This window comes from Pinus tabuliformis, chromosome 7 (genome assembly GCF_031772625.1).
Source record: "Pinus tabuliformis cultivar Carrire ecotype Pingquan chromosome 7, CPIR1, whole genome shotgun sequence".
Classification (NCBI taxonomy): domain Eukaryota; kingdom Viridiplantae; phylum Streptophyta; class Pinopsida; order Pinales; family Pinaceae; genus Pinus; species Pinus tabuliformis.
Window position 1 is genome coordinate 77653095 of NC_142293.1, and position 72089 is coordinate 77725183.

Here is a 72089-nt window from a genome sequence, read left to right on the forward strand (position 1 = left end):
TACCAAAGGTAATTGGTATTGAATTGTAAAAGGCTTTCTTGCCTCGTTGTAATTATCTTAAGTGCTGGCCGTGGGTACGCCCGGCACACTTATGTGATTGTATTATTGAAAGAGATTCATAATATATATTTGGGTGAACTCGTTCAGGAGTTTCCCCTCCCATTATCATTGTGTGCAATTATTATGTGTTCGGTTTTACATTGCATATTGGTTATGGTTGTATATGAAGATTAATGCCTTGTCTTAATTAAGATGAATTAAGTATATTAACGTGTAAGGCATAGTCTGTATGTACAAGTATTACGAAAAAGAAAGTACATGGTAGTGCCTCACCCCGCCAGATAACGGTTGGAAGACTACCGTAGACTCGGGGGCGTGACACCGTAGCTCTAACAAACTCATCAGCCATGTCGAAAGGCACACGTGGACAAAAAAATAAAATGCAACACAAAATGACGAGGCTATGCGGTGGTTAGACCATTTGAACACTTAAGCCACACATCAGACTTTGCATTCATATCTATTTGTAATGGAGATTCGCAATGTTCATTATAGTGAGAGTATCACAATATTCGTATGCTCAGGGTTTAATATTCGATGGGCCATTCCAATATTCATGAGCACAGTAACCAAAAGCCGATAATTTTGATAGGAGAAAGTGTACCATACTGTATACTTTATACAGTATGTAAATATGTGAGACTGACAATAATTAATGCTTATTCCGTGTAAAAATTATGAGATTGACCCTATTTTAAAAGTTTAAAACAAAATAGCAATGGATTAATACTTTATTTCCATAATTGAAAGCCATTTGATTGGAAAGTGGAATGGAAATTCATAATTTTAAAATTTGCATATGTTTTATAGCACACAAACCCGAAAAACAAAAACAGAACAATAGCATAATTCAAAATAAATCAAACAAACACCAATAATTATATTTAATAATAGCACTATATAATAAATAATTATAATTATATAATTTTATTATTATTGAAAAATCTAGTAGCATGTGTAAAGCATTGCTATAAGTAAATTTTTGGGCTCTACTATTTGTCTTTCTCACAAATCAAGTCACAAATAGGAGATTTAAACTTTGATTTCTCAATTTTTACAAATATCAAATTATCTCTATCACCAATTAAATTATTTCTCAAAAACTTAATATCGGTATAATATAGTAATAATCCTAAATATTATGAATTATATTAATAAAATTGAAATATAACTAATATACAAAAAGGTAAACATAATTTTTTTTTTCTCTATAAAACTAATTTTATTAAAAGAAAAGAAAAATATAATTACAATGAGGCTGTAGCCTCAGCCGAGAACACCTGAGTTCTTTCTGGTTATCAAAACTATCCCATATTTGGGAAAACCAGTTACACTTTGCAAAAAACCATGCAGAAGATCGGGAATACAACGTCAAAACCAGAATGAGAACTTGAGACAACACCATTTGAAGCAGTTGAGACAACACCACTTGATAGAATTGCTAAACATGTCAGCAACAGAACTGCAAATGATCGAACTAGAAAACCACAAACAACAGAACCTAACGAATCAGCAACAAAACTCTGAGATGGCATGTGGGAGTCCATGTGGCATCACATTGGGATGTCCTAGTCCGGTGACTCCTCGACAACGGGGCAAGCGCTCCCATACCATATCGCGCCTTCCTTCGTCATGTCGCCATCTGCCCTACCACCTGGCGGTTCCGTCGTCTGAAGGGTGCCGCTTGAGTTGCCAGCAATATCCTTCGAAATTGTGGGTCCATGAGAGCTGCCACCTGGTTGTCGAGTGTCGCATGTAGTATCACCTTCCTCATGCTGTCTGCCACGCCTTGCTACTCTGCCTTCTTCCACCGGGAGATACTCAGAGCCATGACTACCAACAATTCTGCGAATGTCCTGAGGTTGCTCTGCCGAGTTACGTGCCAGAGCACTATGTTGTTCTTCTTCTTCAGAGAAAATGATGGTTATATTAGCAGTGATAATGGGTCGGTTCAGGTTGCTCTGGAATCTGAAATGAGTCGACTGGAAGGCATTGTGCGGATAGTGTCTGCGGGGTGGGCTAGGAGGGGGAGAATTGGCCTGAGATGAAGGCGGAGAGGCAGGTGGTGGTGGCTAATCCATGCTTTGCGCTACCTGAGAGCAAGCGCGACCATCTCGGTTACCTCCATGGCGGCTCCTCATGCGGTGACGAACCATGGTAATGCGGCGGAGGAGAAGCTCAGGAGAATTGGGTGCTTGGATGGGAAGCAGAGAATGCGCAGAGGGCGCCTGAATAGGGTTCAAAGGGCAGAGCTGGGAATGGGAGTAATGAAACCCATTTCCAAAGTTAAGACAGCAAAGAAGCCAACAACGATTGCCTGTAATAGTTCTACTGCAGGGGTTTCCTGCTTGGACCGGGAAAATGCTAAAGGAGGGAGGGCAGACAAAGGGATTGATGAGCATATGCGCCATGTTTAAACGAACAACATCCTTATCTCAGCTAGAGTGATCATTAAATATGTCCTGCAGGCGGACCTGCTCTCACCTTAGGTGAGTCTGCAGGTGCCATAACTAGGCATGGAAAGGAGCGCTGGCCAGCAGCTGGCTGGGCCGAGCACCGTCACTCCTCTGAAATGCCATTAATAACCTTGAATTTCACCCGCATCCGGGTAAGATAAACATAATTTTACTTAAATATATTAATTAGAATAAATATTAGAAGTATAAAATATAATAAATATTAATAGTAATAAATATATATAATGATGGTTATGAAAATTTGAATTTACACTTTTAAATATGGCGATTTGTAAACTTTGTATTTTTTATTACTTTATATATTATTTTTTGTCAATTTTTTTAAATAAGTAATATTAATTTTTATTTAAATTATAAATTGTTAATTATATTTCCGAATAAAATTTTTAAAATTTTAATTTGGTTATCAATAATTATTAAGTCCATGATAAAGATTTAATCTCTTTTTAAATACTATAAAATATTTTTAGTAATATTTACAAATCCAAAATTGATATTTATTTCAAAACTAATTTTTTTTTTGTCTTCTTTTAATTAAGTTAATTAATTAACAAAAATGTCATATGAACATGTGTCATATAAATATGATTTATGTTCTTTTTAACATGTGGTATTAATAATGGATGATAGTGAAGCATAGTATTGTAACAAAGCCTATCTATAGATTAAGAATTTTCATAATAATGTGGGAGTTGGTTAAGAATCTTGTATAATATATATAGATATAGATATATATATATATATATATATATATATATATATATATATATATATATATATATATATATATATATATATATATATATTTTAAATTTTGACAATTTGATCATGAAGTTTTAATGTCTATTAGCATTAATTTTATAATCTTCTTAGTAGTAGTCACAAATGAAAGGTTGAGATTTATGTGAGATGTAGTTATGGTCTTTATTTCCTTCTAATTAAATTGATTAATTGTAAAAAACGTTATATGTGGAAATGAATATGAGTTATGGAATTTTGTCATGTGGTATTGGTCCACGGTATTGTAAGAAAGCTGATTTATTATCACAGTATTGGCCCATGGTATTGTAAGGAAGTGTGTTTATCATATTCAGAGTGAGAGTCACCTCTATTTTATTTTGGAATAGGTTCTCCAAAACTGTAATTTAATTATCAATAATTGTTAATTTAATGTAGGCTTCTGTCATTCACGATTGCTAACCAAGTCTCTTCTAGATAAATCACATGGGAGTTTTGAGGTGGACGCATTTTGAACCACTTACTATGGTTCATCATGGTATTGGCCGATGATATTTTAAGAAAGCCTAAAGTCAAGTTGAATCTCCATGGTTAGGTTTTTTTAATGTGTATATATATATATATATGTATGTTTAGTTTATATATTAACTATTTTTATAAATAATAATAATAATTTGAAATAAAATTATAATTTAGCTCATTTGTATGATTTTTTTAATTTTTAGCAATGCAGGATGTATCATAAGGTAGGTGTTTTAATACTTATAGGAGTTTATATAAATGTGCTAGTTATAAGGGTTGTTATAATCTTAACTTTCTCACTTCCATTTTAAGAGAATTTGTATTTGAAAGAGATAATTCTAAAAATACTTTATTTGTTAGCAAAACAAACAACAAAAACTTATATTTTCATATTGTACAATTCAATTTTAGAATTTTATTACATCTTGTCTATTAAACTTTCATAAATGTTAAATTCAATATATAGGTTGGTGTATGTGAAAAACTCTGTTAAGTTTTATTTTTATATAACTAGTGTAAACATATAAATTAAATGGTTAGTAAACACGAATAAATATCAATCCATCATAAATATGACATTGCCCATATTAAAAAATCATAAAAAAAAATTAAACTAACACAATAATATAAATTAAATAGCCAGTAAATACCTATAAGCATCAATCCATAATAAACATCAAAGAAATTATGTCATATTATTGAAATTAAGAAAAAAACATAAAAATACCTAAATTATTATTATTATTATTATTTATAAAAAGAATTAATACATAAGTTAAACATATACACATTTAAAAAAACATGAAACAAGATTATTATCCATGTCATGAAGATTTTTAACGTGTAAATAGTATTTGCTACAATGCCATAAGCCAATATTATGTCTTATCAATACCACTTACCATAAAAACCATAACTCATTTCATATAACACTTTTTCTTAAATTGACTTTTTTTAATTAATAAATTTCATTTGGTATAGAAAAATACCATAACTCTCAACCTTTGATTCATGTGTCTAGAATATTTCATGGAGGTTAAATCCCTACCATCTGTGATAATTATTGATAATTAAATAAAATTTTAGAAGCCCTATTCCAAATTAAGCATAATTTTTATTATTATTATAAAATTAACATATGATTTAAGCATATATACATTTTAAAAAATAACAATATTTTTAATAGAGATTCACTTACACTTTATCATGAAGGTTGTAAAGAGGCTTGGTTACATTACCATGACTTAGCAATATCACATGCCCAATATAACATAGCTCATTTCACTTATTCTTTTTCATTAATCAATTTTATTAAAAAATAGAAAAAAATTAGTACTTTTATGATAAATCTCAACCTTTAATATGTGATAAATACTAAAAATATTGTAAAATATTCCATGGAAATTAAAATTCTATTTCTATAAATAAAATAATAATTTAAATTTTTTAAATTAAATTAAATACACTTATTGCCATTTTTTTTTAATATCATTAAAAACTATATTATAAAAAATAAATTTAAAATTTCAAACTCATATTGGAACAGTTAATGTAATAATAAAATAAAATTAGAAAAATGAGTGAGTAACAAAAGTTCCTTCTCTGCACCCATTAACCCTCCCAAAAAGATCATGATGATCAACAAAAATGTAGAAATCCAATAATTCTCTTTGTCTATTCGAAATTCCATTGCTACAAATTTAAATTATCGAATCAAATTTAAGTCATCGAATCAAATTTAATTTATCAAATCACTTCACAAGTTGCTACAAATTTAATTTATCGAAACAGCTTACAAGTTTCCAAATTTCCTTCGTACAAATTTAATTTATCAAATCACCTAACCAGCGTTCTTTCAAATTCCATTACTACAAATTTTATTTATGTAATATCTCACAGGTTTTATGATTTACAATTCCTGAAGTTTCAAAACTTAACTTCTGATAAAACACACATCCATATAAACACCTCCTTGTCTTAAATCCTCCCCAGATTTCTCGAGGCATGCTGTTAACCCTCACCAAGGTAACCGAAAGGAAAAACTCAAAATGATTCTCGGTACGATAGTACACACCTCAGAACATAAAAAGAGAATACGATGCAAGAACCTCTGCTTTTTTTACTTTTTGTCTGGATTGAGATGGCCCTGTGTGCCTGCGACCTACCACAAATTAGATTATATTCTTCAAGCTTAGACTTAGTTACAGTTATTCCTAGATTTATTCACAAATGTTTCTAAATATTAGAATCAGAAAACTGATTGTACTCGCAACTAAACGATGGGCCGTACTTATACAAAAAACACAGTACAAAGATGAGAGAATATTAAGTATCATTAAACAGTTTAAATTCCTCTGTATTTATAGTGGGCCTTTACATCATTCATGGCTCTGACTCCATCTTCATATGTTCAGTGTTTTTGTTTGCACGCCTAAAAGTCATAATCGAAAGTTTAGTTAATAAAGTTCGTAGAAGAGTAATGTTCACAAGAATACAATACAGTGATGAGCTGTGGTTACAATTAGAGGAAGGTACGTATGCCTACCGATATGAGTTGTAAATATTTTCGTAGTTCTAAGTTATAGAAAAGTAGATTGCATCCAGTATCAATAATATGATTGAAAAGGACAATTCAGTTAAAAATAAAGAAAGATGTTTGAATATGACAAATGATACGGTGGAAGATAATCATAAACTTATACGCTTTAAAAGATCTTTTGATCCCTTTATGCGGTTGATTACAATAGATATATGCTGTTTGCTAAACAAACAGGGGGCAGTAGATAACGTATGACAGCCTTAATTTTCGAAAGGAAAAGAGGTTTCACACACGAGTCGTGATAGAAATGTATGCACCTTGTGTTCAAATTGACTTGACCGTCACCCTAAAACTGCACTTGCATTTTCTTGCACATATGTTAGAAGTAATCTGTTTTGTAGACGGGAAAATGAGACCCATATTTTAAGGACATTTTGTGAGAAAAAATAAAGGGTAAGAATTGCCTAAGTTTTGCCATTTTTTTGGTTTGGTTGTTGTTTTTTGGTAATGCAAAAACTGGTCACTCATCGGTGAAGAAACCTTAACTCACCCTCGTCGTTTTTGGTTTTTGTTTTTGACTTTTTCTGGAGTAAAATTTTCTATTATTTAGAAACAAGAAACTACATGAAAATATTGAAGGTTTTAGAATATCAAACCATATCTAAAAGTGCACTCTCTTAAAGAAGATAGAAGAAAATAAACTTCTGAGGACATTAGAGTTTACCATCCATATGTTAAAATATGTCTATTAGTGGATATTAAATAGGAAATTTAGAAACCAACCACTTAGCAAGAGACTAAGAATAAGTTGCTAACAATGGAAGTGATGCTAAGGTGTTTCTCATGTGCTCCAGTGGTGCCACCATTTATCATTTGCAAATGTAAATGTTCCATGGAAAGGAGGAGGGCCTCTCTATGCTCATGTTGATCCAGGAGAGCCTTGCCGAAGAGAAATTTCATATGTCAGTACAAATCCACTATGTGCATGCAGTAATTGATTGAAACACTAATGTGTGTGCTTGATATTTGACACCAAATCAACCAATTCTACCAATACCTCAATATCCAGGAAGTGGTTCCTCTACGTGGTCCCTTACTACTTAACACAAGTGAGCTCTTCTTTAATGGGGGCTGGGGTTAACTAGCGAAACCAAGCTATTGTGTCGTCCAATCTATGATGAGTATGTGTGTTGCCTGAACCGAGTGTTCCTGATAATATGCTATGCCCCTACAAACCTAAGCTCATGGGTGCAACATTATGGTTGCACATGTATGGGAAAAAGGTAGTGGTATAGGTGAGAGTCTAGAGGGGAGCTAGTGATACAAAGAGCTATGAGTTAATGAGAATGAGAAGAAAACTGGACAACTTTGAGGAGAGACATAGAAGGAAAGGATGCCATGAAAGAAATTGAAGAGAAAACGAGGAGGCGAGAAGGATAGACTTTTCTGAGAGAGAAGTTGTCTGGCATGTGAAATTTTGATTCACAGTATTGGGTTGATTTATCTAAAGTTGATATTTACCATATATCTTGATGCAAATATCCCTATTCTTGAGTGAGACTAAGTGCTTGGTGATATTAAGAAGGGAAGATGCCATTTTTGTGGAGCAAAGCTCTCTGGAAAGTTAGCTTTCCCATTCTCAATTGGAACCTTTATACCCTTGGCACTTTGAGGAATCAACTTTCCATGCTCTCAAGCAATGAGTCTTGACTCTTAGAACAAGGACAATCATCAATTGTTTGCAAACCCTTCACACATCCATCTACATGATGGCAGGGGATTTCATGCATAAGGTAGGTATGATTCCACGAACCGAGGTCTGTACAATAGCACAAGGTTATGTGGAATGTTGGCTTTGATATCGGTGTGTGTGGCGCATGCACATGAGATTGGCTTGTATGACAGACAGATTGTGGGAAGCTTGAATTATCTTCCTACAAACATAACTAATTTAGCATACTCTATTGGCGTGTTAAGTCAATTTATCGTCAGACCTATAGAAATAAGTTGGAGATCGACAAAAAGAGTGCTCAGTTATCTTAAAGGAACAATTGATTTTGGTCTTAAATGTACTAATTCATTTGATGTTGAGATGACAGGTTATGCATATTGAGATTGGGTAATCTGGATGATAGAAGATCTACTACAGGTTATGCATTTAGTATTGGATCTGGGATTGTTTCAGGGAGCGGCAAGAAGCAACCTACTGCATCTTTGTCATCTACAGAGGTAGAGTATAAAGCTTTGTGTGCAACAACTTGTGAAGTTGATTGGTTGAGGCAAGTTCTTCAAAATGTTGGAGAAGAAAAAAAGAATGCTACAGTGATCAAGTATGACAATCAGATCTCAATCAAGTTGGCAAATAATCCAATCCTTCATGCAAGGACAAAGCATGTTGATGCCCAGTTTCATTTTATTAGAGAAAATATATAGTCTAAGGAAAGTTTTATTGAATATTGCAATACTTGTGAAAATGCTACTAACATTTTCACAAATCCGCTTGGAAGGTGAAATTTGAATTGTTTAGGGAGATGCTAGGTTTGGAAATCAACCCTTTTTCCATTAAGGGGGCAACTTAGAAAATAATGGAAAAACCATAATAGTTAAGATTGACTTTGTAACTCTGAAGTAGTTCCTATTTTCTAGTAGGTTGTTTCATCTCCCTAACTAAAATCCATTGTATAAGATTGTATTGATTGATTTGTGAATTCATTGAATTGTGCCAGTATTTTGGGAAGCCTCAGGCTCTCCTCACCTAAGGACTACCAATTTATTCATTTGATTTTGTCTTCCTATTTTCTAGTATTAAGAAGGGAAGATGTGCTCTTTGTGGAGAAAACCTCTTTGGAAAGTTAGTTTTCCCTTTCTTCACTCATAGATAGAAATAAATAAATTCCACGAGACTGACTCATAGGATCGAACTAATATTTTCTCTTTTCCAATTGATATCTCATATTGAAGAGGGAATTGAAACAAAAAAACAACCATGATGTTATTTTAAGTTTTAACATTTGAAAATATATATATATATATATATATTATAAATAATTTAATTTCTTTTCATTTTCTCCATGATTAAAATATAAATTAATATGTAATTTATGAAAAACTATATTAAACTTAACTTAAATCTATTGAAGTTTGAGTGGTGCGTTTTGAATTTGAACACTCATGTTGTACATTACTTGTCAAACCCCTTGATTCAACTATTGAAATCAGAAATCTTTAATGCATATAAAATTACTATTTTGTCCATCATTTTTCACTTTTAACGTAATGCTTAATTATATGCACCATATTTAAATACTGCTATGTAAATTCTGTTTTAAGATTATTTTACTTCATATTTCACTCTAGTTAACTTAGATACTCAAATTTACACTTTACATGATTATAGGTGATAAAATGGCTAGACGGTTTGGATAATTTTTATTTTTGTTTACAAACAAACAAGAAATTACCTAAACATGTGGTCGCGTAGTGAAGAAGGTCAGCGGTGTGACATCTTTGGTAATCGTGTATAAAACAAAATGTCGTAAATCTCAGCTTTTTCTTTGTATAGGTGAATATTGTGCAAGTGCGTTGATGATGTCACCTTTTCGTAAATCTCAGCTTTTTCTTTGTATAGGTGAATATTGTGCAAGTGCGTTGATGATGTCACCTTTTCATTACATGTACATTGAGTGGATCCTTCTCCAATAAAGTTTAAAAAATAAATATTCTGCCATCCTTCTTTATATCCACTTGAAAATCCTTTGAAAGTCATTTTCTTTGTAAGACAAAACATGTTGCCATCCTCCATTATATCCATCTGATTTGTTGGAAATCAAACGTAATTCCAACAACTTGTCACTAAAATTCAACAGAAACTGCAAATGCTGAATCTAGAAATCAGCTGCTATATTTAATGAAGTTCTAGAAGTCGACGGATACATTGACAATGGGGGAAGCTTCTCCAGCAAGCCACCGACTCAACTGATCTCCAGAAACTTCTCCAGCTTGTATATATACCTATTGAATCTGTGAATGAAGCAAGTGTTCAGATGTTCTTGTGTTCAGTGTTTGTGTGTTGAGTTATAGAGCTGTGCGCCTCTGCTCTTTTCATGGTATCAGAGCAGGTGTGAAGTCGAGAGTTGTGTGAGGCTCGGTGGAGTGTATAAGGAGGTGAGATATTGCTGTAGAGGAGCTGTGAGCTGTGAGCTGTAACTGTGAGCTATAACTGAGAGCCGTGTTCAGTGAGTGCGCAGCGGAAGTGTGTTGCAGAGGAGCTGTGAGCTGTGTTGAGTATTGAGTCTGTTTGATGCTGCGCTTTGTAAACTGTAAGAAGGAAGGCGCACCCCTGTCTAGAGCCCTGTAGAGCTGTTGCTTGGTTGGAAGGCTACGCGAGGGAAATCTGCCTCTGCGTGCCAGAATCGTGGTCGACCTGCGTGCTGGTCGTGTGTGGACTGGCGAGGAGTTTTGAGTAAGTTGTATGTCTCTGCTCTCTGTGTTTAAATCTTTGAGAGTCGTCCTCATTTTCTGAAGCAAAACTGAATTTCTGGAAGGCTCGTCCGTATTTTTTGGAACCATTTCCTCCTCGGCTGTAGATCTTTTGAAGCTCTTCTTTTTATGAAAGTTCCCTTGGACGTTGACAACTTGAACGTTTTTTTTGGAAAGGTTATTAGAAATTGATTTCTGAAAGAGTAATCATTGAAGGATGGTAAAGTATATTCTGAAAGCCATCTTTAATTTTTGGGCCTCGTTCCTGACCGCAGAGACAATAGAAATTCTTTCTTTTCCTTGAGCGAAAATTTCTGGAAGGTTTGAGCTAAAATTTTTGAAAAGTTTTGAGGAAGCCGCTTATATTTTCTCCTTGGCCATGAGCAGAAAAAAGGGTTGTTTTTCCTTGGCATTTTAGATGGCCGTGAGCAGCAACAATATACTTTTATAGGATCTTGCCATAGCAGCAACAATATACATCTATAGGATCTTTTATAAGAAAAAATTTGCATTTTGGTGATTGGAGAAAGTTTTTTTTTCATCATGGCAAATTTATTGCTTGATAATTATATGAATGAATCCACCAAACTTGATGGAGAAAATTATGTGAATTGGAAATTCAAGCTAATGACTATTTTAGAAGGAAATAATTTGTGGTCCATTGTAAGTGGGGATGAGCCCAAACCCACTATTGCAGGTTCTATTCCAGATTGGGAGAGAAGGGAGACAAAAGCAAAGGTGCTGCTGCGTATGTCCGTAAAGGACAACATTATTCCTCATATCAGAGATTGCAAGACATCAAAAGAAACATGGGATACGTTGAAGGGTTTGTATGAAACAAAAAATACAAACCGAATCTTGTTTCTAAAGACTAAGCTTTTATCTCTAAAAATGGAAGCAAATGAAAGTATAAGCAATTTCATATCTCGTGTCAAAGATTTAAGTGATAAGTTAAGAGATATTGGTGAAAAGGTGTCTAACACTGACTTAGTCACCATCATATTAAATAGTTTAGTGCAAGATTATCAAATTTTTGTTTCAAGTCTTGCAGCTAGAGAGAAACCCCCTTCATTTGATGAATTGACAGGAATTCTTTTACAAGAGGAGGAGAGGATGAAGAAATTTTTGGGCTCTAGCAGTTCAGATCTGGCATTGGTGGCCAAGGGAAAATATCCATACAGAGGCAAGCCATGGGACAAGAACAAAGGAGGCAAGTTTCAAGCAAAGAAAAAAGGTATGACACAGTCTAAATTTCCAAAGGGAAATGCTGAGTGTTATTATTGTGGCAAACCTGGGCATCATTCTAAAGATTGTTATAAAAGGAAATATAATGAGTCTAGGCAAAGAAACAGAAGGCAGTTGGAAATTTTGTGGACAAAGATATCAATGATGGATTTAAAAATCTTAAATTGTTTGTTTTTGATGCTGCATTGTCTGTGGAAAATGATGATAAGAATGCTTGGTTCATTGATTCTGGGGCATCACTCCATATGTCTTGTAATAAGGAGTGGTTTGATGAATATCATGAAAATATTTATGGAACATATGTTTGCCTAGGAGATAACAGATCACTTAAAGTTCAAGGTTATGGAGTAATAGGTGTGAATTTTCCTAATGGACAAGAGAAACAGATCCATAATGTGATGTATGTTCCTGATATCAAAAAGAATTTAATTTCTGTTTCTACTATTATTGACCAATATTTGAAGGTGGAATTTGTTAAATCACAGTGTGTAGTGAAAGACATTCAAGATAAGTACAAGGTTATTGCCACAGGAACCAGAGTTGGAGGCTTGTATAAGCTGGATGTGACCAGGAAAAGTCATCAAGCATTGGCATCTATAGCAATATCAACAGTAGATTTATGGCATCAAAGGTATGGACATCTAAATCACAAAGATTTAATGCTACTTCAAAATAACACTATGGTTGAAGGGCTTCATGTCTTGAAGAATGATCATATTGAATGTGAAGCATGTGTACTTGGCAAGCAACATAGGGAGGAATTTCCAATACATAAAGAAAAAAGGCAAAGGGAAGTACTTGAACTAATTCATACTGATGTATGTGGACCTATGCAAACTAGATCTATTGGTGGAGCATAGTATTTTCTTATTTTTGTGGATGATAGATCTAGGTATACATGGGTTTATTTCATAAGAAAGAAGAGTGATGTTTTTGAGTACTTTAAAGAATTTAAGAATATGGTAGAAAAACAAACTGGTAATTACATCAAAATTTTGATATCTGATCAAGGGGGAGAATTCAATCAACAGAATTTAATCAATATTGTAAAAGCAATGGGATTCAACAACAATTTACAGTGCCACATACACCTCAGCAAAATGGAGTTGCTGAGAGGAAAAATAGAACTCTAGTTAAATGTGCACGTAGTATGCTTCAAGGTAAAAATATCTCTAATGTTTTTTGGGCTGAAGCCATTAATACTGCTGTTTATTTAAAAAATAGGAGTCCAACCAATAGTTTAGAGCTTAAAACACCTTATGAATCATTTTATGGGTACAAACCAAAAGTGAGTCATTTAAGGGTTTTTGGTTGCAAGGCATTTGCTCATATTCCAAAAGATGAAAGAAGAAAACTTGATGCAAAATCAATTAAGTGCATATTTATTGGTTATTGTGATAAATAGAAGGCATACAAACTGTTTGATCCTAGTACTCATAGACTGCTTGCAAGTAGGGATGTGGTGTTTCATGAGAATGCAAATGAAGGTGATAAAATAAATAAAACTAGTATATGGCATGATATTGATGACTATGTCAAATTTGACACAAGTGTTGAACAAGAACAGGAACAAGCACAGGAACAGGTACAAGCTCAAGAGCAAGGAGCATCAAGCAGTCATGATACTCCAAGAAGAGGAGAGGGGACTCTACAAAGCCAAAAGAAAGATGAAAGCAGTAAAACTCCAAGAAGGTCATCACGTCAAAGTCAGGTACCCGTAAAGTATAAAGATTATGCATTAATGTCTCAGGTCATGAATGTTGTAGAACCTTCAAGCTATGATGAAGCTAAAGAATATGAAGAATGGAGAAATGCAATGAATGAAGAATATAACTCTATAATGAAGAATGACACATGGGAATTAATAGAATTGCCTAAAAACAAAGTTCCCATAGGATGCAAATGGCTTTATAAATCGAAATTTAATACTGATGGAAGTATTGATAAACATAAAGCTAGATTGGTTGCTAAAGGATATTCACAAAAGGAGGGAATTGATTATGAATATACTTTTGCACCTGTAGCTAAGTTGAACACAATTAGAATCATGATTGCATTAGCTACAAAATATAATTGGAAAATGCATCAGTTAGATGTCAAATTTGCATTTTTGAATGGTGAGTTAAAAGAAGAAGTTTATTTAGTTCAGCATGAAGGGTTTGTAAAACAGGGACATGAGCATTTGGTTTGCAGGTTAAAGAAAGCTTTATATGGCTTGAAACAAGCACCAAGATCATGGTATGTGAAGATTGACTCTTTCTTTTATGAGAAAGGTTTTATGAGAAGCAAAAATGATCCTAACGTGTACATCAAGGAAGATGAAGACAAGAATGTTGCTTTAATGTCTGTATATGTTGATGATCTTATCATAACAGGAAATGCATGCAAGTTGATTGAAAAAATTAAAAATCAATTGTCACATGTATTTGAGATGAAGGATCTTGGTGAATTGCATTATTGTTTAGGTCTTGAAGTTTGGAGGGAGCCTGGTAAGACACTGATCACACAAAGAAAATATATAAGGGAAATCCTTAAAAGATTCAATATGATTGTATGCAAGGCAACATCTACTCCTTTAGAACAGAATGTCAAATTGTGCAGTGATGATGGAACCAAAGAGGTGAATGGAACTATGTACCGTCAACTGGTGGGAAGTCTAAATTATCTCACCACTACCAGGCCAGATATAGCATATTCTGTCAGCATACTTAGTCAATTCATGGCTAAGCCTTGTGAAAGCCCTTGGAAAGTAGCAAAGAAAGTCCTTCGATATCTGAAAGGAACACTTAATTTTGGTATTATGTATACTGATGAATTTGATGTTGAATTGGCAGGTTATTCTGATTCTGACTGGGCTGGAAATCCAGAAGATAGGAAATCTACTACTGGATACATGTTCAATATTGGTTCATGACCAATATCATGGAGCAGTAAGAAACAACCAACTGTTTCATTGTCATCCACTGAAGCTGGATATAAAGCATTATGCAGTGCTACCTGTGAAGCAATATGGCTTAGGAGGATACTTGAAGATGTTGGAGAAACACAGAAAGCACCTACAATAATCAGATGTGACAACCAAAGCACTATAAAATTGGCAAACAATCCTATATATCATGCAAGGACAAAACACATTGAGACACAACATCATTTTGTAAGAGAAAAATTGCAATCAAAAGAAATTTATTTATCATATTGTAATAAAAATGAAAATGTGGCTGACATATTCACCAAGCCTCTTGGAAAGGCTAAATTTGAAATATGTAGAAATATGTTGTACATTGTAGAAAATCCAAATTATGTTGTAAGCCTAGCTGAGACTTAGACTAGCAGGCATGACCATTAAGAGTATAGTGTCTTGTTTATTGTATGTAGTTGGAATTAAGGGGGAGTGTTGGAAACCAGACGTAATTCCAAAAACCTGTCACTAAAATTAAACAGAAACTGTAAATGCTGGATCTAGAAATCAGCTGTTATATTTAATGAAGTTCTAGAATTCAGCGGATACATTGACAATGGGGGAAGCTTCTCCAGCAAGCCACCGACTGAACTGATCTCCAGAAACTTCTCCAGCTTGTATATATATCTATTGAATCTGTGAATGAAGCAAGTGTTCAGATGTTCTTGTGTTCAGTGTTTGTGTGTTGAGTTATAGAGCTGTGCGCCTCTGCTCTTTTCATGATTCTCTATCACATTTCCAATATTTCCTCGCTAAATTTTTAGATTATTGAAATATTAAAATTTTATTTAATAAATATTATAAGATTTTATACGCCGATAGGCATATATATTTCAATCTTCGGTGGATGTCAATCACAAGAATTTCATTTTTTTTAATCAAGGATCAGGAACGATTGTTCTCAAAATATTCTTCGTCTAATAACTTAATCTATGGCTGCAATGAGAGGGAGTACAAAGAGGCATGGAAAAGTGGCGGTGGAGGTCAAAGGGTTGGCTGCTTGTTACTTGGGGAGGTGAAATGGCGTGAATTTCACTTGGACATGAGGTGTGTTTCACTCCATCCCTCTGTTTCATTTTCTTTCTGAAACCTTCATCCCTCTGTTTCAATGTGGTGAGGTTCAACGGAAGCGACGAGGTTGGAGGTGCAGATTAAATGTTTCGAGATTCAACCACATGTTCGATATGGTGAGGTTCGATGGTCACTTTCAATATAAATTTTTGCAGCTCTTGTAATATTTCTTTTTTGCAAGTGATTTTTTTTTTTAGGAAATTTGTTTTGGAGGTGATTTGTTTACAGTCGATTTATTTTTCTAGATGATTTCTTTGCAGGTGATTTTTTTATATAGTTGATTGATTTTGTAGGCAATTTGTTTGCAGGTGACTGGTTCTCAGATGATTACAGTGTTTCCCTAGTGACCAATGGGTAACTCGTAAATACTGTGAATGATTTCAGGAGTTGTTTTGATTACTGTATTTTCTATTAAATGGATATTTCTATTGAGGGGGATGTGTATTTGCTATTACATTAATCTTTTTATTTGAACAAACATGAATTGATGAACAATCTAGATGCAATATCTTAAGGACTGGATCAAATATGGCATATTGGATCTGTTTGCACCCTTGCCTTCACTCGTCAGTAGGTAATATAAAGGTGTGTTCCAAGAATCCTCGATTTCCATGTATAGGGTTGCCTCTGGTACGATTTTCTTAAGTGATTTTGTATTTAGCAATAGAAATTTAGGTTCAGAAAGAGCTAATATTTTGAATTTAGCAATATAAATTTCACCTCAGAAAGAGTTTTGTTTGATTTAACGTCGATATTTCTCAAAATTTGGCTCCCTCGCCTACTTGGTTGAAGAATTGTTATTTTGACCGGCTTTGTTAAAGAAACGTTATTTTCATCTATAGTTATACTTTTAGGTAGTGGAAACTTACAGACTATGTCCATCTAGTTCTTTGATTATGTAGAGTTCCAGGTAGCCATTGCATTTTCTTTTTTTTCATAGTTTGCTTCACTATGGCATTCTTTCGTTATTCAAATATGAATAATTTATGGAATTTCGAGGTAAATACCATGGGCCGATACTATGGGAAAATACCATGGGCAGATTTCCATCCACTTTAAGCATAAGAAAAGGGAATATTACAAATCCTCCCACCTAAATGTTGCTTTCCCTCAAGCAATCTAATTCTATCCACAACAAAAGTATATATATAATGATACCAGAATCCCATATAAACTAGTGTGTGATCCCATTCCTCCATGCTAAATGATCCTAAATGGTTCCTTCGATACCTGGATCCCAAAAAATCCTTCGGCCAATTCTTCCCTCAATAGAATCACCTATATCCCAGTGCCACCTAAGTCCTGGGACTTGTGGGTCATGATACCATCTCATCCCTCCATCACCGCCCATGTCTAAGGGCCCAAGATGCAGTATGCTCTTAGATAATGATATCCTCCTAGGAATCATCACATCAATAGAGTTCCAACCCATAATCTCTTGCCAATCCATCTCGTGGGAAGCATCTAATGCCTGAATGCCTGCACGTGGAATAAGTATACCATGTTGATGATGCTCGATGTTCAACTCATGTTGCTCCAACCTGTCACCCAACATGATCCATGTGGAGAACTCTACCCTTCTCTCCCTAACATATAAAGGTGTGTTGGTAGTGTCACAAGCTCTATCTATGTACTCTTGTAGAGGGCTGCTCTGGAACTCCCAACTGTATTCCTCCTACTCACTGTGAGGGGCTTGAGATGTTCCTCTACGTTAGACAGCTTGGCCGCTATGAGCTCCTTAATTGTTTTGTTCTCTTATAAGATAGTGTCTCCGGTTTCTCAAACTCTCTACTTCAATATCATAAGATCTGTCTTGAAATGCGTGCTCTTTCCCTGAAAGTCCTCTACTTATGATTTGGGTTCCCTGTTGAATGTTTCTGTACCTGTCTGCGCTAGATGCCCCATGACCATAGCTTCAACTTGAACCTTTGAGTGGTTCTTTGGGAATAGTTCATTCTACACATTATGTTTGGCATGCTCCCTGTCATGATCATGCTCATCATGTTGGTTCGCTACTACTGGCTCCTCACTCAACTCTCCTTAAATGTCCTCTCTTTGGCCTTCTCCACTTGTGGGGACAATCTATTGTTCATGCTTTCTAGTTGTCAAACATGGATGCACCGGTGGAATGCTATCAACACTTGATTGCTCATATCTTTTATAGATGTCCTCCTGGAGATGTATGGACTTAATTGTACAATAGTATGCCACACCATTAGGAAGAATTTCCTCCTTCCTTTCGCCATGTACTTCTAAGTGCTTATCAAGTTGGATGATTATCATCGACTTGTCCTGCAAGTCTCTCTGAATAATATTGTGTTTTTTCTCACCATATGTACTTGATTGCTTGGATCCTTCAGATGAATCCTCATGATCTCAAGGAATCTCCTTTTGTTTTGTCCTTTGTTGCCTCCTTCCTTTCACCTAGACATGAATCGTTATGTGTCCAAGAAAAGGCATAGTCCTCTCCTTCTTAGTTCATTCTTGCTACAGGATTTAGTTTCTTTGCTCTTGCTTCCTCCATCAATCCTCTTCAACTCCTTATACATCACTCTTTTGAGCAATTTTATGTTTTGCATGACCAACTTTTCGACTAGATCATAGGAAGTTGGTGATACAACTAGTTCCTTTTCTCCAAATAGTCAACAGTTTGGATATTAGTATCTTGTAGACGTCGATATACTCTTCTAAAAACAATGACATAATAGTTTGCATGCTTATTTCGACATAGTCTAGATGATTTTATGTAATGCTAGTGTAAAAGTTCTTGAACTCCTGAAAGATTAAGTCCTCACATCCTAGATTTAGCATGAAGGTGCCAACGTTGAACTCTAACATGATTTCTAAGATTTTGTGCCGCTTCTGAAAAGTAGGAAGAATGATGTTGCTCAACCCTTGAAGGGCTTCTCCTATCAACTACAATATCTCCCTTAGGATATCATTATTGTAAGGCGGTAGAGGCAATGTTTTTTTTTTTTAATCACATGGTGAATCGGTAACTGTCACGCCTAATCTATGGGAGACCCAGGATCAAACCTCATAGTTGCCACTATAACACCAAGAGCATAACAAACCACCTGCAAGTCGGGTATACTAAGTTCCTATTATTTTAGCAAGAGCAGACTCACGGGAAAGGGGAATCCGCCCCACGGTAGAGGCGATGTTAAAGTTATGATCTTGCTGAGAAAAGATGCAGTTGTGAGCCTAACCTCCTTACAAGGATGCTCCTAGAGTTTGGGTTGTATCAAAGCAAGCATGGATGGCTTGAGAGCCAAAATAAGTTTCTTCCTTTCTGGATGCCCCACCTCAGACAAACACGTGTCTAATTCATCCAACTTATGAAGGTCTATGACTGACTTTGTTTGTTGCAATTCAAATCCAAGTGTGAAGAGCTTAGACCCTCTTCTGCGTCCTTCCTTCGATTCCCATGGGTGCTTTGACTCTAGAATGAAATGGACTCTTTTCGAGAATGGTCTGCTGCTTTGACCATTAATTTGGTCTAAAGAGTTATTGCTACATAAAGGACCATATATTCTCAGTAGTTTATCAAGAAATTTTTGGGTGTTTTCCAAAGTGTCTTCAAGACGACCCATCTTCACATAGAAAAATAAGGAAATATGCAACAATAATGATATTCATTTATCAAAACACAATCACACTTGAAATTTCCAAAGAAACCATGATTCCCTAACACATCCTCTATCCCCCCGGCCTATTTTTCCTTCTCAATATAACCCTGTATAATTTGGCGTGTGCAAGGTTAAGTCACGTTTTTTTTGCTTCTCAATATAACCCTGTATAATTTGGTGTGTGCAAGGTTGAGTCGTGTTTTTGGCGTCTTTCAATCAATCCTCTAAAACCTTTTTCTTTGTTCCAAAGCATGATGGATATGGTTCTTATGGACTCAAATCTACACGATTGGAGGCTCAGATTTAGGGACAAGTTTACTAGTTGCATGAGAGTTGTGGCCTTATTCCTCAAATTTGTTGCGGCATTTTAGCTCTGTTTGAAAGGGATTCTCTTTTCAAAGTCTCATCATTTCTCCTTCACTCATATTCGCTTTGAGACATTTGTTGGTTCTTCCTCAGATACGTAAAAACACACACTTGGGTCTTGCTATTGTAAGCGTCATGTAGCTTCAGTTTTGCACTTCCATCGAGCCACTGCAACACATTATCCCTAGCAAGGGCTAAGTAGCCAGAGTAACCTGCCTCAAAAGATGTAAGATCCCAAGGAAAAAATTAGCCTCTCCGATAATTGATCTGCACTGAGGGATTGATTTTGGCAACTAAAATTATTCCAACCATATGACGACCCCCCATATTTGGTGTGCTTGTGCATGGTTGTTTCCTGTGTAAAATGGTGACCGACCTCTCGGCCTTAATAGCCAACAGTTAGTGGTCTTACGCTCCTATAAAATCGACCTTCGTCGCATCCTTCCATTCAAATACAACTTCATCCAAACATACAGAGTAAACAAATAATGTAAATGCCTGGACTTCCCTTCTTAGTTGACTGCAAAAGTGAGATGTGGCTCTGCAATAACCACTTTCAACTGTTCCATGACAATGGTCCTTATTTTTCAATTTCCTTTATGTTTCTCTCACACAAAAATGTGTGCCTCTGATCTAGGATTCACTCCAATTATTATATGGCATAAATATGTTATGGCACAAAGAGTGTGAATGTTTTGACCTTTGATATAATAATCAACCTTGGATGAGTGTTGTGGTATATTTAGGTCAATACCCATCAAAAAAATAAAAAATAACTATGGCTTCGCCCTAGTTCTTCATCTAGTTCACGAGTTCAACTGTCCTTGTAGGATAATCATAACGGCCCAATTTGAACAAGGAAATTGATCTGGTTGCCTGATCCTCAATGATGGATAACAGACATACATCGTTCCTTCTCCGTTTCCACAAACAGTAGGACCTCGATCTTCAATATCTACGCGCCCCCTCTATGGTGTAATTCCTGTCGATCTATGTGACATTTGTCGGCATAGTGTATGGACTCCCAATTACTACTTGCTCCGCTGATCCTGACACGTGTAGACCTAGGTCAAATGGTGGGTGGCTTTACAATTCCCATTATAATGACCTCCTTGCACCATTATATCAGTGGTTTCGGCTACAGTATCTCGGTACTTGTTCCAGGACTTCGATCCTTCTCAATTACAAACTTTTTACCCTTGACGCATTGAGGAATCAACTTCCCATGCTCTTAAGCAGTGATTCTCGACATAATCAGTAGTTGTTTGCAAATCCTTCACACGTCCATCTACACGATTGTAGGAGATTTCATTCATGAGGTAGGTATGATTCCACGAATCGAGGTCTGGTTGATAGCACAAGGTTATGTGGCATGTTGGCTTTGATATCGGTGTTTGTGGCGCATGCATATGAGATTTCCTTGTATGACATGCACACTGTGGTCTGACGTATCGGCCTTGTACACCTCAGAGTAGGTGATGATAAATTCTCAGACTGACTTCTACACAATGGAGGGATGGGCACATAAGAAGTCGTTATGACAGCCTTCAGACGATCAACTCATTCCTAAAGAGGCATCCCGACCTAGATCTCTCCCAACCAGTAACTATGCCCTCTAGAAATCGCCTTCAATTGCTCTACTCCAGTGGAAAAGCTTCTCTAATCCATGCAGCATTGAAAATTATTATTGTAGACATGCCAAACATGTTATCGTCCCACTCTTGCAATCATATCTGTCACTTCTGGTGTACGAGCATATGGTTTTCCACGACGAATTGTGTGGCTTTTTGGCCCTGATGTTGGTCTAAAATGTGTCGATGGAACAACCTATCAGCCTTGCGCCCTTTGCAGAATATTACTCTGTTGGTGTACATGCACTTAGACTAGTTGTGTTGGTGTACATGCACCTAGATTAGCTCCAGTTAACTTATTTCTTGCATGTGGCACATGTACACATTAACATAAGATAAAGCACACTTAGCTTTAGTTAGCTTTAGTTATTGCATGTACAACTAAGCTTAACTTAGTTGCTTTTATGTATTTTATTCTAAAACTAATATTGTAGAATAAATTTTTTATTCTTTTCTCAATTCTTGCTCGCTTCCTTCTTCTCTTGCAAGCTTGTTTATTGTTTTGCAGATCTAGATCTGTGTATCTCAAAAATCTTACATGGTATCAGAGCACAGGGATTTGTAATCAGTGCACAAGCAATTTTATTTGCAGGTTCATAAGATTGAAGCAACAACAAAGAATGGAATCTAAATTGGAGTTTCCACAATTGGCAATTCTCACTCCATATAATTATTTCGAATGGAAGCCAAAGATTCAACTTCATCTCAGAAGTAGAGGCTTTTTTCGAATAACCATGGAAACAGAAGTTGAACCAACATCAACAATGGAGAAAAAAAGATATTTCAATCGCATGGACGAGGCCTTCGTCATCCTATGTTTATCTATTTCTTCGGAACTACTATTTCATGTTGAATCATGTTCAACTCCAAATGAAGTATGGAAAATTTTGGAAGGATTGTTTGGAAAACAGGATGAAATGGAAGGTCACATTCTCGAAAATGAGTTAAACTCATTAGATCCGAGAAACTTTGAGAACATTCAAGATTTTTTCACAAGGTATAAAGCCTTGTTGGTTCAGCTGAAAGGATGCGGGATCGACAAATCCAAGCAAGAAAATCAGTTGATTCTTTCCATTTTATCAAAACTTGGTCCAGAGTATGCAGTATTCATATCTACATTCCACACACTCAGATCTGGAACTGGTGCAGCTTGGAAGATGCCCTCACTGGATTCTTTTATTCAGTATTTGATGCATGAGCAAGATAAGCTCATCAAAATGGGCACACATAAGAATTCCAAAGCGCATGCACTTACTGTGCATGCAAAAGGAAAGGCAAATTCCAAAGACCATCAGAAAGGAAAAGGGAAGAAGGATCCTGATCCAAGAAAGGGAGGACATCCCAAACCCCCTGATGGATCATCTGCCTCAAAGGAAAGGAAAGGAACGAAAGGGCAATCAATGTGCAATTATTGCCACCGTGGTTTTCATCCTGAATCTACATGCATAAAGAAGACTATAGATCTTATGGCGCAGACACTCCAGCAACACAATCTTGGAGACCACATTCCTGAGAATGCTAAGAAGAAGTCTGGAGAAAAAGCACCAGATCCAAGAGGTAACGGGCATGCTTTGATTGCTCTTCATTCTACACCACAAGAATGGATCATCGATTCAGGAGCTTCACATCATATAGCTTCTTCAAAGGAATCCTTTTCTTCTCTACATGCATACTCAGGTCCTCCCATTCTCATGGGGGATAATTCTGCAGTTGCAGCAACTGGACAAGGAAGAGTGCAATTCAAAGATGGAAGTTTTGAAAATGTCTTGCATATTCCAAGGCTTTCTGTGAATCTTCTCTGAGTGTATCAGATGACACACACACGCAGCGGAAGGAAAGTCGAATTTACCCTAGATTCCATGAGCATTTATGACATGCAAACCAATTTGAAGATTGCATCTGGCAAGGTAAATGATCAATCTCGTCTGTATACATTTTCTGATTTTGTTCCTCAATCAGATTCTATTTTGCTACTTACGCATGCAAATGAAGAAAGTAGTATTTGGCACGAGATATTTGGGCACTTGAATTTCAGATATATGCAACAGCTTAGTAAGCAAGGGATGGTCAAAGGATTACCAACCATTGAATTTTCAGATGGTGTTTGTAATGTTTGTGCTCTTGGAAATCATCCACAAGAAAAATTCGAGAAGGGGCATGCATGGAGAGCCTCTTCACCTTTGGAACTTGTACACAGTGATCTCATGGGTCCATTTCCGGTGCTTTCAATGAGCAAAGCAAGACATGTGTTGTCATTTATAGATGATTACACGAGATTCACTTGGGTTTACTTCTTGAAACTCAAGTCTGAAGTTTTTCAGCATCTAAAGATTTTCAAAGCGCATGCGGAAAATCGGTTTGGAAAACGCATCAAAATACTCCGCACAGATAATGGGACGGAATATGTCAACAAAGATATCAAGAATCTTTGTGATGAAGCAGGCATACAGTTCCTTACACTCCACAGCAAAATGGCGTGGCTGAAAAGAAAAATCGATCTTTGAAAGAGATGGCTAATTGCATGTTGCATGCAAGATCTCTTCCGTCGAAATCGTGGGCCGAAGCTATTAATTGTGCCTCATACATCCAGAACAAATCTCCTCATAAATCTGTTACTGGAAAAACACCTTTTGAGGCTTGGACTGGCATGCAATCTGAAGTTAGTCATTTCCGCATTTTTGGATCTCGAGCATGGGCCCGCATTCCTCCAGAGAAGAGAAAGGCTTTGGAGCCTCAAAGCAAAGCATGCATGTTTGTTGGATATTCTGATGAAGTCAAAGGGTACAGATTGCTTGATATCCACACTGAAGAGCCCTTTATTGAAAGGAGTGTAAAGTTTGACGAAGATATTTTGCATGCATTAGTAGATGAACTTGTTACCAAATTTTCATCACCATTCATTGATGAGTATGCAAATGAAACTTTAGACCAGCATTCTGATGAAGATGAGTCTTTTCCTATGACCCCTGTTAGACCACCAGTTGTTGAACATCGAGATCATACTTCTGCATGTAGTTCGGAAGATTCTCGACCACCTTCAACACAAAAATGGTGCAGCATGAGTGATATCCTTGATGATCCTGCCTCTATCCCTCTGTTTGAGGAAGATCCGCAAGAACTCTTAGCTATGGAGCCATCCATGCCCATGCATGCTTATATGATGCATGGATCTGATCCACAAACTTATGCAGAAGCAAATGGGCATCCTGAATGGGAAGCCGCCATGGATGAGGAATATAACTCTCTCATTGAGAACCAGACTTGGGATGGTTCCGCTAACTTCAAATCACAAACTTGTGAGATGCAAGTGGGTTTACCGGACCAAGAAAGCATCAAATGGCCAAGTTAGTCGATATAAGGCACGATTGGTAGCAAAAGGTTTTCAGCAAGTACATGGTGTTGACTATGATGAGACTTTTGCTCCAGTGGCAAAAATGGACTCCATTCGGCTAGCTCTCTCCATTGCAGCAGCAAGAGGATGGGAGGTGCATCATATGGATGTGAAGAATGCCTTTCTTCATGGTGATCTCGAGGAGGATATCTACATGGAGCAGCCACCGGGATACATGCAGAATTCATCTCTGGTATGCAAACTAAAGAAGTCTCTCTATGGCCTCAAGCAGGCACCTAGAGCATGGTATGCAAAGATGGATTCTTGTTTGTTATCTCAAAATTTTGTACGCTGCAAATCTGATTCCAATGTTTATTTTCTGAAGAAAATTGACTCCTTGTTGATCATAGTACTCTACGTAGATGATCTTTTGATAACGGGTAGTTCAGCTTTTGTCATTACTAAAATCAAAACTGCATTGCATAAGCGGTTTTCTATGACAGACATGGGCTTGCTAAATTTCTTCCTTGGACTAGAGATCCATCAACGTGATTCTGGCATTACCATTTCTCAACCAAAATATGCCAGAGATCTTTTGGCACGATTTCACATGAGTGACTGCAAGCCAGCAGCCACACCTTTCTTATCAGGGATAAAGCTTGAGAATGGCAAAGACACACCATTGGTTGATTGCACATTGTATCGCCAGCTTGTGGGAAGTCTTCTTTATCTCACTCACTCCCGTCCTGATCTCTCTTATGCTGTCGGAGCAGTTTCTAGATACATGCAGGAGCCACATGAGTTACACTGGAATGTTGCAAAGCGCATCCTTCGATATGTCCAGGGGACAATAACCTATGGGATTCATTATGCAGCCAATTGTTCTTTGAATCTCATCGGGTTCACAGATTCAGACTGGGCTGGCGACACCATTGATCGCAAGTCTACTTCTGGTTATGTACTTAGTTTGGGATCCAGCCCAATTTGTTGGTCAAGTAAGAAGCAGGCTGCCATTGCTTTATCATCAGCAGAGGCCGAGTATAGAGGAGCAGTCAATGCCACTATGCATGCAATTTGGCTACAACATTTCCTACCTGAGCTTGGGATTAGTGTCCATCATCCAACTGTCATCTGGTGCGATAATCAAAGTACGCTAAATTTTTGCAGAGATCCAGTGCAGCGGCAGTGTACCAAACACATCGAGATTCACATGCACTTCATTAGAGAACTCATTCATGATGGGATCATCTATCTTCAGTACTGTCCTAGTTCCGAGCAGATTGTTGACATCTTCACCAAGACTTTCACTGAGCAGAAGTTTCGATTCCTGCGAGATCGTCTCGGGGTGAAAGACACGACTGCCTAGCAGTTGTCTTTTCTCTACTTTTGCATTATATTTTGAAGGGGGTTTTCTTCCCACTGGGTTTTCCCTCTTTCCTCCTTTTTATGCATTGTATATGGGTACCTAAAATGGCCGTGTTGCCAGGACTCATTCATTTTGCATCACACTCACCTAAGTTATGCTTAAGGGGGGGTGTTGGTGTACATGCACTTAGACTAGCTGTGTTGGTGTACATGCACCTAGCTTAGCTCCAGTTAACTTCTTGCTTGCATGTGGCACATGTACACATTAACATAAGATAAAGCACACTTAGCTTTAGTTAGCTTTAGTTATTGCATGTACAACTAAGCTTAACTTAGTTTCTTTTATGTATTTTATTCTAAAACTAATATTGTAGAATAAATTTTTTATTCTTTTCTCAATTCTTGCTCGCTTCCTTCTTCTCTTGCAAGCTTGTTTATTGTTTTGCAGATCTATATCTGTGTATCTCAAAAATCTTACATACTCACACCTTGTATGTATGAACAACAAGAACCTAAAGAGTAGCCTCTTTACCTCTGTTGATGTTCACGGCAAGGTCATATCTCCTAGCCTCTATCCCCGGTGTGACAGATCTTCGAGGGATATTTACTACTAGGCATAAGAAACAGTCACAAAAATCACCTGTAAAATAATTTAACTTGGGGAAATGCCAAAAGGATATTTTAGACACATAAATAACTTTCCTTGAAAAGCATAAGAAACGGTCATCAAAAGCACCTGTAAAATAAGTTGACTTGGGAGAAATACCAAAAAGGATACTTCATATACACAAAAATCACCTGTAAAATAATTTAACTTGGGGAAATGCCAAAAGGATATTTTAGACACATAAATAACTTTCCTTGAAAAGCATAAGAAACGGTCATCAAAAGCACCTGTAAAATAATTTGACTTGGGAGAAATACCAAAAAGGATACTTCATATACACAAATAAGTGTATTAGATGGTTGGGAAATAAAAATTGAGTTGTGAAGACAAAACTTAGCATAATATTTAATGAAACATCCCATATGTGATGTGGGTAAAAGAGAAGAAAAATACCACTCAAATATGTTAAACGACACTACATCACAGTCATAATTGATAAATATGTCAACCAAAATTTGGGAATCTATACAAAGTTTGTCCAAGAAACAAAGAATAATCATCTTCTACTGAAAATTTGGTTGGGAAACATTTTCCAGACCTCAAAGAACAATCATTGTAAAAAACACTTCTATCTCAACTTCCAATCCTGCCTTGAATATGGATACCGAGCTCATGAAAATGGTGAAAGAAAGTTAGAAAATTTTCATATAAGGTGATGCATTGTTCTTTAAAAGTGATAGGCAAAGGTACTACATGATGGCCCTAGAAACCTATTTGATAACAAGTATGAATAGAAGGATGATCAAATTTGATATCCTTATGAATTAATAATAAAAGATCAACACAGGAATACAGGTCAAAACCAAAAAATACGACCTTGTTAAGTGGAGTTTATATGGGATATATGTAAAAAAAATATTAACCATTGATTTTATCAAAGAATAATGATAACATAAATAATTAAGGGAACGTAGTGATTGGTCAAATTAGAGTACCATTTACCCCAAAAAAATTGAGATGCTATAAAATAAGTACAGATTGCATGGAATAGAATATGAAAGCAATTATTGGAAAAAAAAAAAAAAATCAAAAGTAGTTGGTGAACGAATCATTAATAGATTGTGATTTATCTCAACAAGTCAAATTCTATACCAAAGCATAAATTTTATATTAGTAAATATTGATTTTCTCTAAGAACCAGATATTATTATGATCTATAAGACGTTACATCAAAAGGAACTTATTTTCCACAACACCAATGGTACAAAAAGGGATAGGGTTACACAGTTAAGGATGAAATTGTCCAACCTTGATGCTTGCCTAATCCATATTAAAAGACAACTCTATTGTACTCTTAAACCCCAATAGGTTCGAGTACACATGATTTGACCCACTCTTAAATCCTAATAGGTTCTAGTACACAAGATTTGACCCACTCTTAAATCCTAATAGGTTCTAGTACACAAGATTTGACCCCAATAACATCTAATAAATTGATAGTTCAAAATTCTTGGTTGAAATTTTGGTTACAAAATATTATTTTTGTAGTTAGATGTATAGCCAGGATGAAAACTGCTATATTATTATTATACCTTTAGTCTCAGAAAATATTTGAATAAAAAGTTAGCTAACTTACTATTTTGATTCAGAAAATCTTGATATTAAGTCTTATGAGAATAGTACCCACCCTTACTGATTTGATTTTCCTTATGAGAAACTAAAATGGTGAAATGACAAGACCATTTTTGTAATGCTATTTCTATAGTTTTATAGAAGTTATTAACCAACCAAAAAAAATTTAATAAAAATATTTTATTTTTTATTTTTTAAAAAATAAATGAATTAAGATTATGCAACTTAAGTATAAATATCCACGCCATACAGATAAAAAGATTCGGGCCAAGATCTCTATCGTGGCATCCTGACATCCTAGCAATAGATAACTCTCTTAATTGGTTCGCTTCACACGGGGAGATGAAAACATATCAATTTTTTTGTGTTCCCAGGAACACCAACATCATTAATCATAGAGAGTTGGGGACAAGTGGCTAATGTGTGTAAGAGAAAGTGGATCTTCGTGCCATAACCCACAAGGAAACTCCAAAACACTGACCAACTCTTTCCACAACAAAAGGTATATGTTTTTATTAAATGTGAAGGAAGCAATGCTAGGGAATGTAAATGATTTTCCTTAGATTGTTTTAGAACATCACTTAACATTGGAAGAGTGCATGTTTTCCTTGCATTGTGCTACCCGACTGTAAAATTTTACTATCATTCATAAGAAAGGATAAATTGTAAAAATTGGGTCAGCTAAGCTGGAGATGAGGATGGACCTATTGGGTTAAGCTGGAAATTTGGATGGAATCTACTCTCCTAATAATAATAGGAAAGAAAAAAGGGCAACCACAATATGCAGACTAGTGCAAATGGACTAAAAGATTATCTTATCCTCCCACTAACTTGAGAACGTATTCTACATTCAATTGCAATTAGAAAAAAATTAGCATATCTTACATTGCATTGCATATGCTACATTTCATTGCGAAAATTTGAATTTCTCAAATAAAGTAACAAGTTTCCAAATTTCATTGGTAAACATTTAATTTATGAAATCACCTCACAAATCTTATGGTTTACAATGTTTCAAAACTTTTGATAAATACACATCAATTTAGACATCAGGTTGTGTTAGACTCTCCCCATAGTTCTTGAGGTATGTTGTTGACCCTCACAAAGGTAACAACTACCCAGCCCTTACTACAGTGAAGGAATATGAAATAATTTATCCTGTTATTCAATAAGGATTCTACATTTTTTATTTTCATCTCAAAAATTTATCGAAAACTGATATCTCCTTGTTGGGAATAACCGAAAGAAAAAAATAAAATGATTCTTGGTGCGATAGTACACACCTGGGAACATAAAAAGAGAATACGATGCCAGAAGCTTAGCTCTTTAAATTTTTCGTATGGATTGAGATCTATAACAAAGATCTATATCCTTTATGCTTAAATTTAATTGCAATTATGCCTAAATTTATTCACAGATGTTTCTAAATAATAGAATCAAAAAACCCCTTGTACTCGCAACTAAATGATGAGCCGTACTTGTAAAAAATTATTGCACAATGATGAGCCAATATTTAAGTATCATTAAACAGTTTAAATTCCTCTGTATTGATAATGGTCTTTTACACTATTCATGGCCATCATTGGAAAGGAGGAGGAGACAAAGCATGAATTCACACATAAAACACGAGCTGCGGCTCTTCTATTGATCACACAAAACATGGTTATTACAATGAACCCGGTGAAGGGTATTTATTCTTTTCTAACTAGATACTAGCCTTGACATGCAACCACACGTCTATCACTTAACTCGAATTGACTAACACTCAAATACTCAATCACTCAATTAACTAACTCTCTATGTTTAGCTAACTCCTCATGCGGGAGTAATTATCTTATTTTAACACTCCCCCTTAATTACGACTGCTAAACTAAAACATGACCCCTGACAACTCAAACATGCATGCTGTTCTATGTCTCATCTAGGCTTACAACACCCAAGTTTCTTTTATGAAACTCAAACACATCTTGTACTAATGACTTAGTAAATATATCAGCCAATTGATCACTAGATTTACAAGGCTTCAAGTGAACTTCTCCATTTCTCATAAGGTCTCTAATAAAGTGATATCTAGTATCAATATGATTTCTCTTCTGATGAAACACACTATTCTTGGATAATGCAATCGTTGAGGTGTTGTCACAATATATTGTTGTTGATCTTTGTTGTTTCTGCTTGAGTCCATCAAGTACTCTTCTTAACCACACTACTTGACATTCTACTAATGTTGCTACTACATATTATGCTGCTGCTGACGAAAGTATCACAATGGGATGCTTTTTAGATTCCCATGAAATCACGCCTGAACCAAGGTGAAACACATAACCAGAAGTGCTCTTCCTATCATCCAAACTTCCTACGAAATCACTATTTGTGTATCCAATCAAATCCTTATTTTCTGTGCTTGCGTACATTATGCCACAATCACTAGTTCCTGCTATGTATCTAAGAATTATTTTTCCTGCACTCCAATGTGTGTCTTTTGGAGTCTCCATAAATCTGGAAATCAAGCTCACTCCTTGCATGATATCTGGTCGTGTTGTTGTGAGGCTGACACCCAATCTTTTGAATAGAGCTGGATTGACATATGATCCTTCATCGTCCTTGCTTAACTTTGTACCTGTTGCAACTGGTGTGGGGAGAGGTTTGCAATTTTCCATCCTGAATATTTTCAACAAATCTTTAGAATATTTATTTTGACAAATAAAAATTCCTTTTTCATATTGCTCAACTTCTATGCCAAGAAAATATTTCATGAGACCAAGATCTGTCATCTCAAATTCTTTCATCATGGCTGCTTTAAATTCATCTATCTCAAAATCACCTGTAAAAATCATGTCATCAACATATAAGCAAACAATCAAAATTTGTCCATGCTCATTTACCTTTGTGTATAAGGTAGGCTTAATGTTGCTTCTGCAAAATCCATTCTTGATCATGTAGCTGTCAATTCTACTATACCAAGCTCTAGGCGCTTGCTTCAGTCTATAAAGCGCTTTCTTCAACATGTAAACTTTGTCTTTGTTACTTTCAACTTCATATCCTGGAGGCTGCTGCACATAAATTTCTTCTTCTAGAATTTCATTCAAGAAGGCTGATTTCACATCCATCTGATATACTTTCCACTTGTTCTGAGCTGATGTGGCTAAAACTGCTCTTACAATATCCAATCTGGCTACCGGAGCAAATGGTTCTCCAAAGTCTATTCTCGGTTGCTACGAGAATCCTTTTGCTACAAGTCTTGCTTCAAATATGTCAATTTCACCTTTCTCATTCAACTTTGTCTTGTACATCCACTTCACACCAATTAGATTTTTGTCCTTTGGCAAATCAACCAAATATTATGTATCATTCTTTTCAATAGCTTCAATTTCTTCATCAATAGCTTGCACCCAATTTTCATCTTTGATTGCTTATTCAAACGAAGAAGTTTGGAATGACAACAATGCAAAATTTGAACTAACATCCAAATCATCATAAATATATTTCAAACTTCTCATCTTTCTCTTACCATTGCTTGATTCATCAATTGATTGATTGCTGGGAGAATCTCGATCTGTTGATCAACTTGAGGATCCATGCTTCTCTGGAAATCTTGGAGTTCGTGTTGGTGTGTCTCTGTTTGGTATCTTCACATGTGATTCTTGGTGCTCCTTTTCTGCTACATCATCTTCTTACATCAGTGGCACTTATGCTTCAAATGTGTTGTCTACAGTTCCATTCCACGACTCTTTTTCTTTAAACACAACATCTCTACTAATTATGGTCTTCTTTGTGACAGGGTTATACAATTTGTAAGCTTTTGATTGCTCACTATAACCAGTGAATATGAATTTTTCACTTTTATCATCCAATTTGCCTCTTCGCTCCTTAGGCACATGTGCATAAGCTACACATCCAAATACTCTAAGATGAGATACACTGCAAGACATACCTGACCATGCTTGTTCTGGTACTCTGTTCATCACACTCTTTGTAGGAGATCTGTTGATCACATAAATAGCACATGCAACTGCTTCTACCCAATACTCATTAGACAAGTTTCTTCCTTTCAACATGGTTCTTACCATGTTCATAATTGTCCTGTTCTTTCTCTCTGCTACACCATTCAGCTGCGGTGTGTACTTAATTGTAAACTATCTTATGATCCCATGTTGTTTGCAGTAATCATGGAATTCCTTTGATTCATATTCTCAACCGTGATCTGACCTCAACACATTGATCTGTCGATCACTTTGGTTCCCTGCTAAGGCTTTGAATTCTTTGAACTTTGCAAAAGGTTCAGACTTCTTCTTCAAGAAGCAAACCCAAGTCTTTTTGCTATAGTCATCAATGAAAGTGAGGAAGTAACAACTTCCACGAATCGACTGTGTCCTTATAGGTCCACACAAGTCTGTATGCACTAGCTCAAGAGGTTAATTTTCTCTGTATGCAACTCCCTTTGGAAAAATTTCACAGTGTTGCTTTCCCAAGATGCAACACTCACAAGTACTAGCAGGTTCTTTGATGGGAAGTAATCCTCTGACCATCTGTTTCTGCTGCAACAATCTTAAACCACAAAAGTGTAAGTGTCCAAATCGAAATTGCCATAACCAATAATCATCATAACATGCAACTGTAAAAGAACTCACCTGACCACTGTAATTCAAAATTAGAGGAAAGAGTTTGTTTCTCGTCATCTGCACCTTTGTTATCAACTGCTTTCTTGGGGGTTTGTCATATATAACACATTCTTGACCTTGAAAGATAACTATGTATCCTTTCTGTGTCAATTGACCAACACTTAAAAAATTATGTTTGAGACTAGGAACATAATATACCTCTGAGATTGTCTTTGGCTCCCCCTGCTTGGTCAGAATGTTGACCACTCCTTTTCCATCTACTTCCATAGTCTTATCAATCCCCAATTCTACCTCTGTTTTCACATATTGATCGAAATTTGCAACCAGATCCTTGTTGCTTGTCATGTGGTTACTCCAACCACTGTCTAACAACCACACACTAGCAGAAGGTTCATGCATGGTATGGCAAGCTAGGAACATGGAGTTAGTACTCTCTATAATGACATTAGCTCTCTGGTTCCCTTGATCAATTATCTTCTTCCTGCAATCATGAGCATAGTGACCAAATTTATTGCAATAATAACATCTCACCTTTGATTTGTCAACTCTTTGATTATTGTTGAAGCTTCTATAGTTGCTTCCAATTTCATGTTCATGCTCTTCTCGGTCATGTCTCTGACCACCATATCTTCCACTTCGTCCTCTACCTCTTGATCTATTTCTGCCTCTACTTCTGTCTCTTGAAATAGAAACCTGACTTTTAAAAGCGGTCTCTAAAGTGGAATCCTTATTTCTATCTATCCCTGCTTCATGCAATAGAAGTGATCCCATCAGTTCATCAACTGTCAATTATGCCAAATCCTTGACTTCTTCTATGGCTGCTACCACAACATCAAATTTGGTAGACAAAGATTGGAGGACCTTCTCAACTAATGTTTGATCTTTAATTTTTCCACCATAAATCTTTAACTAATTTACGATAGTTATGACTCAATTCATGAAAGAATCGATGTCCTCTCTCTCCTTCATGTGCAGACTTTCAAAATCTCTCCTAGTATTCTGTAATTTAACAATATTGACTTTGGCCATACTTGTATAGTTTGTCGCCAAAGTATCCCATGCTATTTTTGCTAAAGACATGATCATAATATTTTGGAAAACTACTCGGTCCACTCCGTGCTAAATAAGCCGCAACGCTTGTGCATTCTCTTCTGGTCTGCCTTCCATTGTTCTCTCTTTGCGTTACTGAGAGCTCGTTCTTCTGCTTCATCTTTAGGTTCTAAAAACCCAAACTGGACATAATCCCAGACATCATCTCCCTGCAACATGGTCGTCATCTTAATGGCCCACACATCATAATCTTTCCCTGTAAACGATGGGAACTGGAGCTGGAAATTTGAGAAAACCATCTTTCTCCAAAAAATTCTCTTTAAAAAACCCTAAATTTCTCTTTTTGTAAATTTTGTAAAACTCTTTTTCAAAAAAATGCCCTTTGAATAGAAACCCTAAACTTTTTCTTTTATAAAAAAAATACTTAAAAAATCATTTTATAAAGTTTCAAAATCCTTTATATAATTTTTATTTTTTTTTTACTTTTGTTTTTAATATGAAGTTCACTTCCCACTCAAATCCTATACAAAGTCAACATAAATAAATATTCCTACTTTTAAAAAAATGATATTCGTTATAATCAAATAACTTGGGGCCTCATCTTTTTTTTCTAAATACGAGCTTTGCTCTATTAAGGCGTTTCTCGGGATGGTGTCTTGTGACTAATCGCCCTGTACAATAGGAAGCACGACGTTAACAGTTTAACGCTGCAAAACTTCACAGAACCCACGTGCGTTGAAATCGCGTTAAGTTTTTTACTGTTAACGCGGCTCTCTTCTGAGCTTTAACGCATTATAGCGCCCTGCGTATAATTGTAGGATGTGTTAATGCTCAAACCAGAAGAAAAAAATAGATTTATCTTCTCACACGGATTGCTACTAATCTGTTTTCCCTCGTTTTATGTAATTTCGTTCTGTTACCAATTTGGAAAGACGGAGGAGACAAAGCATGAATTCACACATAAAACACGAACTGCGGCTGTTCTATTGATCACACAAAACATGATGATTACAATGAACCCGGTGAAAGGTATTTATCCTTTTATAACTAGCTACTCACCTTGACATGCATCCACATGTAACCACACGTCTATCACTTGACTTGACTAACACTCAAATATTCAATCACTCAATCACTCAGTTAACTCTCTATGTTTAACTAACTCCTCATGCGACAGTAATTATTTTATTTTAACAACTGTGCTCCCATATTCATATGTTCAATATTTTTGTCTGTTTATAAAATTGTTTTGCAGTTTGCACACCTAAAAATAGTAATCGAACACTTAGTTAATGAATTTCATACAAAAGTAATGCTCAGAAAATTACAATAGGGCGATGAGGTGTGGTTACAATTACAAGATGGGAAATGTGCCTACCGATATGACATGGTAAACATTCTTGTCCATGATAAAATTTTAATAAATGATTGAAAATGAGGAAAACAAATTCTCTTTCTCGATGAAAATGTCACCTATGTCCAATCTCACTCTTTAATGCTTTTGAAAAGGAATAAATAACACAATATGAAGATCCTAATTTGCCTTTTAAACTTTCAATGGAGAAAGTTGATTTTGATGAACATCGACCCACTCCATGTCACCTATGTCCAATATCATTCCTTATGCTTTTGTAAAGGAATAAATAACACAACATGAAGATCCTAATTTGCCTCTTAAACTTTCAATGGAGAAAGTTGATTTTGATGAACATCAACCTACTCCATATTTCGTCTTGATCATTAAATCAAATCAATTTGTGATCTTGTTTCTAATGTTGGTTACAATAACCTTGACAAAATTATAACCAAAAACATATCATATTCACCCCAACCATTACAGGTAGTAGCTGTTAAAAAATCGTGGCAGTATGCACTGTAGATGCCAGCAGACCTGGCGTTTTGTAAAAGTTGGCCGTTGTGTGAGCAATTCTCAAAGCGATAACAGCCATTTTTCGAGTGCAGATCACGTTGGCACGAGCGATTTGAGCAATAACAACCACTAGTCACCAGTTCAAACCGATTCCAGCCAATATTTTGCAACTAAATATGTCTTCATCTGTGGATTGAATATGTCTCTATACGTTCACAAGATTCGCGGAATTTGAATCACACAAGTAGAAACAATGGAAAATCGTAAAGAATAAGAATATAATGCGATAGTCGATATGAAAGTGATGATAAAATTGTTCCTAACCACTGTTGCTATATACAATTCTAACCACAGATCTTATATTCAGTTCAGAAGATATTTATCGGTTTCCTCTCATATGTCGCATCAACTTATGTAGAAACTTTTACATTCAGAAAATTGATCGCCTCTGAATCAATTTGTTGGCAAACCCACAATTTATCTAAACGTGTGGTCTCGTAGCGACGCGGGCCAAGGATGTGACGTCTTTGATAACCGTGTATGAAATAAGATGTCGTAAATCTCTGCTTTTGCTGTGTAGAGGTGGAGATTGTGCAAGTGCGTTGAACATGTCACTACTTTTCACTACATATACAGTGAGTGGATCATTCTCCAATAACCTAAAATAACCATGCTGCGATCCTTTTCTATATCCACATGAAAAATCCCTGAAAGTCATTTGCTTTGTAAGAGAAACACGTTGCCATCCTTTTTTATATGCGTCTGATTCTCTGTCACATTTCCAATATCTCCTCGCTAAATGTTTAGATTATTGCAATAATATAATTAGCATGATCCATTTCCAAATTACCACTCAAATAAATAAATATATATATATATTATGGAATAAAAAATTTAGTCATTTTTTTTCATTTTATTAATCTGTAATATATTTATTATATTATTTTTTTTAAAGTTGGTAGAATTATATTTTTATCATGTTCAGTTCTCAGTTCAAGGATAGCACAAAATTTGAAAATTTAAATTTTAGACTAGATTTCATTTTCACAACAATTACCAATTAAACTACTCAAATAAAACATTTATTATACTATTAATCTCTTTAAACTTTTAATATTAAAATAAAAATTTATTTTAATGTTGAATTAATATTTTCAAAAAACTATATTAATCGTAATATATATTCCCTCCCACCTTACCTTTACATAGATTTAATAATAATTATTTATTTTTTGAAACCTTAAAACATTTCTAAATCAAAAAATTCCACATCTACGACTATTTATATTGGCACTGCCCTCCACTCCATTATATAAATTCACTCCATGTTTTGACAAATATTATAGAATATCGATCAAAATAGAGTGATAAAGAACATGAAATATGTGGATATTTTTTTCTAGATTTATTAAAGGTCATATTATTTATTTATTTTTTGAAACCTTAAAATATCCATAAATCAAAAAATTGCACTGCTATTTAAACTTGCACTGCCCTCCACTGGATTATATAAATTCACTCAATTTTTAACCAATATTATAGAATGTCGATCAAAATAGAGTGATAAAGGACATGATAGGTTTAGTAAATGTTACATTAGACGAATTAAAAGTATATTTATTAAAAAATATAAAGTTAAAATAGTGAAATTTAATTTTCTAAATAAATTTAATTTAATTTATATAAATTTATTAAATATTAATTTAAATGAAAAAAGTGGTAACAATATAATTTTTTTAAATAAATTTAAAATAATAAAAATTTTAATTAAAAACATTTTAAAATTGATAAAAACAGGATTAAAAAAATATATTAATAATACAATAATTAAAAAAAATATATTAATAATACAATAATTAAAGACATTTTAAAATTGATAAAAACAAAATAATTATTAATAATAATTATATAAAGATATAATTGTAAATTTATTTAAATTTTGATTTCAGTATACATTTAAAAAATCAGATTTTCTCACATCGAGGTGCGAAGGGAGTCTGGATCCAGTGGGAAATCAGCCACATGATTGAAGGATGAATGAGGAGGGTTTGTGGGCGGCCCATCCAAGGACCCCACACGGAGGAGGCATAAGGAACCGGGAGGAGGAGGCAAGTGGAGGATGTCTCAGGAAAACAAATGGGTAGGTGGGTGAACATTCAAAAAAGAAAAGTGGCAAGAGAGCTAGGTGAATGCATGTGAAGTGTGAGAGTAGAACGAGAGCCAGGTGTTGTAGGGGGTAGTCAAGAGGAGAACTAGACCAGAAGGAGAAGGGGTTGTCATCAGAAACTGGATTCTACCTGCATTGACCTCAAACGAAATTGGTTTAATTAACTCTTATACCATTCAGAGTTTAGCACTCTGACATTAGGTGCAAGTAAGAACGTGAGAGGGGTGGGGACTAAGGGAATTACAAAGGAAAAGATGGTGAAGACAAAAGCGATATAGGGGAGAAAAGGAGGTTGGTGAGTAGGTAAATAGGTAGAAAAGAAAATGAAGGGTCTGGTGGCTTTAGCTAGCAAAACCCAATGAAAAGGGGAAGAAAAATGGGTGAGGAAAGTATGGAGAACTTAATGCATGTTTACCATGTAGGCACCTGAGCACAAGTAAAAGCAGTAATAGCAACTTGGGAGGCAAAGTTAAATGCCAATGCGGAAAATGAAGAACTTCCAATGGAGGACTGGGAGCCATTGCTTATCGACCCCAGACATACTAGAGGTCATCAAACACTATTCAAATAGACTATCCAGTAGTACTGGTCATGAAGAATCTATTGGCTAGAGCCATGACAACATACAGGGACAAAAAAGAACCAGTGCAAGCCCGGCAGGAGGAACCAAGTCTAAAAGACATATAGAAGGAAATCTAGGTTGTGCAGGCACAACAATATCACCAGAACCTTCGTTTTGGGTGAATGGAAAAACAGATCCAAACCTTGCTTGAGAACGAAGTGCCTAGGTCAGGTGTTAAGGACACTGCCCCTATCGAGTCATCCGATCACTGATGTAGAGTAGTAGAAAGTAAATTTTGTTATTATGACTGATAGAATTTACTCTACAAGTCAAAAGATTAAACATATAATAGATACAATAGAAAACTTAGCATGGATAATAATGATCAAACTATTTAAATTTTGGATGGCTTATGATGTTGTTTCGTGGCCAAGTGGTTTCCCTAGGGCAAGTTGAGGCCACCAAATATATTTTGTTACTTGCTTATAGATAATTAATAGAAAAATTAAGTATTACTATATTTTGTTACCTTCTTATAAATAATTAATAGAAAAATGAAGTACTACCAAGCTTACACTAAAAAAGAAAAAGATCAATTTTTATTTTCAAATTAAATAGATTTATATTAATTTTATTTGTCTTTCTATTTATGACAGATTGTGTGAACTCTGTCCACTATAAAAATAAATACACATTATTACAAACAAAGTACATTATTTAAATATTTATAATTCATATAAAAATATTTTTTAAAACTAGATATAAAAAATATAAATATTATAAATATATTTTATAAATCCATAAATCTATTAATATAATTAATAAAATATTATTTATTAACCTAAATTTATTTTAAATTTAAATTTATTAAAATTTAATTAGATAAAAAAATTATTTTTATTAATATTAATAAAAAATAATATAATAAAAACATAAAAACAAAATTAATAAAAACATAAAAATGATAAAAAACCGGACGGAAATCCTACAAAGTCGTTTGACAAAAATAGAAGGATTAAGATAAAAAATTTTGAATACAAATATTTCACTAATGGATACATAAAAGGAGGGGATAATGTTGCTAATGATATTATTATTTTATTTAAATTTAAATATATTATATATTGAATTATGTATCTATATATAATATTCATATGTTGTGAATAATATTATTATTCGTTTTAACTTTATATATAATATTAATATATTGTGAACCATATATATATGATTTGTATATGCTATATAATTAGATATGATATAAAGTATATTATCAAAATATTTTTGGTTTTAAAATTTAATGGGCATAGATTTAATTTTGTTAAGACTTACTATGATTTTATCAAAAGTGAAATTTTCAATTATAAGGTATCAAAAGTGAGATTTTGAAATTATTGTGAGAAGATAAATATCCCTAAATCATAATTTTCTAATTACATCTTATAGCAAAACCAAAAACACAAAAATAAACTAACAAACTCTGAAACATATCTAAATCATTTATCACTCTCAACATATTACATATTTAAATCATTTATCACTCTCAACTTATTTTCAGAGATTTTAACATATTCACTCTCAACATATTTTCAGAGATTTTAACATATTCACTCTCAACCTATTTTCAGAGATTTTAACATATTACATATTTAAATCTTCTATCACTCTCAACCTATTTTCAGATATTTTAAACATTCCATTGAAATAACTTACATCCAATATGAAGTACACCAAATTCTCCATGCGATGACCTCACTCACTTCATTTAACTTAGGCAATTGGCTCACAATTCAGAACATCTAGACAACAATAGCCTTTTAAGTACATACAATACAAAACAACTAACTAGTATCGATGTAGATTAGAGGGACGTAAATGAGGCCGGCTTGATGATTAAGATGGCATGTAGGCGGCACAGTAGGTCTGAATAACAGAAGTAGTGAAGCCATTAAAATTAGAACTAGTGGCAGCAATGTAAGAGTGGGAAAAACAAGACAATCATCTACCCCCAGCTCTGGCAACATGTAATTTTTGACCACAGTGTCCACATCTGCACAGGTCTGTCCATACACACTTGATCGATACTTGGGTAGTCATGTGCATGAAATATTACAAGGGTGGGATTTGCAGGCCAGAGTTAACGCAGTGAACCCAGCTCTTCTGTGGAGAAGGCAACTCATGGAGTCGTAGACCCCGTCGTTAATCCAATACTCCTTCACTTCCCCTCTCGCCCGTTTCCCTATCACCTTCATGGCCAACAAAAATGCAGATTCCACAAAATATTGATCTAGTTCACAAATTACAGAGACCGCCTTGTAAGATTTTTGAGATACACAGATCTAGATCTGCAAAACAATAAACAAGCTTGTAAGAGAAGGAAGGAAGCGAGCAAGAATTGAGAAAAGAATGAAAATTGATTCTACAATATTAGTTTTAGAATAAATACATAAAAGCAACTAAGTTAAGCTTAGTTGTACATGCAATAACTAAAGCTAACTAAAGCTAAGTGTGCTTTATCTTATGTTAATGTGTACATGTGCCACATGCAAGCGATAAGTTAACTGGAGCTAATCTAGGTGCATGTACACCAACACAGCTAGTCTAAGTGCATGTACACCAACACCCACCCTTAAGCATAACCTAGGTGAGTGTGATGCAAAATGAATGAGTCTCGACAACACGGCCATTTTAGGTACCCATATACAATGCATAAAAAGGAGGAAAGAGGGAAAACCCAGTGGGAAGAAAACCCCCCCTCAAAATATAATGCAAAAGTAGAGAAAGGACAACTACTAGGAAATCGTGTCCTTCACCTTGAGACGATCTCGCAGGAATCGAAACTTCTGCTCAGTGAAAGTCTTGGTGAAGATGTCAACAATCTGCTCGGAACTAGGACAGTACTGAAGATCGATGATCCCATCATGAATGAGTTCTCTAATGAAGTGCATGTGGATCTCGATGTGTTTGGTATGCTGCTGCTGCACTGGATCTCTGCAAAACTTTAACGTACTTTGATTATCGCACCAGATGACAGTTGGATGATGGACACTAATCCCAAGCTCAGATAGGAAATGTTGTAGCCAAATTGCCTGAAGAGTGGCATTGACTGCTCCTCTATACTCGGCCTCTGCTGATGATAAAGCAATGGCAGCCTGCTTCTTACTTGACCAACAAATTGGGCTGGATCCCAAACTAAGTACATAACTGGAAGTAGACTTGCGATCAATGGTGTCGCCAGCCCAGTCTGAATCTGTGAACTCGATGAGATTCAAAGAACAATTGGTTGCATAATGAATCCCATAGGTGATTGTCCCCTGGACATATCGAAGGATGCGCTTTGCAGCATTCCAGTGTAACTCATGTGGCTCCTGCATGTATCTGGAAACTGCTCCGACAGCATAGGAGAGATCAGGACGGGAGTGAGTGAGATAAAGAAGACTTCCCACAAGTTGGCGATACAATGTGCAATCAACCAATGGTGTGTCTTTGCCATTCTCAAGCTTTATCCCTGATAAGAAAGGTGTGGCTGCTGGCTTGCAGTCACTCATGTGAAATCGTTCCAAAAGATCTCTGGCATATTTTGGTTGAGAAATGGTAATGCCAGAATCACACTGATGGATCTCTTGTCCAAGGAAGAAATTTAGCAAGCCCATGTCTCTCATAGAAAACCGCTTATGCAATGCAGTTTTGATGTTAGTAATGACAGAAGCTGAACTACCCGTTATCAAAAGATCATCTACGTAGAGTACTATGATCAACAAGGAGTCAATTTTCTTCAGAAAATAAACATTGGAATCATATTTGCAGTGTACAAAATTTTTAGATAACAAATAAGAATCCATCTTTACATACCATGCTCTAGGTGCCTGCTTGAGGCCATAGAGAGACTTCTTTAGTTTGCATACCAGAAATGAATTCTACATGTATCCCAGCGGCTGCTCCATGTAGATTTCCTCCTTGAGATCACCATGAAGAAAGGCATTCTTCACATCCATATGATGCACCTGCCATCCTCTTGCTGCTGCAATGGAGAGAGCTAGCCGAATGGAATCCATTTTTGCCACTGGAGCAAAAGTCTCATCATAGTCAACACCATGTACTTGTTGAAAACCTTTTGCTACCAATCGTGCCTTATATCGACTAACTTGGCCATTTGATGCTTTCTTGGTCCGGTAAACCCACTTGCATCTCACAAGTTTGCGATTTGAAGGTAGCGGAACCAAATCCCAAGTCTGGTTCTCAATGAGAGAGTTATATTCCTCATCCATGGCGGCTTCCCATTCAGGATGCCCATTTGCTTCTGCATAAGTTTGTGGATCAGATCCATGCATCATATAAGCATGCATGGGCATGGATGGCTCCATAGCTAAGAGTGCTTGTGGATCTTCCTCAAACAAAGGGATAGAGGCAGGATCATCAAGGATATCACTCATGCTGCGCCATTTTTGTGTTGAAGGTGGTCGAGAATCTTCCGAACTACATGCAGAAGTATGATCTCGATGTTCAAAAACCGGTGGTCTAACAGGGGTCACAGGAAAAGACTCATCTTCATCAGAATGTTGGTCTGAAGTTTCATCTGCATACTCATCAATGAGTGGTGATGAAAATTTGGTAACAAGTTCATCTACTGGTGCATGCGAAATATCTTCGTCAAACTTTACACTCCTTTCAATAAAGAGCTCTTCAGTGTGGATATCAAGCAGTCTGTACCCTTTGACTTCATCAGAATATCCAACAAACATGCATGCTTTGCTTTGAGGCTCCAAAGCCTTTCTCTTCTCTGGAGGAATGCGGGCCCATGCTCGAGATCCAAAAATGCGGAAATGACTAACTTCAGGTTGCATGCCAGTCCAAGCCTCAAAAGGTGTTTTTCCAGTAACAGATTTATGAGGAGATCTGTTCTGGATGTATGAGGCACAATTAATAGCTTCGGCCCACAATTTCGACGGAAGAGATCTTGCATGCAACATGCAATTAGCCATCTCTTTCAAAGATCGATTTTTCCTTTCAGCCATGCCATTTCGCTGTGGAGTGTAAGGAACTGTATGCTGCAACTGTATGCCTGCTTCATCACAAAGATTCTTGATATCTTTGTTGACATATTCCGTCCCATTTCTGTGCGGAGTATTTTGATGCGTTTTCCAGACTGATTTTCCGCATGCGCTTTGAAAATCTTTAGATGTTGAAAAACTTCAGACTTGAGTTTCAAGAAGTAAACCCAAGTGAATCTCGTGTAATCATCTATAAATGACAACACATATCTTGCTTTGCTCATTGAAAGCACCGGAAATGGACCCATGAGATCACTGTGTACAAGTTCCAAAGGTGAAGAGGCTCTGCATGCATGCCCCTTCTCGAATTTTTCTTGTGGATGTTTTCCAAGAGCACATCCATTACAAACACCATCTGAAAATTCAATGGTTGGAAATCCTTTGACCATCCCTTGCTTACTAAGCTGTTGCATATATCTGAAATTCAAGTGCCCAAATCTCTCGTGCCAAATCCTACTTTCTGCATTTGCATGCGTAAGTAGCAAAATAGAATCTGATTGAGGAACAAAATCAGAAAATGTATACAGACGAGATTGATCATTTACCTTGCCAGATGCAATCTTCAAATTGGTTTGCATGTCATAAATGCTCACGGAATCTGGGGTAAATTCCACTTTCCTTCTGCTGCCTGTGTGTGTCATCTGATACAGTGAGAGAAGATTCACAGAAAGCCTTGGAATATGCAAGACATTTTCAAAACTTCCATCTTCGAATTGCACTCTTCCTTGTCCAGTTGCTGCAACTGTAGAATTATCCCCCATGAGAATGGGAGGAACTGAGTATGCATGTAGAGAAGAAAAGTATTCTTTTGAAGAAGATGTGAAGCTCCTGAATCGATGATCCATTCTTGTGGTGCAGAATGAAGAGCAATCAAAGAATGCCCGTTACCTCTTGGATCTGGTGCTTTTTCTCCAGACTTCTTCTTAGCATTCTCAGGAATGTGGTCTCCAAGATTGTGTTGTTGAAGTGTCTGCGCCATAAGATCTATAGTCTTCTTCATGCATGCAGATTCAGGATGAAAACCACGGTGGCAATAATTGCACATTTATTGCCCTTTCGTTCCTTTCCTTTCCTTTGAGCCAGATGATCCATCAAGGGGTTTGGGATGTCCTCCCTTTCTTGGATCAGGATCCTTCTTCCCTTTTCCTTTCTGATGGTCTTTGGAATTTGCCTTTCCTTTTGCATGCACAGTAAGTGCATGCGCTTTGGAATTTTTAAGTGTGCCCATTTTGATGAGCTTATCTTTCTCATGCATCAAACACTGAATAAAAGAATCCAGTGAGGGCATCTTCCAAGCTGCACCAGTTGCAGATCTGACTGTGTGGAATGTAGAGAGGAATACTACATACTCTGGACCAAGTTTTGATAAAATGGAAAGAATCAACTGATTTTCTTGCTTGGATTTGTCAATCTCGCATCCTTTCAGCTGAACCAACAAGGCTTTATACCTTGTGAAAAAATCTTGAATGTTCTTAAGGTTTCTCGGATCTAATGAGTTTAACTCATTTTCGAGAATGTCACCTTGCATTTCATCTTGTTTTCCAAACAATCCTTCCAATTTTTTCCGTACTTCATTTGGAGTTGAACATGATTCAACATGAAATAGCAGTTCCGGAGAAATAGATAAACATAGGATGCCGAAGGCCTCGTCCATGCAATTGAAATATCTTGTTTTCTCCATTGCCGATGTTGGTTCAACTTCCGTTTCCATGGTTATTCGAAATAAGCCTCTACTTCTGAGATGAAGTTGAATCTTTGGCTTCCATTCGAAATAATTATATGGAGTCAGAATTGCCGATTGTGGAAACTCCAATTTACACTCCATTCTTTGTTGTTGCTTCAATCTTCTGAACCTGCAAATAAAATTGCTTGTGCACTGATTACAAATCCCTATTCTCTAATACCATGTAAGATTTTTGAGATACACGGATCTAGATCTGCAAAAAAATAAACAAGCTTGCAAGAGAAGGAAGGAAGCGAGCAAGAATTGAGAAAAGAATGAAAATTGATTCTACAATATTAGTTTTAGAATAAATACATAAAAGCAACTAAGTTAAGCTTAGTTTTACATGCAATAATTAAAGCTAACTAAAGCTAAGTGTGCTTTATCATATGTTAATGTGTACATGTGCCACATGCAAGCAATAAGTTAACTGGAGCTAATCTAGGTGCATGTACACCAACACAGCTAGTCTAAGTGCATGTACACCAATACCATGTAAGATTTTTGAGATACACAGATCTAGATCTGCAAAACAATAAACAAGCTTGCAAGAGAAGGAAGGAAGCGAGCAAGAATTGAGAAAAGAATGAAAATTGATTCTACAATATTAGTTTTAGAATAAATACATAAAAGCAACTAAGTTAAGCTTAGTTGTACATGTAATAACTAAAGCTAACTAAAGCTAAGTGTGCTTTATCTTATGTTAATGTGTACATGTGCCACATGCAAGAAATAAGTTAACTGGAGCTAATCTAGGTGCATGTACACCAACATAGCTAGTCTAAGTGCATGTACACCAACACGCCTTTTCATATGGGAAATACATCTTCAATGCATTTCGAATGGTATCCGCGATCTCTGTAAATGCTGGCCCCACGATGAAACAAACTCCAATGTTAAGAATACCAAGTTTCGGCAACCCGGCTTAGGACACGGAGTTGAAGACTACCCGAGAGACCCCAACAGCAGTGGCGTAGAGTTGGGAAGAGCACTTCACACCACTGTCGACGTGAAACGAGACGCTGGCCATGGCCAGGCCCAACCGCTATTGTAGCACCAACGAGGCAACACGACGAGTGAGCACGGAGGTGATGAGCTGAGGAGCGGCGGTACGGTGGGGAGGAAACACATGAAATAAAACTAAGTGTTGTGGAGTTTGTTTGGGTATATAGGTCGTGGGTGGTCCCAGCGGGCCAACAGGAAGGCAAGGCCAAACGGAAACACGGCAGTTGGGTCGGCCAACGAGCGAGCCGACTTGTCACGCCCCTACACCTGCGGTAGTCTTCCAACCACTTATAGCGAGGTGCAGCACCACCGAATGCTTTCTTTTCACCAATACTCACCTTCGTGGAGTACGCCTAATTCACTTGTCCTTACTTAGTTTGTTTTTCGCAACTAAGTAAAATGCAATTATCCTTTATGCCTAATGAAGCCCATACTCATTCATTATCATCATGCAATTAACCAAGAGCAATAACAATTGCAAACAAGTATAAAGGGGAGGGGCAACTTCCGAACAAGTCTGCCCAACAATATATTATAATCAGTATTTCTTCAATAATACAGTCATCAAGTATACTTGGCAAAACTCCAAGTCTATACTTAGAATATTTTACAACCAAGGCATAGAACAGCCTTTACAATACTTGTGCCAACCTTACACGGTAAGAGGGTGCTCACCCGAGACACCTAGAACTCCACCTTAAGTTCTGCACAAAACCGCATACTCATAGACCAACACATGACACACTCTTCCAACCATCAACCAAGACTTCACCTGCGCAATCTCCAAGTCAATGCGCATGAGTTATGCGCATGGCTCAATCCAACTGCACACTTTTCTCTTGCGTAGATGCTAAGAGCGAATGCCAAGTCGAATGGATGATCTCCAAATGAGCTTGGAGTTCTCCTTACTTATACCATCCATGCGTTGATTTCCAAGGGGTGTACAACCCCTTGGCCGACCCCCAAAAGTCTCCATGCATGCCCACAAGCTCTCTTAACAAGTCGGCTTGCTTCCCTTTCAACATCGCATATATACCTTGCTTCAACACTTAGTCGAATTAAGTGTTTTCCATATCGTCGCTTTTATCGTCGCATATTGTCGGACCTCCCATCGCACATTTTCTCCACGCGCCCGTGCGCTAGCCCACGCGCCCCTCTCGTGCACGACTCGCTGGTGCCCATCGCAATCGCAACTCGAAGGCCTTACATCCTCCTCCACTTGAAATCCTTGTTGTCCTCGACAACATACCATCTCGGTAGCCATCCACCAAGATCATCATCATCCATGATGTTGACTCCTCCACATAAGGCAAACATCCCTACAATCATGTGTAGAACTCCATATCCATCATGTCTCACCTTAGTGACTAACTGTCACCAAGATACCCACACCAAGGTATGCACCTCTACGGTATGTTCCCCATCAGATATCATCTCGATCCATGATCATCGACTCCTCTGTCACAATCTCCACTGCAACATCTCGTGTCGACCCCATCATGTGCCATCATGTGAACCTCTGTCATGATACTCCAACAAAATGCCAACATATCTCTGCACACTTCGCGACCCCATGTCTGAACTAGTTGGGTAGCTAATCCAACCATCACGCTCAATCCATGAGAGTGAACATCCTCATGCCATCATCAGTTGTTCCTCAAACATCTGCCACATCCTCGACTCATCAAGAATCTACCACCATAATCCATGCTCAGGTCCATGGAAACTCCATCCATCTGCAACATGTCATGATGCTTGATGCCAAGCCATCCCTGCACCATCAATCATACCTGCTCCATATGTCTAAGGGACTCACTGCCATGAGCAGCTAACAATGAGCCCCATCTTCTTCATCCATCTAAGAAGATGTAGAGGGAGTAGAGCCTGAAGGCTCTCCCTCACTAATCAACTCAATCCATCTATCAGGATCCTCAACCTCCATCCTTTGTAGATAAGCATCTCGGTCTTCCTTCTGGACATCCGGCCTCACATATACTTCATCTTCATCATCATCATCCTCCACCAACTCTACCCTTCTTGTCAAATCCAAGATGCTATCTGAAAGTGATCTAATGACCAATGACTGCTCGGTAAGCTTTGCCTCAATAGTAGACAATCGCTTATTCACCTTTTCCTTATCCTCCATTTGCATCACTTCCAATTTTCAATCAGGCTTTGTCACACCAATGGTTGGAACACCAATGGGTACATCTTCCCTTCCATCATAAATGTAGAGCTTCCTCAAATGTGGAACAACCATAGTCTCAAATTGTTTCATGAATTCCATCCACAATACAACCTCATAGTCATCAATCCGCACTATAATGAAGTCCACCTTCCCGGACCATTCACCAAGTGTAGTGTCCACCCTCTCAACTATACCAAGAATCTCAATAGGAGGAGAATTCACTGTCTTCATTTGTGCATTTGCCGGTACAAAACTTCAGCCCAATTCTTCTTGCAGTATCTTCGCTCATGAAGCTGTGAGAAGCCCCACTATCCACCATAGTGAGTATATTAGCACCTCCAACCTTCATCTGAACATACTCCAATCTGTTCCTCTCAGGATCCCTCCTAGAGACCACCTCCGTAGTAGCAGAAGCACCAAGTATCTGCATCATCCCCACATAAGCACCTTCATTCTTCGCATCAAAATGTGCAATAGCAGCCACCTTTGGTTTAGAAGGACAATTCTTCACCGTATGTGGTCCAGCACATATCCAACACTTCAAGGCTTTCTTCGTCTTCGAACCATCATCCGATTTCGAAGCATCTTCCTTCTTATCTTTCGGTTTATCGGACTTCTTCTTCCTATCATCAAAAGTCTCATCATAATACTCCACCAACCTGTCAACAGCAGCAAAAGCTTCTTCAAGTGTCCTAATCTTCTGCCTCTTCACTTCATTGCGTGCCCAAGGCTTCAACCCAATAATGAAGTTGAACACCTTGTCCCTCTCCACCATGTCAGGAAGTTCCAGAGCTACACTTGCAAACTTCCGCTGATATGCTTGTAGGCTCCCGATCTGCTTTATGTACTTAATCTTCGTCCTTGCTTCCCATGTTTCATCCTGAGGACTGAAATGAGTCTGCAAAGCCTTCTTCATGTCATCCCACGAAGTAATGTCATCAGCACTACCATCGGTAATCTGATCCAACCTCGTTCGCCACCACATCTTAGCATCCTTTGTTAAGAACTGAGCAGCTACCTTGACCTTTGTCTCATCATCAGATAGACCCAATCGTTCCAAGTATTGCTCCATGTCCCATAGAAAGTTGCCAAGAGTCTTTGCATTCCTCGTGCCATCATAAGATTCTGGTTCCTTGACCTTCACATGAGGCACTCCTCCACCTGATTTATGCCTCACGGCCTTCTTCAACACCGCTATCTCGTCCTTGGCTTCGTCAAGAGTTTTCTTCAATTTCACGATCTCTGCAAGACCCTGATCCCTTGCTTCTTCAACCTCCTTGACCCTTACTTCAAGTTGTGTACACATAAGATCAGTGTACTCATACTGTGTTCGGAGTTCATCATGTTGTGTTCGGAGTTCATCGAGCTCTTCCCTTGTCTTCAAGTTAGCCTCTTGTTCTTTAGCAAACAAGTCCATCTTCTTATCCCAAGAAGTCTCCATATCCTCCATCTTTTCCAACACCTTTTCAATGAACCCAATAGTAGTATCCTTCATAATGTGACTAGACCCAGCCTGAGATTCGACTGCCATCTCTAACAACTTCTCTCTCCTTTGCAATCTAGTTTCGACCATCCAACAGCTTCACCAAATCACCTGCAACCTGAACCAACCCTTGTTCCACTTGTGTGAAACGGTTTCCTTCACCTGCAAGCACCTGTCATGAGCAACCTTGCTCAACAGCTTCAAACCGAAGTCTTGTTCTCACCTGTTAAGTGTATACTGACTTTAATGCTTCAACACCTGAACCTGTTCACAGGCTTCAACCTTCAATCCTCGGGAATCAGTTGCTTCGATACCACCTGTCACACCCCTACACCTGCGGTAGTCTTCCAACCACTTATAGCGAGGTGCGGCACCACCAAACGCTTTCTTTTCACCAATACTCACCTTCGTGGACTACGCCTAATTCACTTGTCCTTACTTAGTTTGTTTTTCGCAACCAAGTAAAATGTAATTATCCTTTATACTTAATGAAACCCATACTCATTCATTATCATCATGCAATTAACCAAGAGCAATAACAATTGCAAACAAGTATAAAGGGGAGGGGCAACTCCCGAACAAGTCTGCCCAACAATATATTATAATCAGTATTTCTTCAATAATACAGTCATCAATTATACTTGGCAAAAATCCAAGTCTATACTTAGAATATTTTACAACCAAGGCATAGAACAGCCTTTACAATACTTGTGCCAACCTTACACGGTAGGAGGGTGCTCACCCGAGACACCTAGAACTCCACCTTATGTTCTGCACAAAACCGCATACTCATAGACCAACACATGACACACTCTTCCAACCATCAACCAAGACTTCACCTGCGCAATCTCCAAGTCAATGCACATGAGTTATGCGCATGCCTCAATCCAACTGCGCACTTTTCTCTTGCGTAGATGCTAAGAGCGAATGCCAAGTCGAATGGATGATCTCCAAATGAGCTTGGAGCTCTCCTTACTTATACCATCCATGCGTTGATTTCCAAGGGGTGTACAGCCCCTTGGCCGACCCCCAAAAGTCTCCACGCATGCCCACAAGCTCTCTTAACAAGTCGGCTTGCTTCCCTTTCAACATCGCATATATACCTTGCTTCAACACTTAGTCGAATTAAGTGTTTTCCATATCATCGCTTTTATCATCGCATATTGTCGCACCTCCCGTCGCACATTTTGTCCGCGCGCCCGCTCTCATGCATGACTCGTCGGTGTCCGTCGCAACCGCAACTCGAAGGCCTTACATGACCCGTTCAAGAATTGAAATGAAGATATAGTGGGTCAGCCAGCATGGAGACACAACGTTTCATATGGCAGGCGAACCATATATAAGTGATGGCTTGGAAATGGAGCTAAGGCATGGAATGAACAAGCTTTCTAAGCGTCCAAGGGTGAAAAGGCAAGGAAGTGCGAAGAGGTTCTGAAATCTAGGTCAGGGTGCAAGCGGACGAGTGCAAGGCCAAAGCATGTAAGCCGAAACGAAGGAAGTCGTTCGATGGCATTCGTGCAGGAAGTCGTTCGAGGGCGTTCGTGCAGAAAATCGTTCAAGGGCATTCGTGTGGGAAAACGTTCAAGGGCGTTCGTTCAAGAAAGATTTTGAGGGCGTTCATTCAAGAAATCGTTCAAACGCACGATAGGGCGCTGAGTCAAACGACACGTCGAATGGAACGTGCGACGGGCATTCGGGAAAAAACGTGTGACGATGAACGGTGAATGGTGAACGGTAAACGAAGAACGAGTTGGTGAACGAGCTCGGGTCGAAGGGCGAGTTGGTGAAACACGCCCGAGTCGAACGAAATGAAGAATCGTGTTACGGTTGAAGGCGTTGGCGAACGGGCGAGCACGTAAAATGGGTCGTTGACACCGTCGTTGTCAATAATGGACCGCGCCATGTCGATCACCGCTTCCTGCGACGATGACCGGAGTGCCGTCACTTTCCGGTTCTTGACGCCAGGGCTCGTCAGCACCCTCTCCAGTGCCGATGACGAGCTCTTCCTCTCCTTTGCTCTGGACTCCGTAGATTTATTTAAGCTGGACCGCATTGCTCTAAGTAGCTCAGTAGGCAGGTCGACAGACACACGCAGAAAGAACAATAAAATGCAACACAAAATGACGAGGCTATACAGTGAACAGACGAATTGAAAACTTCAGCCACACATCATACCTAGCATTCATCTTCATTTGTAATGGAGAATCGCAATGTTCATTACAGTGATAGTATCACATAGTTGTATGCTCAGGCTTTACTATTAGATGGGCCATTCGAATATTCAGGAGCACAGTAACCAGAAACCCTTATTTTTGGCACCTTTATCTTCCGTGTAAAAATATGAGATTGGCAGTATTTTAAAAGTTTTTCACAAAATAGTAATGGATTAAGACTTTATTTCCATAAAGCGATTTTATTGGAAAGTGGCATGGAAATTCATAGTTTTTAAATTGTGCATAAGTTTTATAGCTCATAAAGCCGAAAAAGAAAAAGAAAACAATAGAATAACTCAAAATAAATCAAACAAATATCAATAATTATATTTAATAGTAGCAATACTTAATAAATAAATGAGTGTATAATTGTTTTATTTTAGAGTGTAGTACTAGCGGAAACATTGTTGTTAGTAACTTTTGGGGTTTATGATTTGTTTTTTTCTCTTTAAATTAAATCATAAACAAGAGATTTGAACTTTAGATTTTACAAATTCCAAATTATCTCGATCACCAATTAAATTACCTCTCCAAAACTTAATAATTATATAATATAATAATAATTATAAAATATTATTTAATAATAAATATTATTAATTAATATTAAATTAGAATAAAAATTAAAAATATAAAATATAATAAATATTATTAGTAAATAAATACATAAAATGACGAATAGTTTGGAAAAGTTTGGAAATTTTGGATTTACGCTCTTCAATATATGGAGATCATTAAATTTTGTATTTTTTATTATTTTTTATTTCATTTTTTTAAATAGGTAGTATTAATTTTCATTTAAGTTATAAAGGTTAGAAAGATAGATTTTTCCCAGAGATAAGTTGCTTGGCATCACTTGGCATTTTCGTCTTGTATCTATAGGAAATTGGTGGGTGGGAAGCCAGGTGGCATAAATCTAATTTTTTTTAATTTATTAAAAGTAATGGACCATTTTTCTAAATAAAATTTGGTTATATATAAATGAATTTTATAAATAATAACTATGAACTTAACATGGAGGAACTTTTTAGAATTGGAATAATCTCAAATCCCTAGGAAATTGTTGGGCACTAAGCCAAACTAATTTTGTGAATTTATTAAAAGTCAATGCAACCTAACAAAATCTATAATACACTCTAGTCATTGATAAGTATTAATAATAAGCATATGTTGAACATATCAAAATCTATAATACACTACAGTCATTGATAAGTATTAATATTAACCATATGTTGAACATATTCCCTTGAGAATAAATCCGGCCCTTAATTAAAAGAAAAAAAATCAATAAACCTCATTCCATATAAAGTTCATATATATAGGCGTATTGACCAATTATTATTTTAAATTTAAATGGTTTATAAATTATTATTTTATAGTTTTTTTAATGAAAAGAAAATTCAAAATATTGTGCAAAATCTTAAAAGCAAATGAATAATAGATAATGATTTAAAAATATATATATCTTTAAAAAATATAACATGTAAAACATTATTGATGGAATTTAAAATCTATAAATATACAATTTTTAATGTATGATATATTTCCAAAATTGTTTATAAAATTAAAAAATAAAAAACCAATTTTATATTTTTACTCCATTTATTTTAGATATAATCAATTTACAATATAATGCATTTCAAATTAAAAAAAAAAAAAAAAAAACATTTCAAAACATCAACCATAATTTCTAAATTTCGTAATTTATTAATCATGGAGGAACCTAACATGGAACTTATTAAAATAAACAATGTACTTCATAAGTAAAATATTTCAAGTTTATGAGAGATTTTTCGGCGTAAATCACAAGCAGTTTCATTTGTCAACGTGTTTCGAACCAACCAGTCATCGTCAGGACAAGTTGAAGAATCAGATCTAGCTTGGCATCTTAAATAGTTAGATTAGACATCCAAGTGCTATAATTCTTGACCAAATAAGAACTATATTTTCTAATGGCTAAATTTGACTGGGAAGCGATTAGAAGGACTGGATTAGGGGCAAAAACCTAAATTTAAATAAATAAAATAATTAAAATAAAAGTAAAGGGACCATTTAATAAACTTATAGTTATAAATATATATTAAACTAAATTAATTATAAAATAAATTAATATAAATTAATATTTAATTATAAAAGTTATTACATATATAAATATATAAATATTAGGGTAATATAGTTAGTTAAATTCTTATTAAAATACGAGTTAAAAGGACTATGTTAAATCATAATAATAATAATAATAAATAAATAAATAAAAATAAAAATAAAAATAAACAAAAATGAAAGTATAAGAGTAACCTAAAGGTCATAAAAAAAATTGAGAATAATTAATTTAATAGTTACTTATAAAAGTTATATATATGAAAGTATTAGAATAGAGTAATCTAAGGGTCATAAAAAAAATAAAAAAAAATAAATAATTTTTTTAATATTTAAAATTACTTAGTAGCTTATTTAAGGGTTAAAATTAGCATCTTATCATAGATTAATTTCAAGATTATTTTTATAGTTAATTAAAATTATTAGAATAAACTTAATAACATAAATTAAGCGCTACTAAAATACCACAGATATTAACAGCCAAGCCTTAACGAATAAAGGCCACAGGATACGAGAAACAAGGGGACATTAAAAGAAAACAAGAACAAACTACACCTAGGGAGGGGAAGAAAGGAAGAAAACGGCTAGGAAGAGAGGGCTGGGACCCAACAACTACTGATCTTCCAACCATCCTCTCTGTTGAGATTGATCGGCTTTTATCCAATCTCAAGGGCTTCCCTAAATTTCCAGTGATAGTAGCAATAACACTAGCCTCCTCGATGCAGACGTGATCATTTGTTTTCTCCACATGCTCTGCTAAAGCCGAAGACTTGGTTCTCCTATGCTTAAGGTCAGCTGCATGCTCATTAATCCTTGATTAATGGAGCAACCCGTCTCACCAATATAGGGGGTCGCACATGAACAAGGAATAATATATACCCCTTTCATGTCCTTAGGGTTGATAGGATCCTTCACAGATCTGAGGGACTTCTGAATGGTGTTAAGGGGTCTAAAGGATGAGGGGACATTATGTTTTCTAGGAATCCTCACAATTCTATCAGTGGTCCCGTGAACAAACGGAAGATGGACACCTGGAATTTGTTCCTTCAGTTCTTTTTTAGTTAACAGATTCTTAGCCACTTTGAGGAAAGCCTTCTGTCCCAAGTATCTACTATAATTGTTCTCAACAAAGACATTGAGGAGATGGGATTTCTCTTCCTCGAAACTCTTTTCATCAGATATTCTTAAGGCACGAGTAGCAAGGGTGTTGAGAACACCCAATTTCTGAGCCGGGAAATGGTGGGAACTAGCATGAAGATATTGCTCTGCATGAGTTTTCTTACGAAACACTCGATGGGAGAGGGAACCATCACTGTTCTTAGAAATAAGAATATCAAGGAAATGGAGGTAACCGTCGACTTCTTGTTCCTTAGTGAACTTAATTGCCGAGGATTGACTATTGAGATGATTGAAGAAGAGATCTAACTCCTCTTGGCTGTGAGACCAGATGACATTAGTGTCATCTACATATCTCTTCCAAAGCTTAGGCAGGAGGTGGGCTGAGTTAAGAGCTTTGGATTCAAAATCCTCCATAAAAAGATTTGCAACAACAGGGGATAGGGGAGAGCCCATGGCGACTCCACAGGTTTGCTCAAAGAACTCACCTTCAAAACTGAAAAAGGTCGAAGTGAGGCAGATCTCCACTAATCGAGCGGTATCAGGATCTGTTAGACGGTTGATCACTTCCATGGCCTCATTTATAGGGATGCAAGTGTACAGGGAAACAACATCAAAACTGACAAGAATGTCTCCAGAGTCCAGCTTAAAGTCCTTGAGTTCCTCAATAAAGGAAGCAGAGTCTTTAACGAAGGACTCTGTATGACCAACTAAGGGTTTAAGCTTTAAGGCAAGAAATTTAGCAAGAAGATAGGTAGGACCTCCAATAGTGTTGACTATGGGCCTAAGGGGAGCTCCTTCCTTATGAATTTTAGGGAGCCCATAGATTCTAGGCATGATAGGATTGCTCTCAATGAGTTTATGCTGCAGGGGACTCACTGAGTTACTAGACTTAATGGCAAGGGCCACATTCCTGGAAATCTTCTTAAGCGGGTTTTTGGGAAGCTTCTTATAGCTTCCACTATTATGAAGATGATCCAACATCTTATTACAGTAATCGACTCTATTAAGAATGACAACAACCCCTCCCTTATCAGCTTTCAAAACAACGATGTCTTTGTTTTGGTTTAAGGATTTGAGGGCTACAAATTCTTCCCTACGAAGGTTGCTCTTAGGGGGTTTAGCCTTCCTCAGGATCACGACACAATCCTGTCTAATGGTATCCTTAATATTATCAGGTAAGCCTCTAATACCAAACTCTATGTCACAAATAATGTCATCTACAGGGATCTCCTTAGGGGCCAAGGCAAAATTTAATCCTTTACTCAAAACATGAAAGACAAAAAGGGGAAAGGAGGAACTAGATAAATTGATGACCTTATTGTTAATAAGGGGAGGCGAGGGAAGATTACTGTTATTAATATTTACATTATTACTACCACTTTTTATCTTATAAGAACTATATTTGTTTCGATTATTGTTATTCTTATGAATAATATTACTATTAACAACTATAGTATCATTACTATTATTATTATTATTATTAATGCTATTATTATTAATAATATTATGAATATTATTATTATTAATATTATTATTATCAGTAATCTTATTATTATTATTGTTAATAAGTTCATTGTTAATACTATCAATGCTATTTTTACTATCACTAATCCCATTGTTATTATTATTATTAATAGGCTTATTGTTATTAATAATAATATTATTATTAATATTACACATATTATTATTAATAATAATAATAGAATGCCGGGATGGGTCTGAGTTTTCACCGTCCATGCAGATCTGGGCAGACACATTTACCAACGGAGGGAAGGTGCAACGATCTTTAGTAAGACGCTGGGGGAGGAATGCACTTGAATTGTCTACGCAGATTCGGCTGGATAAGCCTATCATCAGATCCAAGACATAGCTATGCACCTTTGAAGAGCGCAGGTCAAACAAAGATTTTGGACAACAGTCCGAACCTGAAACGTTAAGGCAAGAGCCCGGGGATGGACCATTTTCAGAGGCTTGTAAATTACCATCGAACTGTGAAGAAGAATGATCAACCGAGATGATGCTGTCTTTTCCACTTGTTTCAAAGGAAGCAATCACGCTGTCAGGGCAGAGATCTGATTGCTCATTGTTCCCAGCAGAATCCGAATGAAAACGAGGAGGCTGCGGAAATGAAGGCCCAGAGGAACTGGCCTCTTCATTAGCGAATGCTGAGTTTTCATTAACCATCCGCCGAGGGAGAAAATCAGACAAACTTGAAGATCCACACGTTAACCAATCTTTGAGCGCCGATTTTTGATCAGCTGAGATGCGAGAAACAACACCCATGGCGCTGGCAGACAATGAAGATTTTTGGACTCACCTTTGAAACTTCAAAGTCGGATTTTCCTTCCAAATCTCTTCCAACGGCAGGGACTTCAAAGCATAGTTCGAGTTCGATAAAAAAAAAATTCGATTGCTTAAAATTTAATACGGAAAACATTTGAGAGTAAATATTTACAAATATTTAAATATATTGTTTTTCTAATATTTTGAAATTTTAAAATATGCAAATATGTTAATACCATTAATCTAATCAAATCAAATTATTCACTGTAACTATTAACAACATTTATTATTCTATATAATAGAAACTTTAAATATTATAATTTAATATTTACTCAAATTTTCTCGTATTTAAATTAATAAATATATAACACATATTTTTGTTATATTAAGTGTCGTAAATAATCTATTTATCACTCTCCTTAACTTTTTAAGAGATTTTATTAACAGCCTCATTTAAAAAAAATACTTCCTAAAATCTCATCAATTAAAAAACCAACTATTAACAACTTTGCATTAACAACCTTGCTAGAAAAGCATACTTCCTAAAATCTCATGGATTAAAAAGCTAACGAGCTTTACCATTCATTAGGACTTATATTAACGTGTCATCTCACAGGTCTTGGAAACTTAGAGATTAAAAAACCAACCAATAACAACCTTGCTAAAAAAATATACTCCCTAAAATCTCATCGATGAAATTTACCATTCATTAAGACTTAACCTGCCATCTCACCGCTCTTGGAAAGTTGCTCTAATGTCCATCAAATCTAAGTTCGTTAATGGAAAGATGTGATTTGAACAGTTAGCTGTATGCAGTTTTATGGAGGCGAAAGGGTTTTTGAAGAGCGAATGGGGGACTTGGAAAACTTCTGTTAGCTGTTATCTCCTGTGAATTGAATCGGTTTTGGACGCGGAAAACTCTGTAAACTGAATTGGCTGTGCGGAAAACTGTTATGCTCTTTTGTAAACTGAGCATGACGTACCGAACTTCGAATTAATGAATTAGTTCGCAAACCGAACCGAACTGCCGTATTTTCGAATTTTTTCCATCAATTCGACCGAATTTGGTAACTATGCTTCAAAGCCGAAAAAGCATCGATCCTCGCCCAAAGGGAGGTGGAAATTAAGTTTCCAGATCAAGATGCAAACCCAAAAGACTATGAGAGAACCAATCCAGGGATCTTCTCACATTGCTGATTTCATATCTTAATAAAGCTAAACTAGCCTTAAGGAAGATCGGACGATTTTGGGGAGTGTGAAGGCGATGATTAATCATGGTGAAAACCAGGATGATAAAGGAGTCTCTGCATCTTTCAAGGAAAGCCAGATTTGTCTTCAACTTTGAAACCTGCAAGCGTGCCTATTCAAATTGATGAACTTTGGTAGCAATGGCTTTTCCGTGCAGGGATTCAAATTGATGAACTTTGGTAGCAATGGCTTTTCCGTGCAGGGATTCGATTATTGAATTGAGGCTTCTGTGATCCATATCAAGTTTATGAGAGATTTTTTAGCGTAAATCACAAGCAATTTCATTTGTCAATGCGTTAATTTGTATGATTTTTATTTTTTTAGCTATGTAAGATGTATCATGAGGTAGGTTTTTTAATACTTATAAGGGTTTATATGGTTGCCCTAGTTATAAGGGTTGTTAGCATCTTCACCTTCTCACTTCCATTTGTAGAGAATTTTTATTTGAAAAGAATAAATTTAAAAATGTTTTATTTGTTACCCAACCGAACACCAAAACACTATATTTTCATAATGTAAAATTCAATTTTAGCTAAAATTTGTCATTGTAATAACATCTTGTCTATTAAACTTTCATTGATGTTAAAATCAATATAAACATCAACTAACTTACGTCATATTCATAAAATTAAGAGACAAATTTCATAAAAAATAGCTAAATTATTATTATTATTTATAAAAAGAATAATACATAAGTTAAATACATATACATTTCAAAAAAACATGAAACAAGATTATTATCTATGTCATGGAGATTCTTAATCTATAGATAGTATGTCATACAATATCATTGGCCAATACCATGTCTTATCAATACCACATGCCAGAAAAACCATAACTTATTTTATGTGACCCTTGTTCTTAAATTGATGTTTTTTTAATTAATAAATTTCAATTGAAATAGCAAAAAGAGCATAACTACTTTGGAGATAATTCTTGACCTTTGATTCGTGTGTATAGAATATTTCAAGGAGGTTAAATCCCTACCATCCACCTAATAATTATTGATAGTTAAATTAAAATTTTGGATGACCTATTCTAAATTAGGCATACCTATTAGCATAATGATAACTTTATTATTATTATTATTATTATATCATTTAAACATATATACATTTAAAACAATATGTAAGAAGATTTTTTAATGGAGATTCACTTCCACTTTATCATGAAGGTTGTAACGAGCCTTCATTACAATACCATGGCTTAGCAATATCATATGCCCAAAAGAACATAGGTCATTTCACATGACATTGTTTTTAATTAATCAATTTAATTAAAAGAATAGAAAAATATGTTATGAAGATTAAATTTCTACCTCTACTTAATCATTATTCATAATTAAATTAATAATTTAAACTATTTAATTTAAAATAAAGACACTTATTGTCATATATTTTTAAGATCATTAAAAACTATATTATAAAAAAATAAATTTAAAAATTAAAAATTAAATTCAACTAATATTTCAAAAGCTAATGTAATAATAGAATTAAATTAAAAAAATGATCAGTAACATAAATTCTCTCCGGCTCATGGCTTCTCTGATGTCACAGTTTCTCTATCTTGGGAACATATACTATCTCCTGGCTGAATGTATATTTGGACTCTTTTATATTTCTTATATAAAAAATATTATACTTTTTCTGCTCTGAAAAAATACAAAATTTAAAATATTATACTTTTTCTGCTCTGAAAAAAATACAAAATTTTCTCGCCACCCATATACCTTCCTAAAAACAATATGATGATCGACACAAATGTAGAAATTCAATAATTTTCTTTGTGTACTCCAAATTTCATCAATACACATTTAAATTATCGAATCAAATTTAATTTATCAAATAGCCTCACAAGTTTTCAAATTTCATCGCCACAAATTTAATTTATCGAATCAGCTCACAAGTTTCCAAATTTCATTGGGACAAATTTAATTTATCAAATCATCTAACAAGCTTTCTTTCAAATTCCATTGCTACAAATTTAATTTAAGAAATATCTCACACGTTTTATGGTTTACAATTCCTGAAGTTTCAAAACTTCACTTCTGATAAAATACACATCCATATAAACATCTCCTTGTCTTAAATCCTCCCCAGATTTCTCGAGGCATGGCCATACAGCAGTGAACGAATCAGAAGCATTTTAACCTATTACTCCATAAGGATTCTACATTTTTGTTATTTTCATCTCAAAAATTTATTGCAAACTGACATTTCCGTGTTGGGAATAACCGAAAGAAAAAATTCAAAATGATTCTCGGTACGATAATACACAACTCGGAACATAAAAAGAGAATACGATGCAAGAACCCTTTCCTTTTGACCTTTTTGTATGGATTGAGATGGCTCTGTGTGACAAAGATTATATTCTTCAAGCTTAAACTTAGTTAAATTTATTCACATATGTTTCTAAATATTAGAATCAGAAAACCGGTTGTACTCGCAACTAAACGACGGGCCGTACTTATACAAAAAATACAGTACAAAGATGAGCCAATATTAATATCATTAAATAGTTTAAATTCCTCTGTATGTATAATGGGCCTTTACATCATTCATGGCTGTCACCCCATCTTCATATGTTCTGTGTTTTTGTTTGCACACCTAAAAGTAATAATTGAAGGTTTAGTTAGTAAAGTTCATAGAAGAGTAACGTTCACAAAAATACAATACAGTGATGAGCTGTGGTTACAGTTAGAGGAAGGGACATGTGCCTACCAATATGAGATGTAAATATTTTCGTAGGTTCGAAGTTACAGAAAAGTAGATTGCATGCATTATCAAATTAATAAATTTCCTTCCTAACATTCTTGTCCGGGATAAAGTTCTAAAATATGATTGAAAAAGACAATTGAGCTAAAAATAAAGAAAGATGTTTGAATGTGACAAATGATACTGCCGAACACAATCATAAACTTATACGCTTTAAAAGATCTTTTGATCCCTTTATGCGGTGGATTACAATAGATACATGCTGTATGATGGCCTTAATTTTCAAAAGGAAAAGAAGTTTCACACATCAGTCGTGATAGAAATGTATATACCTTGTGTTCAAATTGACTTCACCGTCATGCTAAACCTGCTCTTGTATTTTGTTGCACATACCTCAGAAGTAATCCATTTTGTAGACGGGACCCAGATTTATAAAGGGTAAGAATTGCTTAAGTTTTGGCATTTTTTTTGGTAATGCAAAAACTGAACACTGAAGAAATCTTAACTTAGCCGCGTGGTTTTTGGTTTTTTATTTTTATCCTCAGTAAAGTTTTCTATTTATTTAGAGACAAGAAATTGTATGAAAATATTGAAGGTTTTAGAATGGTTGGTCACTTGGAATATTAAACTATATTTAGAAGTGTATTCTCTTAAAAGTGTACTCTCTTAAAAGAGATAGAAGAAAATAAGCTTCCCACTAACTTAAAGTTTACCATCCATATGTCACAATACGTCCCTTAGCTGAGATTAAATAGGAAATCTAGAAACAAACCATTTAGCAAGGAAATTTACAAACAAACCATTTAGCAAGAGACTGAGAATAAGTTGCCAAAAATGGAAGTGATGCGAAGGTGCTTCTCGATGTGTTTTGGTGGTGCCACCCTTTATCATTTGCCAATGTAAATGCTCCATGGAAAGGAGGAGGGCCTCTCTATGCCCATTCATGTTGATCTAGGAGAACTTTTCTTAAGAGAAATTTCATATGCGATTACAAGTCCACCATGTGCATGTACTAATTGTTGAAACACTAATGTGTGTGCCTGATATCTGGTACCCAATCAGCCAATTTTACCAATACCTCAATACCCAAGAGGTAGTTCCTATAGGAGGTCCCTTCCTTCTTAACACAAGTGAGATCTTCTTCAATGGGGGCTAGGGTAAACTCGTGAAACCAGTTATTGTTTCGTCCACTCTATGATGAGTATGTAGAGTTCCATTCCTACTTAGCACAAGTGAGCTCTTCTTTAATGGGGGTTGGGGTAAACTCATGAAACCAAGCTATTGTTTCATCCAATCTATGATGGGTATGTGTGTTGCCTCAATTGGGTGTTCTTGATAATATGCTCTACCCTCATGAGCCTAGGCTCATAGGTGTGACATTGTGGTTGCACATGTATGGGAAAAAGATAGTGGTACACGTGGGAGTGTGTAAGAAATAGGTAGAGTCGTATAGTAAAAAGATCCAAGAAAGCGAGACAAAGTCCACATGCAACCCAAATCAAGGAATGAGGTCAACAACAAGCTGAAGAGACTAGAGGGGAACTAGTGATACAAAGAGCTATGAGTCAACAAGAGTGAGAAGAAAACACTATGATGAGAAACAGAAAAGGCACGGATGCCATGAGAAGAAAATTGAAGAGAAAATGGGGAGGTTAGAAGGATAGACTTTTCCGAGAGAGAAGTTGTTTGGTGTTAAGTGTGAAGCCAAATTCACGTAGGATTCTAGATCCTTCTAGATCAGATCTTTCTAGATCTCTAGAATTCTAGTTCTTTCTACACCGCCATTAGTTTCTATATCATTCCAGATCTCCATCTAAATCACATACAGGATTCTAGATCCTTCTTCAGCCTCTATAAATTTGTAATTTCTCTAGCCAGGGAATCATGGATAATTTTAGGGGCTAATGTTCGCCCAATGGGCTAATTTTCCATGATTTTTCCACAAAAAATATTCGCCAATTTCCAATTTTACAAAAGACAATTCGCCCAAATTTTAAAATATAAAATTATTTTACCTTAAAAATCGCCAACATTATATAGAGACTACGTATAAAATCATTATAAATTTGGACAATTTTACAAATATATCAATAAAATTTTTATAGTTTTCATATTAGGGATTAGTGAGATTCGCCAATGTTTTTAAACTTCAAGAAAATTTTCCATCCTTAAAATTTTCCTTGCAGGGAATGCAAGCCAAGGCCCAAGCATTTTATGTAATGCTAAGTGATTTCTGTTCTCTAGTGATTGTTATATCTATTCCAATGTTTCTAATTGAGTAATCTTGTTGTTTCTCCATCTGTCTGTCTCTGTCAATTATTCTTTGCTTTTGTTGTCTAAGTCTTTGAGTATGAATTTTCTGTGTTAGGTATGCTCTAGTCTAACAACTGGTATTAGAGCTAGGTTCGAATATCCACTGTGCAAGCCACTTAGTGCCATTGCCTTACTCTGGTAGCGATCGTTAAAATGTTGGTTGTTACCCCTAGAGCTATTGAAGGATCTGTCCAGGATATAGTTGAGAAAGCTGGAACTAAAAGACAGTTGCTGCAAGAAAAACAAGGTCATGGACCTATGTTGAAATGTGTTGCTGGAGTTTGAAATGTGGAGATCCGTACGTGTTGGTGGAGTTTGAAACGTGGAGATCCGTACGGGTTGGTGGAGTTTGAAACGTGGAGATCCGTGGAGTTTGGAGTTGAAACGTGGTGTTCGTAAGTTTTTTTTTACATCAAGTTTACACGTATACGTCAAGTTTTTTCTCAAACCAACATATGTATGTGTGAAATGTGAAAAGGTTAAAACATTATATATTTTTTTATATTTATTATGAAACATATATAATTATATGTTGGAATTTTGAAAAGTATATTTTAAAAAGGAGCAGGAATTTTGAAAAGGGTATTTTAAAAGGAGGAAGGTCATTATTACTAAATTTTGAAGAGTACTAATTAAAGTTTTATTTTTAAGTGGAGTTTTTGTGTTTTGGGGCATGAATTTGATTGAAAATGGAGACGACAGTTATAGATATGGAGAATTTGAGTGGGGCTAATTTATTCCTATGGAAATCACAGATGGAAGATATACTGATTTTAAAGGATCAATATTTTCCGATTGAGGGCACAACAAAGAAACCCTCATCGATGACAAATGAAGAGTGGAATAAGCTAGATAGAAAGGCGATTGCAACAATCCGCCAATATTTAGCAAAGAATGTTTATTTCAATGTGTCTAGAGAAAAGACGGCAAAAGGATTATGGAAGAAGCTCCATGATCTATATGAGAAGAACACGACATCAAACAAAGTGTTCTTGATGAAGAAGCTTTATAATCTCAAAATGAAGGAGGGTGCTTCAGTTGCTGAGCACTTGAATGCATTTAATATTATTACTAATCAACTTGCCTCTGTTAAAATCATTTTAGATGATGAAATTAGAGCCATATTGCTGATGTGTTCTATGCCAGACAGTTGGCAAAATTTAGTTGTAGCTATGAGCACTTCAGCAACTACAGGGACCCTAAAGTTTGATGATTTTAGCAGCAGTTTAATGAATGAGGAGCTATGACGCAAGTCAATTGCGGAAAACCAGGAAGGAGAGGCTCTACCTCTAGCTGATCGTGGTAGGAGAATCGATTGAGGCCAGCAAGGCCAGCAAGGGCGATCAAGATCAAGAGACTGATCAAAATCAAGGAGAGGCAAAATCATCTGCTTTTATTGTGGCAAACCCGGGCACATGAAGAAAGAATGTCGATTCTGGAAGAAAGGACAAAGGGATTAGAGACCATCTAGTACAAATCACAAGTCATCCAGCACAAATGAAGATTAGACTACTGCTGTAGCCATAGATGGTGATGTGTTTTTTATTGTTCCAATAGAGGATGCATGTGTATATACATCTAGCAGTAGCTTTGATTGGATCCTTGACTCTGGGGCATCTCACCATGTAACCCCATGCAAAGTTAGTTTTGTTTCATATAATCCTAGTGATTATGGTAGAGTGCATTTGGGGAATAATCATTTTTGCAGTATTATTGGAGTGGAAGATGTCTAGATCAAGATGAAATATGGAAAAGATATATTGTTGAAACAGGTTAGGCATGTACCGAAAATGCGCATGAGTTTAATCTCTATGGGATGACTGGATGATGAAGGCTATTCGACAAGCTTTGGAAAAGGAGGCTGGAAAATTAGCAAAGGTGCATTGGTTGTGGCCAAAGGACCCAAGATAGGAACATTATACACATTGAAGGCACTGATAGGAAAATCCGATTTGGCTTCTATCACAAAAGAAGGAAATTCAGCAGATCTATGGCATAAGCGTTTGGGTCACATGAGCGAGAAGTGCTTAAAAATCCTTGTTGGTAAAAAATTATTGCCAGGTTTGAAATCCTACAATCTTGATCTTTGTGAGCATTGTATATATGGTAGACAAAGAAGAGTTTCATTCCTTAGAGGTGGCCATGACAGAAAGAAAAATGTGTTAGAATTGGTACACTCAGATGTGTTTGGGCCTATTAACATCAAATCATTAGGAGGAGCATCATATTTTGTAACATTTATAGATGATGCATCTAGGAAGTTTTAGGCATATCATATGAAAATAAAAGTGAAGTGTTTGGAATATTTCAAAAATTCCATGTTGCTGCTGAAAGAGAGACTAACAAATTGCTGAAGTGTTTAAGAACAGATAATGGTGGAGAATATTGCTCAAATGCATTTAAGGAATATTGTAACAGGTTTGGCATAAAGCATGAGAAGACTGTGCCTGGTACTCCTCAATAGAATGGTGTCGCGGAAAGGATGAATTGCACCATTATGGAAAAGGTGCGATGTATGTTGTCCAATTCTGGTTTGGAGAAGAATTTTTGGGCTGAAGCAGTCAGGACCGCTTTCTACCTCATAAATAGATCTCCAACTACAGCCTTGGATGGCAGTATCCCTGAAGAAGTTTGGACTAGTAAGAATTTTAGTTATTCTCACTTGAAAATCTTTGGATGTGAAGCATTCGTACATATTCCCAAAGAAAATAGAACTAAGCTAGATGATAAATATATGAAATGCATACTTTTTGGATATGTGGATCAAGATTTTGGTTATTGTCTATGGGATCCAGTCAAACATAAAATTATTAGAAGCAAGGATGTTATATTTAATGAGTCAGAAATGTCCAAGAAGACTGTAGGTGAGTTGGAGGTCAAGAAGGTTATTGACAGGTTTGAAGAGCAACAGGAAAACATACCACCAATACAAGAAAATGAACAACAAATTCAGGAGAATGAAGAACAACAAGTGGAAAATGAAGAACAACAACAAGAAGGAATCTTGCATGAACCTTTACAAGAGATTCAACTTGATAATGCACCACCACAGTTGGTTCGCAGATCTTTTAGGCCTCATAAGCCTTCACAAAGGTATCCTCCTTCAAACTATATTTTGTTGACTGATGAAGCTGAACCTAATTGTTTTCAGGAAGCTTGTAAAGTCGAACACAGTAAAGAATGGAAGAAAGCAATGGAAGAAGAAATGAACCCTTTGCAGGAAAATAAAACTTAGGAGTTGGTAAACCTCCAAAAAGGAATAAAGGCTCTACAACAAATGGGTATACATGATTAAGCATGAAGGTGACGAAAAGAAGGAGAGGTATAAAGCAAGACTGGTGGTGAAAGGTTTTGCCCAAAAAGAAGGTATTGAATTCACTAAAATATTCTCACCTGTTGTTAAAATGTCATCCATTAGAGTCATTCTTGGTCTAGTTGCTGCTTTAGACCTAGAATGTGAACAGTTAGATGTAAAAACTACTTTCCTTCATGGTGAATTGGAGGAAGAAATTTATATGGAGCAGCCAAAATGTTTCATAGAAAAAGGCAAAGAAGGCCTTGTTTGTAGGTTGAAGAAGAGTCTCTATGGGTTGAAGTAAGCACCTCGACAATGGTACAAGAAATTTGATTCATTCATGTTGGAACATGGCTTTCAGAGGTTGGAAGCTGACTGTTGTGTCTATATCAAGAGGTATGATCAAGGAAAGTATATCATATTATTGTTATATGTGGATGACATGTTGATTGTTGGGCATGATAAGAATAAGATCAATAGGTTGAAGAAAGATTTGGGTAGAAAATTTTCAATGAAGGATTTGGGACCAACACAATAGATATTGGGCATGTGGATTATGCGTGACAAGAAAAACAAAAGGTTGTGGCTGTCACAAGAAAAATATATCAAGAAGGTGCTTGACAGGTTTAATATGAAAGATGCCAAGCCAATTGGTACACCCCTTGTAGCCCACTTCAAGCTAAGTACTGAATTATGTCCTAGTGATGACAAGGAGAAAGAAGAGATGAGCAAGATTCCTTATGCTTCAGCAGTTGACAGTTTGACAGTTTGACAGTATGCACATGACCAGACATTTCATATTCAGTGGGAGTAGTGAGTAGGTTCCTTGCCAATCTAGGTAAACAACATTGGCAAGCAGTAAAATGGATTTTGAGGTATCTCAAGGGTGCTAGTCATTATTTTTTATGTTCTGGTCATGATGAGACTGTGCTTTAAGGATTTACAGATGCGGATATGGCTAGAGATATGGATACCAGAAAGTCCACTACAGGTTATTTGTATACATTTGCAGGTGTAGTAGTATCTTGGGTGTCAAGGCTACAAAGAATAGTACCCCTCTCTACAACAGAAGCAGTGTACATAACTGCAACAGAAGCTTGTAAAAGAGATGTTGTTGATGCAACGACTCCTAGGAGAGATAGGAATAAAGCAGGACAAGTATGTGTTATATTGTGATAGTCAGAGTTCCTTCACTTGGCGAGAAACCCAACATTTCATTCAAAAACCAAGCACATTGACTTAAGGTACCATTGGATCCGGCATGTGTTGGAGGAAGAATAGTTATCCTTGGAAAAAATCCATACAGATAGGAACCCTGTCGATATGCTCACTAAGATTCTACCACCAAAATAAACATGAGTTATGTAGAGGCATGGCAGGACTCGGTGTGACTTGATGACTCTTATTTGGCTTCAAGTGGGCGAATGTTAAGTGTGAAGCCAAATTCACGCAGGATTCTAGATCCTTCTAGATCAGATCTTTCTATATCTTTCTACACTGCCATTAGTTTCTAGATCATTCCAGATCTCCATCTGAATCACATACAAGATTCTAGATCCTTCTTCAGCCTCTATAAATTTGTAATTTCTCTGGCCAAGGAATGCAAGCCAAGGCCCAAGCCTTTTATGTAATGCTAAGTGATTTCTGTTCTCCAGTGATTGTTCTATATATTCCGCTGTTTCTAATTGATTAATCTTGTTGTTTCTCCATTTGTCTGTCTCTGTGAATTATTCTCTGCTTTTGCCGTCTAAGTCTCTGAGTATGAATCTGTTGTGTTATGTATGCTCTGGTCTAACACTGGCATGTGCAATGTTGATTCACAGTATTGGGTTGCTTTGTCTAAACTTGAGATTTACCATATATCTTGATGTGAATATCCCTATTCTTGAGTGAGCCTTAGTGATTGGTGATATTACGAAGGGAAGATGCCATCTTTGTGGAGCAAAGCTCTCTGGCAAGTTAGCTTTCCCTTTCTTCAATCTCATTTAGATAGCTAGAAATAAATACAAGCCTCACTCATGGGATTGAACTAGTATTTTCTCTTTGCCAATTCTCATGTTGAAAAGGGAATTGAAACTAAAAAACAACCATAATGTTGTTTTAAATTTCAACATTAATATATATATATATATATATTTGAAATAATTTTTTTTTTTCATATTTTCATTACACTAAAATATAAATTAATATATAATTTATGGAAAATATATTAAACTTAACTTAAATCTATTAAAGTATGAGTGTTGTATTTTGAAGTTGGACACTCACGTTGTACATTACTTGTCCAACCCCTTGATTCAACTATTGAAATCAGAAGTCTTTAATGCCCATAAAATGACTAATTTGTCCCTCATTTTGCACTTTTAAAGTACTTGTCAAATCCCTTGATTCAACTATTGAAATCAGAAGTCTTTAATGCCCGTAAAATGATTAATTTGTCCCTCATTTTGCACTTTTAACGTAATGTTCAATTCTATGCACCATATTTAAATACTCCTATGTAAATTTTCTTTAAGATTATTCTACTTTATATTTCACTCTAGTTAACTTAGACACTGAAATTTACACTTTACGTTATTATAGGTCATAAAATGGCTGGACGGTTTGGATAATTTTATTTTTGTTTACAAAGAAACCAGAAATTTACCTAAACATGTGGTCTCGTAGCGAAGAGGGCCAACGATGTGATGTCATTGGTAACCGTGTATGAAATAAGATGTCGTAAATCTTGACTTTTGCTTTGTATAGTGGAAGTTTGTGCAAGTGTGTTGAAGATGTCACCTTTTCATTACATGTACAAGGAGTGGATCCTTTTCCAATGAAGTTAAAGAATAAACATGCTGCCATCCTTCTTTATGTCCACCTGAAAATTCTATGAAATTCATTTGCTTTTTAAGACAAAACACATTCCCATCCTCCATTAATCCATCTGATTTCGTGTCACATTTTCAGCATTTCCTCGCTAAATGTTTTCATTATTGAAATATTAATATTTTATTTATAATAAATATTATAAGATTCTATTCGCCGATAGGCGTATATATTTCAATCTATTGTTGGAATTTCAAATTTTTTTTTAATCAAAGGATCAAGATAATTACGATGAGAGGGAGTGCAAAGAGGCATGGAAATGTGAAGGTGGAGGTCAAAATTGAACACCTATTACTTGGGGAGGTGAAATGGTGTGTGTTTCACTTGGACATGAAGTGCATTTCACTTCATCTCTATGTTGCATTTTCTTTCCGAAATCTTCATCTTAATGTGGTGAGGTTTAATGAAAGTAGCGAGGTTTAATGGTGACTTTCAATATAGTTTTTTTTGCAGCTCTTGCAATATTTCTTTTTTGCACACAATTTTTGCTTTAGGAGATTTGTTTCGGAGGTGATTTGTTCACAGGCAATTTCTTTTTGCCAGCGATTTGTTTGTAGGTGATTTCTTTATACAGACGATTTGTTTTGCAAGCGATTTGTTTTGCGCAGGAAATTTGTTTCTAGATGATTATTGTTGTAGACATGCCAGCCATGTTATTGTCCCACTCTTACATATGTCACTTCTGGTGCACGAGCTTATGGTTTTTGGCCACGAATCGTGTGGAATTTTGGCCTTGAGATTGCCCTAAAATGCGTTGATGGAACAACCTATTAGCCCTACGCCCTTTACAAACCATTTCTCACACCTTGTATGTCTGAACAACAACCACTTGGAGAGCAGCCTCTTTACCTCAGTTAATGTTCACGGCAAGGTCAGATCTCTTAGCCTTTATTCCCGGTGTGAAATATCTTCGAGGGATATTTACTGCTAGACCTATCTCCTATCATTGATGACATATTGACTTTAGATTTAGGTATCGACCTTTATTTTATTTACGACGTATGTAGATCTTAGATCGAAACTATTTGCAGCCTATATCACCTTCGACATGGTTCGACATGGTTGTCACTACAAACACTATCGGGCTCCTCCCGAACTCACGATGTTGTCGCTATATATTCTCGGCCTACATCACCCCTGTATGATTTCACGATGCAAACATATCTCTAGATCTGATAAGGGTTTGATCTTGGCTCTGGATGAGCAGCTCTTGTACAATAGTATTTAAATCACCTTCATGAACCAGATAGGGTAAGATAGGGTAATTAATTGATCAACTAGGGTGATATCAAGTACCACCGAAGATGGATAATTCCAATTAGGGTGAAAAGAAATCCTAGTGAAGTTACGACAAGAATATTCAAACCAACAAATAAATAAAAATAAATAAATCTAATTTGTTAATAGTTATATGACAATGTATGCCAAGACAACTTCTCAACAAAGACTACTGAACTTTGAAGAAGAATTGTGTGCCCTGGATGCATCCACTAGAAAATTACACCACGGGGTTTTCGTCCCTGGGATCAAATTGGAACTGACTTTGTCAAGTTCTCAACAAAGACAA

General features: G+C 36.0%; 1 pseudogene; it reads right to left on the reverse strand.

The window, feature by feature from the left end:
- Positions 1–40812: 40812 nt before the first annotated feature.
- On the reverse strand, positions 40813–52422 carry LOC149245280 (ornithine decarboxylase-like; annotated as a pseudogene).
- Positions 52423–72089: the final 19667 nt, after the last annotated feature.